A 72,089-nucleotide genomic window follows, 5' to 3' on the forward strand; every position below is an offset into this window, starting at 1 on the left:
GACCTCCTGGCACAAAAGGACAATGCTGGATCAAGGAGCACCCCAGACTATATACATCTTCTTTCACAAGCAGCATGACTACATCTAAAACAGCCAAATGCCCAGTTTCCAAAACACAGAAACTGTCCACCAACACTGCCTCCTCCACAGTAGTCAGTTCTCACATGCACGGAAAAATGTGAAGCTTTACAAAAAGGAGAAAGCAAAGCCTGCAGGCTGGATAAGGTATGGAAAGAAACCTCTCAGCTGTTCACTACCTTATTCAAGTTAGAAACTGTCTTCCAAATAGATTTGTGTTATGAGGGGAAATGTACCCCTTTTGAAATGGCACAGTGGACTGAGGTATATGCCAGCACCAGTTCTCAGACGTTTTCCCATGTAGACAAAACAGATGTCTCACATCAGTGCTGCCCTGTGGTAAACACTGGGTCTAGACAAAAGATAACTGACTGGGGAGTCCTGGGTATTATTTCCGCCCCCCTCCCCTCATCTCCGAAGAGCAGGAGCACAGCAAGAAGGCTCTTGTGTGATGTTATCATCACAATAGGAAAGTGATGCTGTTAACTATTGGCAGTGTAACTATTGGTATTGCTGAAGTGTTATTGGCAACAATCCCTTAAGTACAGGATGAGAATGCTCAATGAGGCTTTCCAAGGCAACACAATTCAGGGCTATTTAGGGGAGGCAAAGAGGGACAGCCTCCTCTCCAACCCTCCTCCCAATTCCTGCCTATTGGACCGAATATAGATGTATTCTTCAGAGCAGCCTATATCCCTGGTTATAAAAAGGTAAAGGACCCCTGACAGCTAAGTGCAGTCGCGAACAACTCTGGGGTTGCGGCTCTCATCTCACTTTACAGCCCGAGGGAGCCGGTGTTTGTCTGCAGACAGTTTTTCCAGGTCATGTGGCCAGCATGACTAAGCCGTTTCTGGCAAAACCAGAGCAGTGCACGGAAACGCTGTTTACCTTCCCACCGGAGTGGTACCCATTTATCTACTTGCACTTTGACGTGCTTTCAACTGCTAGGTTGGCAGGAGCTGGGACCGAGCAACGGGAGCTCACCCTGTCACGGGGATTTGAACCGTCGACCTTCCTATCAGCAAGCCCTAGGCTGAGTGGTTTACACCACAGCGCCACCCTATCCCTGGTTATGGTGAGATATAAAAATGCACTTCAGAAAATATTCTTAAATATTTTGTTGGTTTGTTTTATGCATTTATCAGTGCTCTTCAGCCAGAAAGCTTCCCAGAGCAGCTTACACAACATCAATAACAAAGCAGGAGGTGGGGTTTTTTGTTTGTTTGTTTTGCAATTAAATCTTGAATATATCCAATAGTAGCCTTGAACCTTGATATGAATGTTGCGCTTCCTGAAACCTGAAGTGACATGCCTGAACCAACGTTTAATTCTCCCAAGTGAAAGAGACAAACCATAATGTTGTCTCGCTAGATTGTCCACCAGAATAATTTCATGAAAGGAGCTTTCATGGTGAGCAGGGGTGAAAGAAGACCTAATTCCATATGCTTACAACATGCTTTCAGGTCCAAGGGAAAGGCATCTTAGAGAACCACATACTTTCCAAAATAGATGATTCAACACTTTAGGTAATCCAACACTGATTTCCAGCCTGAGAGATGAAGTACTACAAGGCCTTGAGTTCACACTGATTATAGAAAGAACTGAGGCACATATTGCAGATCACCTTATTAAAATGATTGCCACATAATTCAGCCACATATTCTCTTATTTGTATCAAACCCATTAAGTATGTGCAGTTATTATCATTTATCCATTTGCCCACTGATAACCAGCAGGGGTAAGTAGCTCTTGTTCTGTCAATGTCTGATCATCCAAGGAATGGACGGACTTTCAAAACAGTTAAAAGCCTGTTTCATATGTATAGGCTTTCCTCAATACACTCTGGAATGTTGTCTGCAAAATGCACATGTGGGCAAAAAATGTTTATGTCCGGCCTCCAATAGTCTGGCACTAAAACAAATTTATGTGTACATCAATCAAGGATGCTGTCACTGGAATACTCAAGGGTCATTCAATTGTTTCTTTGGCAAAAGTTTTGCCTCTATGCGTTAAAAAAACAAAATTAAGTTTAAATGCAAGTTAGTTAATTTGTACATTACATTGGGGGGGGGGGAGGCAATGCCAATGGGACCATTTGTGTCTCACAGCTTTTCCTTACTGTAGTCATGTGGAAAATGAACATAAGTTCCAGTGTAATAACATCTGGGAAGTGGGCAGCAAAGACAAATTACAGTGGTACCTCAGGTTAAGAACTTAATTCGTTCCGGAGGTCCGTTCTTAACCTGAAACTGTTCTTAACCTGAAGCACCACTTTAGCTAATGAGACCTCCTGCTGCCGCTGCGCCGCCAGAGCACAATTTCTGTTCTTATCCTGAAGCAAAATTCTTAACCTGAAGCGTTATTTCTGGGTTAGCGGAGTATGTAACCTGCAGCGTCTGTAACCTGAGGTACCACTGTACAGAGCATTTTTCAGAAGAGAGAAGCTGAAGGTAATGCCAGCAGGTATGATTTGTGAACAAACCCAGAATCTTTCATACTATGATTGATCATCAAAAAGGAATAAAGCATGGACAAAATGTTAATAACAAAAGCTGTTTGCAGTTATTACAAAGCGAAACATACATTGCACATTCTATAAGCATAATGCTCCCAAAACTGAAATAAAGTTGGGATGTGGCTATTTTGGAATGTTCACCAATTTTAAATGGATGTTATAAAATCAAAAGACTTAAGAATTACTCAGGCCAGTTGGGGCATGAAGACTAAAATGTCCATGCCAACATTGCTTCAACTAGCATAATAGCCACCATGATGGAATTCCTCGGGGAATAGAAACACATCCAAAATAGTCAGGAATGATGTATACTGAATATAGCAGCTAGATATAAAGCATTTCCAGAATAGGAAAGGCTCTTGATTAGTAATGTTACTATATTAATATTTATTTTAATCTATTTATACATTGTAGCTTGCTTTCCTACCATTTCCTCAAAGCTGCTTGTCAGTAAACAGCATCACAGGAGATTATAATCAGAAGAGAGGCTCACAATCACTTACAGGCCAAATGTCTCCTTAAAAAGGAAAATGTTCATGGCCCACCTGAAAAGATTGAGTAAATCTGGTGCATTTCTGACATGAAGGTGGGTCAAGTAACCATCACGAAAAAGGCTCTTCCACCAATAGAGTCTCGCCTGCCATGGTAGTGGCTCCTAACAAAAATGAAAACCTGGAGTGGTATATATCCGGCAGATATCCCAGGACCTAATTCCAGCACCTTGTCTCAGAAACCAGCTAATAACCAATACAACTATTGCAATACTTGTAGTGGACAAAAACCATTCTACAGCATTCTGGATCGTGAGGTATCCAAATCACCTTCAAGATAACATAAATTACATGGTGACAGTCAAATCACATTGCAGTGATGTGTAAGTTATCAGTTGCTTATGGTTAGCTTTTCTGAAGAGGTTCTCAGTACTTTCCTGCTCACTGCTAGGAATTCCCACTAGCACCATCTTCAGACAGCAGATCTAAACACTGTCATTATTTTGTATAGTCTGCTTCACCTCATATACACTCAATGCATTTACTATGGTTTTAGTAAAGACGTAAATAAAACATCCAATTAAAATCTGGGGATCATGAAAAAGGTCAAATAATGCACAAGATCTTACCTGACAGTCTGATGTACCATTCACAAGCACATGTAGCAGTATGGGAGCCTGTTGCGCAGTTGGTCTGGCTGGTAATCAGGTTGGTGGTTCGAGCCCACCCACGGATGGCTGTGGGAAAGATTCCAGCATTGCAGAGGGTTGGACTGGATCACCCTTGGGGTATAATCCAACTCTATTATTCTATTCTGCTTGTGCCATTCTACACTGCTCAGGAGAATGTGTGAATGGAACATCACCTGAGCAGGGCAAATCATATTGCCCTTTTCCACCCAACTGTTGCCCAACTATCCAAGCTGTGTGGCATTAGGTTAGGGGGAGCCAGCTGCAGCAGATATAGGTGAAGGGGGCCTGAGATTCCTTCTTAGCAATTGGCTACACTCCTGCCATATCTCCAAGGCCTCGGCATGCTAAAGCCTTGATTTATAGCAAGGAGCCTCCAATCAGCCTTTGATTGCCGTGATGTCAGAATGTTCACACACAGCATAACCGTTAAGAAGTAAACTGTCAGTACACAGAAATGGCCGTGTGCTGTTGCTAAGAAGAGGCAAATAGAAGTGATGAGAGCTGAGTTTCTGGTGTGTTTACTGCTTCCTTGGGAGCACTCACTTCTTGGTACCTGGCCTTATTAGGGAATAACCAAACAGTGTTCCATTTAGGGAAGACTTTCAATATATATGCATTTGTGACTTAGCTGCTAACGGTATGGAGAGGTGTGGAAGCTGAATATGAAATATTGTAAACCTTTCTGAAAAGGTTGGCTAGCTTTTGCTTCTTATTTATTACTTTCATTATAATGCACCTGGAAGTATACTTGGTACTTTACAATAACAACAATGGGGGGGGGGTGTCAGCCTCTGCCCAAAATAGCTTACAGTCTACAAATAAACAAGTAAAGTAATTGGGGGAAAATTAGCAACTAAGTATATACTCAAAATATGGAAATGGGATCCAATTCAACTGTATTTAATTAAATTGTGGATACAGATTTCAGGTGGAGATTGCACCATCTCAGTTTTCACAAGAGGTGTCCACATTAAAATGGAGCAGCCCTATGAAAAACTTAGCATGTTTGGGGGAAAGCCTTCTGCAAATCCACATGCACCTACTTTTAAACAAGCAGGTCTGCATATGATAACTGAGTAACAGTTCAAACATTTTAAATCCTCTAGCATAGAAATTGCTGAAGAATATTTCTGTATAACAATGTATTACATTTGGGTTCTATAAACTTAATACAGTAGCTGCTTACTATTACTATGTGGGTTGCCCATTTGAGAGGGAAGTCTGCAAACCAGGGGTGCACATTTCTGGTCCTGAAAGTGGTGAGGAGATGCTTCACACAATTAGGCCAATTTGTGCAGTAAATACTGAGTATGACTTAGTCAGATGGCATCCTCTAACCAAGCCCATCAAAAACAATGAAGTTGGTCATGATTAAGCCCATTTACTTCAATGGTTTTACCGAGACTTAGGCCACGCTCAAACCACACATTTAAAGGCATTGTGATACCACTTTAAACAGCCATGGTTTCCCCTAAAGAATTATGGGAGCTGTAGTTCGTTCAGAGTGGTTTAACCACCAGCCGCTCTTCACAGGGAACTCTGGTAAAGTGGTGCAATGTAGAATGAAAGAAGAGACACTTACAAACTTCCCACAGCCACCTCAAAAGTAAGGTGATTGCATTTTTTTAAAAAAACCAACACATTGCATCCCTCCCATGAGAACTTTACAGAATTTTATCATTTTTTAATTAAATTTCTATTCTCATTAATTTAATGAGAATGGTAGGTAAAATGCATGAGACTAATGCAGAGTCCACAAAATTCTGCTTACCAGGCTTTACATGACCTGAAGTTTCCAAAATAGGTGCTGAGTAGCACTGATAACTCTGTCGCTAACTAGTACCCTCTTTTCCATGTATTCAATGAATGAGGATTTCTACAGATAGATTCAGACAGTGCAGCACTATAGCAAAACCTTTCAACATGGTGCTTGTAACATTTGCAAGTGGCATTCGCTGCACCCAAAAATTGGATAGGCAAAATTCCATACAAAAGTATGTATATTAGGAGAAATTTGCACTAAAATAGTGATAAATCTCCGAGGATTTCTCTCATTCATATCTATCTATCTATCTATCTGAAATGTGCAGAACTGACATTAAGATTAGAAAACTGAGAAACTCAGAAAAAACAAAATTAACAGATTCACCCAACCCCAAGGCAGACATAGTTTGGAAAACACAATTGTACCATGGATTCCAGTTTGTGACTATGTGTATGTAATGGAGTCACACTGGTTCCAGTGGAAGTAGCAGACCTGTGTGTACAAATGAGAGGCTGGCATAAGAGTCTGAATGCACATCAGAGTTCTGCACCTACAACATCACAGGATGATGGTGCATGTTTGGGAGAGAGTCTGAATTACCTTCAGGACACCTTTGCAAGGACCATAGGTACTGCTTAAAATCCATTTTCACTTATTTATCTTCATCTACATATATCCAAAAGCAAAGTGCTTTTAAAGAAAACAAACTATGGTTTGGCTATATTTATCTTTTTTACATTGCTTTCTTGATAAATGCCTTTTTAAGTGGTTACAAAAAATAAATAAAATAAAATAAAATATTTATCTACTGAACGCACAAGCTTTTTGCTGCAAACCGATGAAGAAGCCATAATTAAGAGGGAAGATCAAGTACTTCTGCTCTAAGCAAAAGTAATTTGCAACAGGGAATTAATGAATTTTTTTATTGGTATTTGAAGTGAAGTTTGTTTTGGTTATTGTTTCAGGGGTATTTATTTATTTATTCTCCCTGATTTTCTCATCCCTTGTGTCTTTTTCCAGCTGCCATTTTTCCTTCTTAATAAAGCTGAAAACAAATTTGCTTAAGAGACAGTACTGTGCTTTTGTATGCTGCGCAAATATAAGATGGGGAACACGGGGTTTGCCTGTAGTACATGTGAAAAGGATCTAGTAGACCAGAAGCTTAACATGAGTGAGCAGGGTGATGCAGCAGCAAAAAAAGCTCATGCTATTCTAGGCTGCATCAACAGAAGTACTGTATTGTGTCCAGATAAAGGGAAGGAATAGTGCCGCTCTATTCTGCCTTGGTCAGACCACACCTGGAATACTGTGTTCAGTTCTGGACACCACAATTTAAAAAGGATTTTGGCAGACTGGAATATATGCAGAGGAGGGCAACCAAGATGATCAAGGATCTGGAAATAAAGCCTTATTAGACAAGGCTGAGGGAGTTGGGTTTGTTTAGCCTGAATAAGAACAGACTGAGAGGAGAAATGTTACAGGTAGGTAGCCGTGTTGGTCTGCCGTAGTCAAAACAAAATAAACAATAAAAAATGCCTTCCAGTAGCACCTTAGAGACCAACTAAGTTTGTTCTTGGTATGAGCTTTCATGTGCATGCACACTTCTTCAGATACTCAGATATTCTTCAGATATTCAGGTATCTGAAGAAGTGTGCATGCACACGAAAGCTCATACCAAGAACAAACTTAGTTGGTCTCTAAGGTGCTACTGGAAGGAATTTTTTTTATTGTTTCTTTTGTTTTGAGAGGAGAAATGATAGCCATCTTTAAATATCTAAAGGGTTGTCACATGTAAGATGGAGCAAGCTTGTTTTCTCCTGCTCTGAAGGGTAGGAGCCAAACCAATAACTTCAAGTTACAAGAAAGGAGACTCCAACTAAACACCAGGAAGAACTTTCTGACAGTAAGAGCTGTTTGACAGTGGCACAAACTCCCTCGGGAGGTTGTGGACTCTCCTTCCTTGGAGGCTTTTAAGCAGAGCTTGGATGGCCATCTGCCATGGATGCTTTAGTTATGATTCCTGCATTACAGGGTGCTAGACTAAATGACCCTTGGTGTCCATTCCAACTTTATAATCCTATTATGTTATGATTGTAGGAAGCACAAAAGGTTTGGGAACTAAAGAGGAAAACAATGGAAGCTGGAGTGCTTGTCTGATGGTTGGGAGACCCAAGTAGAATCAAACATTTTAGTGTGGCTGACTGAAGCAGATTTTGTAAGCCAGGATTGCTGATGCTGCATTTCAGAACCAGCACTGCTTATTTATTTCATTTATTATTAGTACTCAAGAGCCTGTCCCCTCCTCCAAATGACTGCAGGGTGTGGGTTTCAGAAACATCACAATTAAAGTACATTGTGCATAAAACAAAACCACCAGGACAAGCCATGAGTGCCTGCTTTTGTACGTTCCTGTGTCTGCAGCTCTGTAATATGTGCTCTGCAACCTGCCTGTATGTTGCGCAAGCTGCACAGGCTTGGATACTTAGATCTGTTCATGGAAGGAAACTGATTAAAATGCAAGTTTCCTGTGCTACTCTTCCCTCTGACCCTACCCCTGAAAAGCCTCCCTGTAGGAGCATTCCTGAACAATGTGGGATGGGGACTCGGGGAGCGGAGAGGGTTACTGCTAGGGGTTGATGAAATTACCCAAATTCGGATGAAGCCCTTTTCTTTGAGTAATGAATCTGCCAGATTTCAGGCAGTTCTCTTCTCTCCCAGCAGCCCTCCAGAGCCCTATCCCACTTTGTTCAGGAGTGCCCATTGCCTCCCCCCAAAGAGAACCCCGTCAATTTTGATCACTCTGTTAAGGATAATCTAAGGGGGATGGGGAGATATTTTTTTTTAAAAGAAGTGTTTTCTTCCTATCACAGATTGCTGGCACTTCTACCACTAGAGGTTAACATATTGCCTGCCTGCTTTTAATAGAAACATTCTTCATGCATTCTAACAAATCACGTATCTCTGAATTCTGCATATAAAGTTGTAATTCCGTCAAGGGCTTGTAATGACATTGATAAATGATGTCACCAAAAAACCCTTGCTTGAAATACAGCTTTAATTATGGACACCTGGGTCCTTATTATTCCTTATATTATTTCTGTCATAGCACTATCTTGTCTTTGTAGCTGGGCCTCCATAGCAATTTGCTTTATCAGCAGCTCAAGTAATGCAGTAGAGCAGTGCAGCCCCTCTCCATGTTAATACACTGTGCTCGGGGTAATATAGATTGGTAGGATTTTTAAAGTAATGCAGAGCTGCAACAGTAAATATCACGTTTAAGTTATTCTAAGGATCAAACGACACCTGATGCTCTGTGGTGCTGTGCTTTCCCTTTGTGCTTTGTTTTGTTTTTAAATGCAAAGCAGCCCTATAGCGGAAACAGGGAAGGGGGGCAAAGGGCTGCTTAGAAGTTCCCCTTCCTGCCCTTTGCCTGCTCACAATCACTCCCCAAAGGTGCTTTACCACCAGTGGGTGGGTGTGGAGCTACCCTGATCCAATATCCTTACTTCCATTCGTCAGAAAGCAGCTGGAGGCTGCAATCAGCTTTGTGCAAACGAAGGGTGGGAGGGAAAGGGCTAAGTTGCTTCTCCCCATGCCTTCCACTCATGACTGCAGTCTTGACCACAGCAGCTTTGCATTTAATAATAAAATAAAATGCAACAGTCACCCAACTGGCATCAAGGGTGCCAACCTGAATAAAATATTGAGGGGCCCAGGCAAGCCCCACCCCACATAATTTATCACAAGATGTGGTGCATGCATACCATTTGAATGGCAATGCCCATCAACTTGGGGGGCAACCCCCTCAAATATTTTATTGGGGAAAGTGAAGGGACCTCAGCCCTTAGGAGTTGGCTCCTTTGCTGAGCATTGTCTGTACATTGGCCCTGAATCTGAGATAGTTCAGGGTGCTGCAAGAAGCTTCCATAGTGAAAGACCATAAATAACAGACGCCACGTGGCTAGCTGCAGATTCAGACAATATCACCCAAGGACAGGGAACATTCAAGTTTGCAGTGGCCCTTAAGTTCCCTTTTCCCAATACTAAAATAAAGATATTCACTCCCCCAGCACCACTAATCTGTAAAACGGGGAAGAGTATAGTGCTACGTCCAGGCTTCCTTCCAGGTAAAGAGGAGTGCGCTAGTCTTGCAAATGGACTGGGCTTGCATGAATCCACCACTTATATCAACCATCATCTCTTTAATGTTGTGCACACCACAGCCTCCAAACAGGGGAGGGGGTACAGGGATGCCTGCGCCTATCCAGAGTTTAGTTTCCTTGGAGGAAAGTCAATGGATACTGAGGAATCTTGATGATATATGGTTTTATTTACACATATATACAACCTGATGAATGCGTTCACAGCATTAACACACCACAGATCCTGCCTCCCTATTCGGTTCCCAGAGGGATCCTCAAGCCATAGCACTGGGTTCAGGGCCAGATTTAGGTTTGATGAGGCGTAAGCTACTGGTGGTAATGGGGCCCTTTATATGTCCAGCTGTCCTTTGTCAACAACAAATAGTCTCTATTTTTAGTGTTGAATATATGCTATATGGTAATTTATGGACCTAATAGGTATCTAAAGCCATTTGCACATAAGAAAGTATGTATTTTATCTAAGTAATTGTTGAACTGAAATACAATTAAGAAGAAGTATATTAACAGTGAAATAATTATTAAGCTCCAACTTAAAATGATTTTTTTATTCATAACAAACTTAATAATGCAAACATATTGGCATTTGGCAATAACAAAAGTTCCTTTAGAAGTGAGCAAACCAGTGATATTTTAGGGAGCAGGCTAGCAGGCGGAGCCCATTACTTACATTATAGGTGCCTACACAACACAAAACACTGTTGCTGTATGTAGGTTTTATTTTATTTGTTTTTTTGTCTTATATTTTAGAAACGTACATACTTTTTTCCCCTTTACATTTTTGGGGGCCCCCCAAGAGAGTGGGGCCCTAAGCTATACAGTGGTACCTCTGGTTACAGATGCTTCAGGTTACAGGTGCTTCAGGTTACAGACTCCGCTAACCCAGAAATAGTACCTTGGGTTAAGAACTTTGCTTCAGGATGAGAACAGAAATTGAGTGGTGGCGGCGCGGCGCGGCGCGGCGGCAGAGGGAGGCCCCATTAGCTAAAGTGGTACCTCAGGTTAAGAACAGTTTCAGGTTAAGAACGGACCTCCAGAACGGATTAAGTTCTTAACCCAAGGTACCACTGTAGCTTGTTTAGCTTATACATAAATCCGGCACTGACTGGGTTCAGCACAGAGCATGACAAGCCTCTATGTCTCCAGCTTCCAGGCCTATTATTCTCCTTGCTGGGATGATGTGGCATTCAGCCAGCTGAGAAGTGGCGAGAAAATGCCTATCCCGCCCCCTCCTAAAAGTATGGCAACACACATTTCCTTAGTGTTGTCACTATGGCAACACATCTCTTCTTAGCTAACCCTTTATGATGCTGATGATAGTGACCAATTCCATTAGCTTAACAAAGGAACTGATTTGACCAGTTCACCAGGTATCCTCTTGCAGGTTCTAACTTCACAGAGACAGAATCCCAGGCATGGAAGGGACCCATGGAGCTAATTCAGACTGATCCCCCCCCTCCCCCGAAGATTTGTGCAGCTGCTCTGGTTTCAGTGATGGCAGCCTCACAAACCTGTATTGAGACTCCAGTCAAATGACTTTGATTAAACTAGAGCTGTGTGTGTGCATGTCTCTCTGAATTCAGTAAGGTTTCCTTCCTGATACATCTGTTCAGCATTGCAGAGTAAATAATTTCTAGGTGCTATTGGAGAAAATGGTAAGAAGAGAATACAGTATTTAACTGTGTATGCAAGAACTTCTGGCTGGCCGATAATTTCCTAATGGGAAATGACAGCTTAAATTGTTTATGAAAACAGCATTCCTCTAAAAGTTGCAGGCAGTAATTTGTATATGTAACGTGAAGAACAGAGGACAGTATTTTAAAGGAACGTTTCACCGGCTTCTTAGAACTATGAGAGGTATTTATTTAAAATTGCTTCAATTTTTTCTTGAAGAAGGAAACAGTTTGGAGATCAAAGTGAGCAGTACTGTTATTTCTGTCACTAAAATTGCAGATTAGGGTCTTTGTCAGTGTTGCTCTTTGGGTGGCCATGTGTCCTATTTTACAGAGAACAGCCCTCTATATGAAGAGGGCTTGAAGGACTCATCTATTTGAAATGCTGCCCAGTCCAAGCCCAGCTCAAAGGCTAAGAACTACAAGACAGGAAAAGTTAGCACCTGGACAACAGACTGAGCAGGCATGTGAATCAACCTGCTCACAGTCTCCCCTGCCACGGTGAGTTGTCATTATTTCTAAATGTGAATCTATGCATATCGCGGGTGGCGCTGTGGGTTAAACCACAGAGCCTAGGGTTTGCCGATCAGAAGGTCAGTGGTTCGAATCCCCGCAACGGGGTGAGCTCCCGTTGCTCGGTCCCTGCTCCTGCCAACCTAGCCGTTCAAAAGCACAAAGTGCAAGCAGATAAATAAGTACCGCTCCGGCGGGAAGGTAAACGGTGTTTCCGTGCGCTGCTCTGGTTCACCAGAAGTGGCTTAGTCATGCTGGCCACATGACCCAGAAGCTGTATGCCGGCTCCCTTGGCCAGTAAAGTGAGATGAGTGCCGCAACCCCAGAGTCATCCGCGACTGGACCTAATGGTCAGCGGTCCCTTTACCTTTACATATCAAGCAGCACACTTCTGCAAATATATATCCTTTTTGGTGGTGCAGTTCCTCTTTGGGTGATATTAAATCTTCATTCTCTAGGGCAGGGTCTGGATCTGGTAGCCTTCTATATTTTGCTGGACTACTACAGCTCCCTGAGCAGTGGTCATCTGGGCTGTGGCTAATGTTTCTAACTCTCCTTGGTCTTAAGGGCTAGCTGTCTTGAGATTCTTCTGCATATAGCATCAGCATCCGAAGAACTTTTGCCTTGAATTATCATCATGATTAAACATTATTTCTGTCCCATTACCTTTGCAATTTCAAATATTCGTTGGAAGTATGGTTGGTGAGTGAGCCAGAAAGTTGACATGTTATTTGCTTAGGTACAAACTCAAGGCTAAATATCAATGGGATCGTTAAGGTTCCTATAGACTGTGGATTTATGTCCTTCCCCAAAAATAGCTTTAAGAAAGCACAATGCTTTTCTGAATACCTCACAAGTTGGGGCTGGCAGGAATGTCAGGTTTCCTCCACATGTCTAGAAGGGTTACTTACATATGATGGGCGAGATGCCAATACCAGTTTCTATACTAGAGGTTACATTGCAGAATTATGCTCCTCAGTTTAGTCACCCAAGATTAAAGATCTGGGAACTAGCTTCAGTTTCTGATTTGTTTGCTTGCTTAAAGGGTGGATGAGAGGTTGAAGCAAGCTGAGAAAGAACTCCAGCATAGAACAGGGACTCTTGGCTGACCAATCCAGGGACAAGTGATCACTTAAGTAATACTTGAGTTGCTATCTTGGAAGGGCAAAATACACAGGGAAAGAGTCACTGGTGTGTGTGTGTGTGTGTGTGTGTGTGTGAGAGAGAGAGAGAGAGAGAGAGAGAGAGAGAGAGAGAGAGAGAGAGAGAGAGAGAAATCCCCCAGAAATCTCTATTTATTAATGTAGATGGGGAGGGGTGGGTGGATTTGTATGTGTGTGTAGAAAAACAACTCTGGGAGAACCCCTTAAATTCTAAAGATAGGTTTAAACCTTCTGCAAGTCTTCAAAATATATGAAGTCAGTTTGATCAAAGACATTGGTGGAATTTTTCAAAAAACGAGCATGTGTAACTTCAGGGGAGGCTGCAGACAGAAGGTGCATGTGGATCTGTTGTGCGAGGGGAGTCGGAGTGGGCTATGATGTGGCCAGAAGTTGTGCGCCACAGAGGTGAGCCTGAATGTGCATAGAATACTGCTTTATAAGGATTGGGTTGGCAGCCTTGTCTGTGGGCAATTACAGCCTCTTTCAAACATCTGCAAAGCTGTTGCCTGTACACAGCTTCAGTTGTGCTAAGGATGCTCGGCTCACATTCAGGAACGGAAGTAGAGAAAGAGAAAGAGAAAGAAAGAGGAGCTTTAGAAAGCTGGCTAGGCCGGATTCCCATGTGGGTAGGAGGCTTTGTGGGATATTTGAAAGTGTGCAAGTGCAACATAACTAGGAAAAAAATGGGCAGAGTGAGATCATGTGAAATGTCTAGTGATTCTTCTAAAGTTCCCTCTCCCCCCAGGTAGGAATCTGAGGGTTGTCAAGCTAAAGCTTTCTTGTGCCTCCAGTTGTTCACTCAACTGCTGGCCTGAACAAATGGAGCTCGACTGCCACTTGCACGCCTGCAGAGACTAAAGGCAGTTTTTGCCTGACATAAAAAATGGCAGAGCAAGGCCATCAGGTAATTATTCAGCACTGCAATGAATCTGAAGAGATGTTAGGGAAAGTAGATAAAAGCATTTAGATAAGGGTAATTAGTAAGATGTTCCAATCTCTGATTCAAAGCAAGCCTTAAAATTACTTAGGGGTTATCCTTGCACTTCTAGGTCACTAGTTCAAGTGTATGCTGGGGGAACAGAAATGGAAAAGTGCCGGCTGTCACTCTACCATCAGAATAGCTTTCATTCCACATGTTTTCAGACATTTACATACAACAAAAGCACATTGCAAAGAGTTCAACAGGCAGTTCCTTGCTGTAAAATGTGAGCAATGGTATGTTGAAGGACAATCCACTCCCACAATCTCAACCAGGCTGGATGAGGGGGGTCATCTTGCCAACTTTTAAGCTGCCTCAATTCCTCTTATGCAGTAGCAGTAATTAAAAGATAAATAAAAATTATGCAATAATCATCAAACAACAAGAATAACATGAGTTGATAGTTAAAACTTTCAGAATGAACAACAGTAATAACGAATAACAACCAGAATGCAACAGCCCATTTTAATTCTGGATGAGATCACATGAAATGCCTGTTGATAAAGGTAAAACTAAAAATTCGTCCTTAAAATATGTGAGAAGTCCAGAAGCAAAGCATGATGGCAACATGAAGGCAGTTGTTTGTCTGCAAGCAATTGGTATTCAGAGATAGTCTGCTTCTGAACGTTGAAGCTCCTCTTCAGATGGCTAATGGTTAGTGATAGCTTTATAATCTTCCATAAATTTGTCTAATCCCTTTTTATAGCTCATTGCCATCTTTAACCTTGTGGCATAGAGTTACATAAATATGTTACTTATAGATTTATTGAAATACTGACACGCCATGTACAATAGAGCTTCCTTTTGTCAGTTCTGAACCTACTACCAATACATTTCAGTGGGTGAGCCAGACTTCTAGTATTATGAGATCTCTTGGTTTTCGATTCATAATTTTATTAGTCTCTGTTGTGTCCCTTCTTATTTATCCTTTTCCCACAGCAAAATACATGAAGCCATCAGAAAACACTAAAGGAGCTAAAACAAAAAATCAAAACATAGGGGAGGGACCGTCTTGGACAACAACAGTAATAGATTGGGGGAAGGATTATGGGTGAGAAAAAGAGAACTTATCTCTGCCTAAAATGGAAACACACACGAGCACTAGATTTTTTTAGGGAAGGGAATACACTGCTCTGATTATTAGTATTATTAATCTGATCAATTAGAAGAATATTATACTACCTCTATGTCATAAAAAGTGACAGGTGCCCTGCCTCCTTTTCACCAGAGGTTCTGCCCCTTTCCCCAGATGTCTTGACTTTTAATATAAACTTTATATCACTAGATATAAAATGTGTATGTTTTTTTTGGGGGGGGGGATTGTTTTAGGGTAGCATTTGACCTATGTACATGACATGATCTCATTGCTGCCAGTCTGACGGAGCAGTTTTTGAGTCCCCTGACCTAAACGTGTTACTCCTGTTATGTGGGTGTACAGAGAGATCCTTTGTAGGTGTAGTCCCCGTGACATTCTGGGTTATTGGGTGCCATGCTCTTTGTTTGGAATAAAGCTGCGTGCAATTTTTATTTTAGCATTTTGCCAAATGTTAACATTGGTAAAAATGTGTCGGCTTTCACTGTGTGTTTTTTTTTTAATTGATCTGTGTGCGTGCGTGTGTGTTTTATAAAAATTGATTTTTGAAACTTCCTGGAATAAGCAAACAAGCAAGCAAGCAAATAAATAAATAAATAACTTTATACGATATGTCATTAGACACCATATCCGCTGCCTTGCCCCCCCCCCCATCTTCCTTAATCCCTTCTTGACTGGCTGCTGTTTTGAATCCTAATTGTCCTGCACCAAATTTGCACATTCAATCTCAGTTGGTCTAGTCCTCAAGGCATTCAATAAAGTCACATTTAGGCTAATGAATTTCCATTAACATCTGCAAGTAAAAATTAATGTTTTAAAGTGCAAATTAAACCCAGGCTCTTCTCATAAGGGTATGTTCAGCAGAAATAGCTGTGATCCAGCTGTGCGGACCGTGGCAGAATAAATTTACTCTCAACACACAAAGGAAGTGCAATGGATACTAAGTACCGAGCCTTCAAGGACCAAGCCCTCACTTACCTCCTTGCACACTCAAGTTACTAATTTTCTAGGGATAAGAACACCACCATCTCAACCTATCTTCCAGCTTCATTTCCCTGAATGTCATCTGCACCTTGCAACAGTATGCCAAACCTGTCAAGATGAAAGTCAACAAGGAATCTTCTCTGTGGTGGGACAGGGATCAATGCAGTACAGTTGTACCTTGGCTTTCAAACAGCTTAGTTCCCGAACATTTTGGCTTCCGAACGCCACAAACCTGGAAGCAACTGTACCGGTTTGTGAACTATTTTTGGAAGCCAAACGTCCGACAGGGCTTCCGGGGCTTCCGATTGGCTGCAGGAGCTTCCTGCAGCCAACTAGAAGCTGCACTTTGGTTTCCGAATGTTTTGGAAGTCGAATGGACTTCCAGAATGGATTCCGTTCGACTGTCAAGGTACGACTGTAACTATTTCATGCAGGGAAGTATGTATTTGGTCCAGCCCTTCATCATATATAGAAGATTCCTAGTTTGGCAACAATGGGGAGCGGCTGTAAGAACTGGTATACATGAAAATCAGCAGGTTGTAGCCAACTAAGTCATAGAATCATAGAATTTTACAGTTGGAAAGGACCACAAGAGTCATCTAGTCCAACCTCCTACAATGCAGGAACCTTTTGCCCAACGTGGGGCTTGAAATTAAGAGTCTCATCCTTTACCGACTGAGCATAAGGACTTCCACCCACACAATGAAACTTCATCTCCCTCTACTCTCCCTGCTTTGGGATTTCCCCCAATCCTCTGGAGCAGACTTGTGGAGGGCATGGGGGCGGGTCCTTGGGGGTAAGAGAGGAAGCTCTGTTGCGTAGGCAGAAGTCCTTCCACTAATCGGATCATTTTGCTGCCTACTACCCAAGATACTCACGACACTATCCCTGTACAATTTCACACTCTAGAAAAAGGGATGCATGTGCACATCTAGGCACAAGTCCTTTAGGCTGTGATATAAAAGCACCCAGATTAATATCAACTGGTTGTGTTTTGCCCTCTGCACAATTAAGTCACTTTCTGGGGGGTGATAACCTTTGTCACCAGGCTGGCTTGGGCTGGCAAAAGCTGTTGTCCAAATCATGTGGAGAGCACCCGGTTAGCGAAGGATGTTTTAAGCACAGTGTGTGGACCCCAATTCCTTTGCTTTTCTGCCAGTTATTAACTGCACTCTTTCAACAGGGCAGAGCACAGAGGAAAATGATAGCCTGTATCCCAAAGGAAAGAATGGCAGACTGATTACTTTATGGTTATTTTGAAAAACTGATGAGACAGCAAATGATAGTCAATCCTATTAAAAAGATTAAGCGTGTGTGTGTGTGTGTGTGTGTGTGTGCGCACACACACTCCTTCAAACACTCTATATAGCCTACATTGGGATTGGTTGATATGATTCTACAACTCAAGAAGAGTGGAAATTACAGAACATCTGCAATGAAATTGGTTTTCTGTGGAAAACTGATGAATCACTTACTGCCAATGACTGGAAGGAAAAATACTTGTTTATGCCCTTATGTAATGAATTTTTATGAGGTGAAGTTTGGTGTTTATTAAAAAAAAAGAAAAAAAAACCCCACTTTAAACCGCCAGAGATGTAAAATAGAATTCCAAATTCAAAGCAATGAATTACTGCAAAGACAATCACAAGTAGAATACTATCTGCTACCAAACACCCAAACAGACCCATTACTCTTATAACGACATTAAAAAATTTCATCCATCCAGTTAAGTGGGGCGGAGGGGGAGGGATGGCATGAAAGGGGGGCAGGCGTAGCAGTTCCAGTTCAAAGCAGAAAACACATCTGCATTCCTATTTTGAGTTCCAGAATGTTTTCTTTTTTCTCCTCCTGGAAAAGGTGAGGGGGGAGGTGGGAAGCTAAAGCATTTTTCAAGGATAAAATTACATTTCTCAGCAAGTCTTCAAAAAGATAAATCAAAGGTCCAAAAGCTTCCTAGAGTCCCAGGAATACAAATTGGAAACAGACTCCTCCCCCATCCTATTTCCCATGCAGTGATGCATAGGAGACACTCTTACCCAAAACCTCCACTGAAGTCAATGGGGCTTGGCTGTAGAATAGGCATGGCTACAGGGTGGCCATGTTAGCTGAAATTTACAAATATTCTCATCGTAGCCAAGAAATTGCCTCGCAGTATCAAAACTCTTTTAAGAGTTAAAACAACGGCATTCCCTCTAAAGACGACGGAACAACTTTTAAATAGGAGCGGAAATTATCTGATGTTCTTGCTTGTGGCTAAGGTGGGGAGACCGTAGCCCTGTGCCAAACTGACTGCTAAACTAATGATTACAACAACTTAATTACCCTCAGTGTGCTTAATATCAACCCCCCATGGATTCCTGTCAGCATGCGAACTGTAACTCTAGCCCTCATTTGGCAATTGCTTTGGGGGAAATTAGCTTGGCTTCAGTTGCGAGGAGTGTGTACAAGTGCAGAGTTCTGAGGCGATAGTTATCTTTCTAATAAACCCTTTTCTTCTTGTACTTTGGAATTATACTTTTACTTGATTCCCCCACCCCCAAACAGAAAACCACATCGGCAGTAACAGCAAGGGAAAGGGCCAGAAGCAATATATCCACTTCCTAGCCTTTCTGCTCCAGTGCACAAGTATCAACCGAGTGGCCGGCAGTTAGCCGCTCTCTTCAGAAATATGGCAAGTGTCACTTTGCTGGATTGGCCTGGTACAACAGGAAGGAGGAAGAGGAATCTGGCGTGGGGGTGTTGCTGTTACTGGGACACACAGCAAGCTGGGGATGGAGGAGAGGCTGGCATAGAAAGTACTCACAGGGTGATGGAGAATGGTGGTCAGTGTGCAGGAACCAGAGCAGCAGGGCCCATCACCAGAGCCAGAGGGAGCCATGTCTCCCCAAATACGGCAGGCTGAGGCCTAAGAAGCAGTGGGAGGAATGTTCTAGGAGGCTGAGGCAGGTGAGGCCCCACAGCCCAGCTCATTAGCTGGCCAGGTGGTGCTTGTTAGCTGGAGGAGCTGAGTGATTCCTCAGCTGGAGGAGGCTGGGAACAGGTGAGGGTCACCTGCCTCGTCAAGCCCAGATGCTGCAACTGGCAGGCAAACCACAGCTTCGGTGTTCCAAGCAGTTCTTGGAAAGTTCAGTAAAGTCTCTGAACCTATTGGAGGCATAACAGCACTGGAGGATGCAATCACAATAAGGTTTGTGAATTGGCCCCAAAGTATTTGCAAGTCAAGCCTAATTTGGTTGATTCGATTTACATCCTATGCCCTTTAAAAATGTGTTGTTTTTTTTGGGGGGGGGTGCTATTGGGTTGTTTTTTATTTTTATTAGGTATTTTGTGGTGTTTTTTCCCCCCTTCTTCTTCTTCTTGGGCAACAACTCACAGCCAAATAAGATTTGTCTTCCATAAACATGGTTTTAACAATGAATCCGTAAGTGACTGTGGAGGCCTTCTAGATCAGTGTTTCCCAACCTTGGGCCTCCAGCTGTTTTTGGACTACAACTCCCATCACCCCTAGCTAGCAAGACCAGTGGTCAGGGATGGTGGGAATTGTAGTCCGAAAACAGCTGGAGGCCCAAGGTTGGGAAACACTGTTCTAGATCCACACTTCCTTCCACAGTGGGGACATTGGTTTCTGGGCGGGAGTTAATCATGGTGTTGATTTGCCAAGTGTACCTTCCTATTAGCACATTTCTCCCTTTCATCCTGAGTTTGAGTGTCTTCAAAGCCCATGACACCTTTGGTAAAGGCTGTTCTCCAATTGGAGCACTTGCAGGCATGATTTTATTCTGTGAACCATCCTGAGACCCCTGGGTATAGGGTGGTATAATAATAATAATAATGATAATAATAATAATAATAATTTGCAGGTGCAGTTGTCTCTATGCAACTAAATCATACTCAGAGTAGACTCACTGAAATTAATAAAACTGTTAGGTCTTTATTATTACTTTTATTGGTCTACTCCCATACCATTCACAGAATACAACCCAGTGTGGTTGAACTGTATATAAAACTGAATGGGTCCAGCACTACTTGAGAAACAATAGTGCGAAATAGCTTCCCACAGTTTGTGGCAGCTTTTAATGATGCCATCTCTTCTCTCCTTTTCTTAGCACTCATGTGGTTATATGACATGTAACCTATTACAAGTGGCTGCATTTATTTTAAGGTTACCAGATTTTTTTCAATGAATCCGGGGACACTTTTCAACTTCAATGGATTTTGTATGGGGACTGATTTGTAAATCCAGGGACTGTCCCCGGGAAATGGGGACGTCTTGTAACCTTAACTTATGTATGATAGAACTGCAGAGCTGGAGGGACCACGAGGGTCATCAAGTCCAACCCCTGCAATGCAGGAATCTTTTGCCCAATGTGGGGCTTCAACCAACGACCCTGAGATTAAGAGGCTCATGTTCTACCGACTGATTCAGTTACCTTAAAAAAATGTTTTCTTTGAATGCACTGACTTATGATGATATAAATAAAATGGACAGAGTTTAATCACTATTTTGTTCTTTATTTACAGTTCTATTGAGTTTGCAATTCTTTGAAAACCACAATCTTGTTATAGCTGTTGATCATTTTACAGTAAAGTAACAAAACCTACAAAGTAGCACAGAATATGAGAATTCCAGTATTACAGAAAGGTTAAAATTACTGTAGGCTAAATTTAACTATCAGGATAGAATAGTCCCATAGAATCCACAAGTTATACATAATTATGGATTTGAGGAAAGCCTAAACAAGCTTAATGTGTATCTACCTCTTTCATTTCTAACTTATACTTTAATGGCTGCAGATCTTGCACCTCTGTGCCACATTTAGGACAAGTAAAATACAAATCAAATAAGTAGTTGCTTTTAATACAATAGTAACAAAAAACATGTGAACAGCCAATGGTGTGAGGCAGAGTGGGCCACTCTCCACACAGAGAACATTCCTTGCAACATGTTGCTGAATTATTTTCATTTCTGGTACCCCCTGAAATAGGTAGAGACCAAGAAGAGACTTTGAGTTTGAGCTTTTGCATGTTAATAAGTGGTAAAAGAAAAATTAGAAATTCAGCAAACCCATGCCACAGGAGTTCCCTGTTTGTGTATTCAAATCCAATCTGACGGACACTCTGTGGCTGGCAGAACACTGACCTGATTCGTAAAATACGTTCAGTGAGTGTAGCAAACTTTCCCTTCTGAAGAAAAGCGAGGAAGTTCAGCAATTCACAAAGCCTGAGGAGCCCAAACACTATGTTAATAAAGTACTTTGTCTTCCTGAATGACTCCAATGGACGATTGCTAAATAAACCGTAACACCTTTCTTCCAGCCATTTCCCACCGACGGTGCAGATAAGATACCAATATTTCTGTTGCTTGCTCAACGCCTGGTATTTCTGCATCTGGGATAAGTCGTTCTTGTACTGAATGTTCAGAATAGCTTGCCCCACAGTTGCATTCTTGGAGTAGACGGTGAATCTCCACAAAAAAAGCCACAAGGCGGCTTTAAGCTCTGGTTCAAAGCGAGCCAACAATCCGGGTTTAAATCCCTGAAAACAGCGAGTAAACTGGGACCAAACCAGCTGTTCCAATGCTTTGTTCAGTTCAAGGGCATCAAGCTGACTTACTCTGAGCACAGGAGTCACTTTCTTGCCATTGTCATCACCAGATGCCATTGTCAACATGTAGCTTTCTATGATAAAAGAAGAGATTTAAAAATATATATTATTATTATGATCATCATCATCATATTAATTTCAATTACAATTAGGCTTTAGAGGAAGTGTTTCATGTTGATAACAACTTTGTGGAACTAGATCACCCAAGAATTCAAAGCTGGGAAAGTGGCAACTTACCCCAAGGTCATTCAATGACAAGCAGAGGTTTGAAACCTGAGTTTGCTACCCTCTCCTATTAATTCTCCAAGAACAAACACTGTATATACATACTCAGCAACAGTTATGCTCATATAATTTTCACCCTATATGGTTGGTATTAATCTTTCAATTGAAGCTTAGAATGTGCAATCAACAGTTAAATTTATAATTAAATGTGAAGCATAGTGCAATAGACTGAACACACAAACACCAATTACTATTTTATTTTTTAGTATTTTTCTCTCAACCCTCCACTCTTACCCAGAAAGATAAGTATTTGGTTTTAGGGAAAAGGCAAAAGCTTATTCCAAACTTTTTTTAAAAGGCCATTTCATAGGTGCAAATGTTCCCTAAGAAAATCATAGCACTTCCTATGTTTGAAGTAATGATCAAATATGAAAATTAAGAGGAAGTTCTTTGGGGGGAGAGAACTGTATTGCAGTTAAAATGGTTAACATGCCTAAAATGTGGAAGTTGGGTATATTAAGTAGACATATGGGTAAGATAATGAAGAAATCCTTGCCACATAAGCACTTGCCATACAAAATTATGAGGAAGAATATGAATGAAAAGCATGCATGGGAGAATGTAAGCGTATCAAATTAATATACATAACAGTGTAGCAGAGACTGTGACAAACTTTAGAGAGAATTTTAGCTTCCCTCAAACTAAAACCTACATTCAGATGAAAGCTGCTTCCTTGCAAGCAAGCATCAGGCGTTGCTTGTGTTTTTTTGCAGGGAGCATACAGAGCACCAGCCAGATCTGCTGGATGCCACCATCAGCCAGCATGACCTGTGTTCAAGCTCCAAGATCCCCTGCAGCTAAGCACTGCGAGGGACAATGGGATAATGATGGGAATGTCCTTTTGCAAGTGAGTTGGAGGAATGCTTGCTGGTGCTGTTGGAAATCCCAGGGTTTTCTGCAACATACAATGAGGACCAAGGGATCTATGGCAGAACTTCTAGGTTGTATTGTGCTAAACACTGGAATAGATTCTTTGAAATCTGGACAGAGTTCTGCACTCTACTGATTTCATGATGGTTCAAGCCTGTGTCAGTTGAGGTGGTGTATTTATTTTTCATCTGGTGATGGGCAGCTGGTGACCTTGGTCTCAGGCTTTCAGCACTGTCTAGAGCAGGCATCCCCAAACTCGGCCCTCCAGATGTTTTGGGACTACAATTCCTACATCCCTGACCACTGGTCCTGTTAGCTAGGGATGATGGGAGTTGTAGTCCCAAAACAACTGGAGGGCCGAGTTTGGGGATGCCTGGGCTAGAGGCTGTAAGTTTTAGGCAGTGGCCTCCTATTTTCCCATTCTATACAAGCACAACCTTCTCCTGTCAGTTGGCAATCAGTCTCATTAATTTCTCCATGGTCTTAAATGGAATGGAACCAGTCAATTGCTTTTATGAAATGTGAAGATGGCTCACAGATTCAAGACTTCTCCCAGAAACGGTGCTAGGTCCACATGTGGCAGATCAGTGCACTTAACTTATATAAATGTTTGAACTGGTAAGATTAAATTTACTGCTCCAATTACCGGTATTCACGGTGCACCATCACTATGCACAGCATGTTACAGAGTACAAGAGAGGAAGTCCCTGGCTTAAGGAGGTTACAGTCTAAAATCTGACAATGGGGAAACAATGAATCTATTCATGGGGAATTCCTTGGGTTCACTTCAATCTCAGACCATCAGGCATGGCTAACACAATTTTATCTGCTTGTTTTGATTTTTGGAGTAGATTGCTATAAATTACTTGGACGAGCATACAAGGGCTGTTCAACCACGGCAGGAAAAGAAGGTGGAGCTCAAGCAGGGCAAGTTATCCTTAGGCAACCCTTGTCCACTGCACATCCCATAGAGTCAATCTCACTGTAAATGATCTAAACACTGTTAAGTTATGTCTGTAATATAGCGGGCACAATTGAAGCTAACCCTTTTTCTGTGAGAGCATCCAAAGACAAAATCTAATACCCAACATACCAATGTTGTGTGAAGCATGATTTACTCCAAGATACAAGAGTGTATCTGCACAAACTTACACAAGCATGGTCCTGCAACTCACAACATCATGTAACATCAAGACAACTTCATTCCAGTTGCTGTGTGGATCACAAACACAGACTTTTATTTTCAGTCTTGTGATCATAAACGAACATTCTTTCATTTATTCTTTCATACAGACAGTTCCCCGAGCTCTATAAAGATAGATGTAATGGAAATGAAAGCATATATACAAGTGTTGCTGGAAACACAAGGAAGCTTTAGCACAACGATAGAGAAGTGCAAGAAACTTGCAGATGAAGTTGATGTAGAACTTAAAACACCTAGAGAAGCAAAACAACAGCAAAACTGTGCCGATAACCCAACCAATCCACAGAGATCTACAGTTGGTCTATCTACATTTCCTACCTGGATCCGCTTATTACCTGAGGTATTGGGACACTTTTCTGTCACTAGGTTGCACTGCATAACCCATCATGATGAGCTTCACCAATAACAGTGAACTAACCTGCTTACGGTTTGCTAAAACGACTTTGATCGCAGGTGTACAGCATTTGGGGGAAAAATACTTTAAAGCCCATGTCAGTTTCCTTCAGGATCTTTACAAACTGAAAACGTTGGGGATGAATCATTGTTTGAAATATGCAACATGAGTCTCAACATGAACCATACTAAACCATTCCTTGCTATTTAAATGGCCATCCATACAGCACTTTCCCTTCCAGTTATAACATGCAGTTATGACTGATCCTTTAGCACTCTGTGCAGGGTGAAGAAATGGCTATGTACGACAATGAGTGAAGATCGATCGTCTGGCTTGTGTTTGTGGAGTGACCATGGAGAAAAGTTGAAGACCTATCCCAAGGAGAAATTTATAAAAGAAATGATTGATTGTTTTGCCCAAGACTCTCAGAGGCTCCAGTTTTTGTTTGAACGATGATCCACTTTGTATTATATTTTCCTTTATGTTATGGACAGGCAAGCATTAACAAAAAAAAAAAAAAAAAGTCTGACTAGTTTCAGACCTTATGTTTGTTGTTCACTACAGCCAAGGCAGATTCTGTGTAAAAGGTGTGAAATTCAGACTTAGGGGTTTTTAATTTGGTTTAGAATCCTACAGTATTGTTGTTCAATGGAAAATTTGAAGCTGTGTGTCTTTCTCCTGCCTTAACGCTGTTATTGTTAAATGGACAAATAAAGCAATTTGTTAGCAGTTAGTTTTGAAATGTGTAATCCCAAACCATACAATGCACCACCATGGTATCTTGTTGCTTCTCTTCAGCACCATATAATGATGTGTGGGGTTCAGTCATATGAAGATTGAGAATATTCCATTCAAAAATTTGTAGTTACAAGTCATAGACCTTGCGCCGCCACATTTATTTCTGCGGACGCCCATGACACAATGGCTGCCAATATATGTGACAAGGCTACAGATTATTAAAAACAGTAAACAGATGTGAAAATTGTTATGTAACTATATCCCTAACTCAAACAACACATTGCATATCATTTCTAAAACTAACATGCTTTATGGTTATACAATTGCTTTTGCTATAAATATGCTATAGTTCTCTAGGTGTGGCTAATTTTCCATAATACAATGGAGATTCTGTGCAACCTCTCAAAATAAAGATTATGTAATAAAATAGGTTTTAAAGAGGGAAGGGGAAATATAGTAAAAAGGGAATATGACCAGAGAAAAGGAGCAACCTCTAACTCAAATCTAAGATTTCCTAGAGGAGGCATGACGGAAACATTTTGTCTATGCAAATATACCTCCCTGGTTCTGTTTATCAATACTGTTTATTTAATCTTTAAGTGAGTTGCTACTGTGAAGTATACAGAGACTATATACAATAAGCCCACAACTTGTGTGCATTCATCTTTATGCTCATGGCAAATTTTTTTTTTTAAAGAAAGGGTGCAGAAAAGGGGTGGAGTTCCAGGAAAAACAATTGTGGCAATCCCACCTGCCATTGAACCCAATGGGTTTTGACTATACACAATGTTGGCTTTAGGTGCGATCCCTAGAATGTAACCCCCACCTATGTTGCAGGCCTACTGTACTGAATGCTTCTAGAAAGGGGGTTGTCTAGCTGTGTTCCAGGCATCCCCCCAGAGAAGATCAGTCACAATAGAGAAATTTCTCTTAAAATCAGTTGGTCAGCCATCACTAGACCTTTTAACAAGCTCAAGAGTTTTAGTGGTCTTAAAAGAAAACCCCACAACACTTATGTAATTGTATTTTTTTAAACTGTTTTGGAAGCTTTTTGGATGAAAAGTGGCATAAACATGCTTTAAATAAGATAAACAAATTGGCTGGCACACCAAAGAACAGAGCGTAAGACTTGGAACCTCCTCCCAAATCTGCCCTGTAATACATTCCTTGGCAGGAATGTACATTCCTGGGTAAAGCAAGTTTAGAAACTCATTGTCCTAGAACATCTCAGGGCTTAAAGAGGAGATAGCGAAAAGTTAGATACAGTCAGTATATCTCCTCCACTGCCATGGGCTTGAGGCTAAGATAATAGAGAGGCTTGCTTAAGGTCAGCTAGTCCCAGAGAGTTTGTGGCAGAGATGAGATTTGAATCAGCAACTTCCTGACCCACAACTCACACTCTTACAAACAGCACCACACCACTTTTAATTATATTATGTCCTATGAAGCTCAGAGATATTATTCTATGAAAGTACAAAGCCTCTAGAAACTCCTTTCCACCGTTTTAGTCAAAACACTTATAACTATAAGGCTCCAAATGGAAACCTTTAAAAATATTACCCATAGCAATGCTCTGTGAAGAGTGTGATCAAGCAAGGCAAATAAGAATTCTTGTGGGGGGAGAAATATTACCAAATATCAGTGTATATACTTTAAAATAATAATGTTTTAAAGATGACGTGGTCGAGGTTTTAAATTTATTTGAGATGTTTCTGACCAGCTTTTTCTTGTAATGTCACACTGCTTTCCTTTCCAGAAGTAAACCGCATGTCATCTTTTTATATCTGTCCAACAGCTCTTTTAAATAACGTAATATATTGCTCGTTTTTATTTAACTAAATTCAGGAATCCCTCTTGCAAAACATGCACTGCAAGAAAACCATTTGCTGTATATCACCAATAAAATAGGTATTTCTCCTGATATACTTTAGCATTGCTTACTGAGTATTGTACAAATTATGAATGAATATATTTTATTTAGAAATGCATTATTGACAGAAATCTATCAATAGTAAAGTGGGTATTGTCAAGGGCCTGTCAATATTAATGTAATTATGATTAAGGGGATAACATGGATTTTAGCTTTAATACCAAATAACATCTCCTACATTGCTGCTATCAATATAAGCATTATTATTGACCTGTTCTGAGGCTCAGAACTAGATGTATTACCATTAGGCATATTTGTCAATGCATTCTGCCTACAAAAATTCTACATTTAAATTTACAGGCCTGTAAACTTTGGCAGCAGAAATGTATGAGTTCCAGTAATCTCTAGGGTGTCATTCCCCCCCTTCGCCCACTATTCTACTGTAATAAACTAATTTATGCCAATCCAATGTCATTGCCATCTCACTCCCACTCTATCTTATTTTTAAAGCATAATTAGCAGAAAACAAACAGCATTTTCATAATGGAAGGTCACACACATTCTGTTGCTTAATGTATGCTGGCCTTGCATATCTTCAGGATCCAAAGCTTAGGCAGAAAAGGGAAATAATGGGCTAAAATTTCTATTGTAAGAAGTTTGACTACTGAAATCCCTTAATTGTGTTGGCTGTGAATGCAGCAGCTTATTAGTGAACCTCTCAGTAAGTAATATTCCAATTGATTCAAACGTCTTATTATCCAAGTGCCTTAGTTCCCAAGGCCATTTACATCAGTGAGGCATGCTGATAATCTGTTAGGCACTCATCACAGTGTAAAATGCATCTCCAGCTGCCAATCAATACCACATCTCTTGTGGGTTACATTCTCTTGCTGAAACTTTTTGTGGGGTCTGGGCACACTGCTTAGAGGGGTAAGGGAAAGGGCTGTAGCTCCGTGGTAGAGCACCTGCTTTGCATTCAGGTCGCAGCTTCAATTCCCCAACATCTCCAGGTAGCGCTGGGAATGTTCCCTGTCTAAAACCCTGGAAAGCTGCTGCCAGTCAGTGTAGGCAATGGTGAGCTAGATGGACCACTGATCTGACACTACAAGCTAGCTTCCTTTCCTCCTAAGGAGCACAGTTACACAGGGATAGAGAACCTCTGGCCCTCCAGATGCTGGACGACTTCAGCCAAGCTGGCTAGGACTCAGAAATCGGAGTCCACCAACTCAGGAGGTCCACAGGTTTCACATCCCTGGTTTCCATCATGACCTATTCCTACGTCAACTCTGCTGGCGTTAATTGAAGACTTCATTTTGAGAGCTTTTTTTTTTTTTTTAAAAAAAAAAAACCAAACAAACAGGTTATCATAAATTTAATACATAGAGTGTAACTCTAAAACATTTCCAAGCAGGACCCACCTCTGTAATGAACATTGCTACTGTTTCTGATGACAGAAAGGCAAACAGGACTTAAATAAAAAGAGGGAGAGGAAATCTGAAGTGTCGATTTTGTGGAATAAGTTGTAAAATGTATGAATTGTTACAGGTGATGAAATTGAACTAAATCATGTCACCAAACTAGAAAAAAGCAGACACAGAAAATCATTAGCAATGATGGTTTTTATCAGTGGGTTTTTTTGTTTGTTTTTTGAGAAAAAACGGTGCCGGTACTCACCATGAAGTTGTTAGAGTAAGTGCCACACTTTTGATACATCCTCCGATGTACCCTCGTCTTCTCTAGATCGCTTCCTGCTTTTTGTATCAACTGCATTATGATGTCCTTGTAGCAGCCATGATTCAACATATTTGGTAGGATTGAACTGAGTAAGAGGAGGTCCTACCATCCTGATGAACATCAGAGAAGAAACTGTCCGAATAACCAGAGATGATCTTGATGAAGTTACTGTAAGATTCATCTGAGATAGTCCTCTTTCACATTCCGTTGAAGATATTGCAATTGTGCTTAAAGCGTGCATTAGAGGAAGTAATTTGTCCGGGACTTCATTTTCTTCAAGATATTCATGAAAGCCACAAATGGTTTCCTTTTCATTTAAGCGAAACTTTTGTGATAGTTTTCTAATTTCAGTTTCACCAAAGGTTAATTGCTTTCCAGGATTTTCTGGCCAGTATTTGGAATCTAAAACCTTGGCACATTCAGGCAAATCAGCATCATCTCCTTCAAGTATACACTTTCTAACAGTTTCTTTCAGACTTTCATAGAAAGCAGATGAACTTATTGTAGGGGTAAGTTTTTCATTTTTGTGGAGCTCACTCCCTTTGAACTTCATAGTCTTCTGACTTTGAAGAGCAATATTATAGTATGGACCAGGATTCTCAATTCGTTCTTCAAAAAGTTGAACTGTGTTCTTTATCTTCCTGTCTGCTGTAAACAAATCAATATTTTGCTCTTGTAAATCCAAGCTTAGTTCACTGAGAACTTGGAGAGCATCACACATAAGACCCAAATCGAGAACAAATTCACATGATGTTATTGTCCTTAAAAGACCCTCATAAAGACAGCGATCTGTTTTGCTTCTTCTCCTGTCTTCTTTTGCCTCCTGAAAGTGATAAACCAGTGCTTCATAATCTTGCCAAACTGCGAAAACTGTGCAAAAGCTAGAAGCAACCCAGCGAGTGCTTAAAATCCTTCCAATTTTCAGAAGCTGAAGTTCTAGAGTTGCTGCACATTCCTCCAATTCCCTAGCATTCTCGGGTGAAGCATGGTAAGTCACATAGAGTTTGTCCATAAAATTCTTAAAGTGATTAACTCCAACCACTTTGTTGACTGTGTCACTGACAGACAATTCCAGACGATGGTTAGCACAACGCCAGAAGATAACACTCGGAAATTTTTCTTTTATTAACCTTTTTACACCACCACGTGCGCCAAACAACACTGCAGCACCATCACAAGTGACAGACAATAAATACTCGTTTAAATAATCTTCAGAGATTCCTAGGCACTCAAGATGACTGATTAATGAGCTTAAAATTCCTCTTGCTGTTGTATCTTGTAACTCAATCAAATCTAGGAAAAGACTTATTGGAGCCGAATGTTTGGGAAGAACTACGCGAATAATAACAATCAAAGTTATTCTGTTATTCACTGTTGTCGATTCATCAATAATTAAGGACATTTTATTCTTAGAGTTCACTATGTTGCTTATTAAGGTTTTTCTCATTTCAGCTGCAATATGGTTTAAAATATTAATGCAGGCATTTGTAGAGTGAAAGGTATATCCCATGTCTAGGCCATTAAGTTCCTGTAAATTTATTTCATCTTCAAAGTTGTTAAATGCTTGATTTTTTTTTGCAACTTTGTAAGCGGTTCGAAATACTTTTGTTGCGTTTAAGACGACTTTATCTAACTTTTCATTTTTAGACTCAGATTTAATCCTTTCTGCTGCTTTGTGAGCTCCACTTTCCTTGTGTTCAAAAATCTTTTTTCTTAAAGACATTAACTGTTGTTTGCGAGACTCTCCAAAATGACTAATTTTACAATTGGCCCACTCTACTGAAATTTTCATTCCCATCCGTTTTTCGACAGGAAGACTTCCGACATCTCGGCACACTTTGCAGCCCAACCTTTTATTATTGACAAACAGCCACTCATTTCTCTGACAGAAGTCATTTTTCTGCAATAGTGTCCAACATTCGGGCCAATCTTTGCCTGAACTTCCATCCTCTTGACCACATGTATCTTCAGTGTTAGTTTTGCAATGTTTGAAAGGATCAGAAGTTGATTCAACAATTTCTGCTGCTTCTTCAGCCTTCCTTTTTTGACTCAGTGGCATAAAGTAACTACTTAAGGTACTCATTATGAAAAATGATTGCACCGATTTAACTTGGATCACATGTACAACTGCCTCATCATGCCTTCTGCAAAGCGGCTATACTGAGCATAAGTCTGAAAAACAAAGAGAGGCTGGCGTTAGAAGAATTCCAGAAACAGAACTGGGAAAGACAATGGAGGGGTCCCACAAGGTGGGCTTGTTTTGGCGCTGGCCATGGCACCAACTTCCCCAGTCACATTGCAGGAAATTGGACTAGATGACCCTTAGGGTCTCTTAAAGCCAGATGACCTCCCTCCCTCCCATCCTCTTATTACCTGGGACTCTTGCCGCACTGGCTCCGGTGACTTTGGCAGCTCCGGCAGCTTCTGCGCCCACCCTGCCACGACCATCGTGAACGCTGCCAGTGAGGTGACCAGGCCGCACATGGCCAGCAGCAGAGCGCAGTGCATGGCAGGGAAAGCACATCACACACTGTGCTGCCCTGCTTTTGCACTCCACTGGGAGTGGGACTTGTGCACTCTGGCCAGCCACGCTGCTGCTGATAGGAAGCAGCAGCTGTTATCAGGCCAGGAACAGCTCCTGGGGGGCAGCGGCAGCCAGGCCCTGGGGTGGCACTGCTCACGCCATGTCTCCTCATGCGGCCGAGCATCTCCAGGAAAAAAAGTGCTGGTATTGAGGATCATTGGGTACAGCCAGAAAAATAAGCATTGGTTTTCATCCAAGACGTAGTTTCTGGCTATAAGACCCTTTACCAACCTAGTGTTCCCCATGTTGTTGGACTACAACTCTCACAATGTGCTGGCTGCAGCTGATGAGAGTTATAGTCCTACAATATCTGGAGCCTACCAGGTTGGTGGAGGCAGACCTTGAACATGGCCTGAAGGTATACAATGCAACACCCGTGCTGAAGAAGCAGGCTGAAATCTGGTCAGCGGCTGGACAGGAGATTACCTGGGAACCCAGTGTGCTGCAAGTTCCATCATGGAAGAGAGATGTCAATGTAATAAAGATAGACTATTTATAAACATGATACTGTGGTACCTCGGGTTAAGAACTAAATTCGTTCTGGAGGTCCGTTCTTAACCTGAGGTACGACTTTAGCTAATGGGGCCTCCTGCTGCTGCCATGCCACAATTTCTGTTCTCATCCTGAAGGAAAGTTCTTAACCCGAGGTACTATTTCTGGGTTAGCGGAGTCTGTAACGTGAAGCGTCTGTAACCCGAGGTACCACTGTAATTTCTTAGAGTAATTCCTACCATGCATGCTATTAAAAGACTTCTCAAAATCATTTGTATTGAGTCCATGCCAAGGAGCCTGAGGAGTTTTGAGGAATACAACTGCAGGAGAATTCAGCTGCCAAGTAAGAAGACTTCTATCAAAGCTACAGTGTGCAAGACAAACTCATCAGTCTTTGTTTAAAAGGGACCACATTGGCTGTCTGTAGGCTGCCTCCACTCTACGGGTTTCCAACCCAAACCACAATAGAGAATCTCCTGTACAATGTGTTTTTCTATCTTCAGTCTCATCAAAGATAGGTACATTACCTCAACAAAGCCTCACTAGAAGCCCCAAGTATATTATCTCTTAATCACTGTAAAATTAGTTTGCCATTACTATGCCATTAGCTTAAATAACCTTAGAAAAGATTAATTCCATATTACATTTTAAATTTCTATACTCTTCAATTAAGTGCCTACTATCGTTTGAAAGAATAATATAGACTTAGGTTCTCTAACCATTCTGCATAACTAATAATACTTAACGTTTATATAACTTTCCATGTTTGAATCCCTGAAAATGTTAACCGATTATTTTCATGGTATTCCTGTGAGGCATTGAAGAATTATCTCTATTTTACAAGTGGAAAAGAGGACTTCAGAACATATTGCATCAAAATTTGGGGGAAAGACTAGAAGGAGAAATCACATGACTATATTCATTTTCTTAAGTCACATAATCTTTTACTTAGAATTTTAGTCATTTAATTTACGGTTCTTTGCTGGATATTGTAAAAAGGATAAATAACTATGTGAAATAGAAGGGAAATATCTAGGTTTGGGAATTTTAGCTACCTTGATACAGAGGACTGGACTGATAACTACAACTTTTTGTACCATGCAAGATGCATCTTACTGTGCTAGACATCATTGATGGCTGTCCACAGTAATGCTTAGGCCAGAAATGGTAGTTTGGCAAAAATACTGGATTTGTAACACATTTCATTTTACTTACAGCTGAAAAGCAGCTATTATCACTGCTGCTACTACTACTGTTACTATGATTTTGCCCAACTAAAAAAATCAATTTTAAGTTCATTTTTCTCCCAGAGTTTTAGTCAGTGGTCTTTGTACCGTGATACACAAACACACAGACTAAACCACTGCTTTCCATGTACTTTTAAGACACATTCAGCCCTCCTGTAAGTGCAGCTCTCCATTTGCAGGACAGCTGCTAACAGGAAGGTGGAGTCAGTAGTGGCAGGACACAGAAGGCAGTAAGAACACACAGTGGCACCTGGGCTAAAGCTAAAGAAGGTTGCACTTCTTATTCCCATAGATCTTCACAGCACTGATTTGCTGTAGTTGTCATTTCACAACAAAGGCAAGGCTGATCTTACAATTGTTTAAAGCATCCACCACTGAAACTAGGTTTTACGCAGGCATTTGAAATCACATGGCCAAGACTGAATGATTCTAAACAAAGCACTGCTTTTGGCTCAGCTGTATCAAATGGTCATATTCGTTTTGTTTTAAGGAGGTTTAATAACGTATCTGTGAGACCTAATTTTCATCTTGTGCTTTGGAATGAGTCTCTTAAGGGTGGTTGGAATTCACTTTTCAGATAACTGCTTTCTTCTTATTGCCAAATGTAATTAGTGTGTTATGACAGTATACTGATGACGGTTGGTTGTTTTGTTTTTTAAATTCCTAAACATGCCAATGGAGTACTATGTTTAATTTATTTCACATTTTTCTCAGTATTCTCATAATTTCCATTTCACTGTCTTGGCAGTAATATGGAGCAGTTTTCTGCTTCCTGCTTAGTTTGTTATCAATAAGAGATTATTGGGGTGGATAAAAAAATAGTTACATTACATAATATTTATTAAATTGTGTTGTATACAAACATTCATAATTTGATTCTTTTTCAAATCTCGGGTCAGACCTGTTTTCAAACATACTCCACTAAATCCTTTTTTTTTTTTTTACATAAAAGAAAAAATGGGGGAAATATTTTGACTTCAATAGTCAAGCATTAAGAACATGATACAATAAATCATGCGCTGTGTTCATACTTTCCTACAATCATAAATATTTATGACTATCAACCAAATAGCAAGGACATTTACTTTTTATCTCATAGAAAAACAGTTTTGCCCACTAATTGGAAACCTGGCCTCTGAAAGTTCTAGATGCTGAGCCAACTCTACAATGGATTGTGGCCTTGTCTCCAAGTACCGGTATATGATTTTGCTCAGTGTGCTTACATGTGTACATTAAATTCACAGCCCAAGGCAGATACAATTCTGTGGTGCAAATGGCACGTGGATCTGCATTACCAATTTTATATTATATGTTCCAAGGTTAGTACACAGGCTTTATTTAGTTGCAATCCAATACGCTGTAACTTGCAGCAGCTCTTGCACAGAAAATGTATGAATTTTTAAAACCGCATTATTTAAATCGAACCACACGGTAAACTATTTAAAACAAAATATAGGGTACAAAATGCTTTTCTTAATTTACAACAGAAGATAAGTGATCATAACTTAGAACAGAGGGATATTTGAAAGGAATTCCACCATGTTATATACAGAAGTTATTGAATGAATTATTATGGTATTCAGTATGAAGACTTCTGAACATGCATTAACAGGATGCCGAAGTAGCTTTAGATATCTACTGCATTTCTAGTCTCAGGAAGCCCTTAATTATCATTGATAAATGTCTCAATAAACTTCCAAAGAAGTTCAGAACCTAGCGCACCAAAAGTTAAATCTGAGTCTTCTGCTGTGAAAAACCACACAGAACTCACCAAGCTCAAAAACAAAGGTTTTTTTAAATATATATATTTAAAAATAGCATTCTATTTTTAGAATTTTTATTTTTATGAGGTCTGTATTCGTTAGTCAAAGGTAAAACTGCACTGTTGTAGAAGACAGTAACCTGATGTTCCTGGTTCCTACTACAGTGGACCCTCCGGATATGAACTTAATTCGTCCAGGGGGTCCGTACTTACCCAAAAAGTCTGTATCTGGAGGCGCAGCTTCTGCGCATGCACGAAGAGTGCTTCTGCACATGCGCGTGTGGCGAAACCCAGAAGTATGCACTTCCGGGTTTACAGTGTTTGTAACTCGAAATTATGTTACCCGAAGGTAACGTAACCCAAGGTACCAATGTATTAGTAATTTCACTAAATTCTGAAGTCTGATTAACCCCCATATAGGAATTTGTCTGCACAAAGCTAAATGGTAAATACAGAAGGAATGAGCATTCATTAAACATATTTGGCCCAATCTGGGGGCCTCAGTGTGCACACTGAGTTATGTGCACACTGAGACTTCAGTGATGGAGAATGCTATATAATCCCCCATCCCTTTCTTCACCGTTTAAGTTAATGGGAGAGCTCCTGCTGACAGTGAATTCCATGTCCATATCAGCAGACCTGCAACTCTCAGGAAATTTACTGCCTCTGAAAACCTAACACTCTTAATATTCCGTTTCCCGTATAAACAAACAATCCTATATTCCTAAGCAATCCAAATGAAAATCATCTTGGAAAGTAACTGATCACAGCAACAAATAATATAAATTGCTTAACTACCATTTTTAAAAATATATATATGCATGCTTAGCTTTACACAAAATGAGTCAATTTCCATCAATGACAAAATGATAAGAACGATGTGCTTCTCCCCCCACCCCACCCCACTTTTTAATAAGGATAGCAAGGCTTAGAAGGGGGCTTATACCGTGCACTTTTTAGCTCACTCAAATCTTTATCTTAAGGAAATAATTTAAGGGAGGTACCATGGGCTTTGAAAGGAAATTAAAATGTGCCTGCTAATGTAGCATTAATTTCCTTATAGCAATTTTGCTTGGATCAAGTCTGTGCACTGTGCATGCTTTGAATATGTGATTTCAAACTGATATTTCCTTTCTCGCATATGTTACCACATTTAAGAGGTCTGAGATATTCCTTCCAAGGAATACATGACATGTGTGTGTAACATACACACATACGATATGAAAATTGACTCTTTGAGTACCATCAGGATTTTTTTTAGGGCACATCTTCATAATTGTTTCTGCTCTTGTGCCAATGGTTTTAACTTTGCCTTCAAAACCTTGAGTGGTAGTACCTTGTTTTTCTCCATGTTAGCTGAGCTGTGCAGCATGCATAGTAAATTCAGATTTTGAATAAGGTCATTGAAGGAAATAAGGTCAGCAAAGGCAGTCTTGCTCCTGGTGGGACTGCTGCTCACATGTTATTAAAAAGAAAGAAAAAATGGAATCCCACCTGAAAAATTTAATTAATCGTTTCAAAATTCCTCTAACTCTCCTTAACAAGATCCTCCAGATTCACTTTGATTTTTCTTTAGGTAAATTTCAGTGACAAGTCTATTTGAGAGCTCTTCCAAAGGACTAATGAATACAAACACACACTTATTCTCTTCCCCCCAACCCCAGATTCATTTGCTGGAAGGAAGTGGGTAGTGAAAGAAGTTCCTCAGATAACCACACCATTGTTCAACCTACTTGTAGAATATTTGCTAAGGCACTCCCAAACCTGAAGTGGGCCTGTAAGCAGAATTCACACACACAATACTTTGTTATGAGGTAACTGTGATTCTGTGTCTATTTTGGTGCCTCCTGTTAATGAAAGGAGTGTGAGTGTGCTTCTATTTGTATGTAGGGCATTGTAATTCTCTACAGTCTGGTACCTAAAACCTAGATACTGACTTGTATAGATGTGCAATTTTCTATTCTTGGTGTAATTACATAACTGTTAAAAGCAGTTATGTAATTCTGAAGAAGTGTGCATATCTGAAGAATGTATCTGAAGAAGTGTGCATGCACACGAAAGCTCATACCAAGAACAAACTTAGTTGGTCTCTAAGGTGCTACTGGAAGGAATTTTTTTTTAATTTTATTTTGTTTTGACTATGGCAGACCAACACGGCTACCTACCTATAACTGTTAAAAGCACGTTTGTCTTAAGAGATATTATTTAGGTAACTAAACACAACACACCAGATCTGTTCAAGCCTCTTTGCAAATGATTTCAGTATGAATCACTGAATGCAGAATAATTTGGGATTTGCAATATGCCAACTCTGGAATACTAGGGGTATGCAAGGAAGACACCTCAACAAGGTCACCCAAGGTTTTTTTCTCATTCTTTAATGTGTGAAGGAGGAAGCAAAGCATCTGAAAACAATGTTCACAGGAAGGGATCAATGGCATGGATTTCTCAATGGCACTCCACTGGACTCTTGCATCTTGAACAGCTGTTCACTCCAACTTCAAATACAGGCAACAAGAGGGAAGTGCAACTAAATGCTGGGGCTGGGAATGCTCTTTTTCATGACTGGTTGGCTGCTATCCTGCATTCTTCTGGTATGCCCCATTCCATTCCTACCATCCTCCAATTACTTGGGCGTACTAAGTGCTCAGAGGGCTGTTTTGGGGTCATTCCAATGTGTGTGTGTGTGTGTGTGTGTGTGTTTACTTTTTCACACTTTGGGAACCTTGCAATGCTGCTGCTACTTTCCAAGGCATGGGCAGTGCTGTTCCATCTATGTAAGGACCAACACAACAGATATTTATGTTCAATATTAGTACAGCAGCCCTGGTGCCCTCCATATGTTGTTCAACTCCCATCATTCCCAACCAGCATAATGTGCATTTCAGCCCAAGACATCTGGAGGTCACCAGCATGGGGAAAGCTGATACACTGTATATGATGGCAGGTGCTGATTTCTGTGTTTTCATTCATTTTCACTCATCATTACTTTAGGGACATGAAAAATGTAGGAGCAGCGCTTTAAAACTAATTGTAAATTAGTTTCAATTAGAGGTTTGTGGTTATTCAACACTTGTTTGTTTTTTTTTAAGCCACATGTAGCATGGCTAAGTCCCTCACTCACCCACCCCCTAGAGGAATCCGTCATAGGAATATCAGTATGGTACAGTGGTGTTAAGACTACAATTGGCTGGATCTCCAGGTTCAAAACATCACTCAGCTGCAAAGAAGCTCACTGGGTGACTTTGGATTAGACATTCTCTCATAGTAACATTAAGGAAAAACCTCTTGCTGAATCAGAACAAATCCATCATTATGTTCCCCCACAAAGATGCCTCTGGGGAAGACCACAAGCAGAACCCTAGGAACTAGCATTCAAGCCAATCCTAACTTGCATGCATGTTGCAAGGATAAACAGTGGTGTTAGGAAGAAGGATCATCCATACAACCCTGGAAGGGCCACAGCTCAGTGGCAGAGCATCTGCACTTGCAAGCAGAAGGCCCCAAATTCAATCCCTGGCATCTCCAGGTAGAGTTGGGGGAGACCCCCTGCCTGAAATCCTGCAGAGTCACTGCCAGTCAGCATGTAGTCAATACTGAGCAAGATGGGCCAATCGTCTGACTCTGTATAATATGACATCTTCCTATGTTCCTTGAGAAAAGGGGACAAAGAAATGTAAACAAATAGATACATGGCAGGCAGAAATCCAACTGATAACGCTTTTTACACAGCAGGCAGGGATACACACACACACAAAGAAACCCGGTTTGGGGATGCACACAGAGGGGGTAACCCAACTTCCAAGATTTTGCTTCCTTATTTATTTCATTAAGAATGTGAAGGAGGGAAAAAACCAACCTCAAAGCGGTTTTTAAAAAATCCACAAAATTCACTTTCAAGCATACAAAAATCAAAGCACTTAAACAGATTAAAACTACCTCAAGTTTTTAAGCATCTGGGTTTGGCTTGCGAGAACACGAATGTTTTTAGCAGGAGCTGGAAAAAGCGTACAGTGAGGCGGAGCCTGCTTGACCTCAATAGGCAGGGAGTTCCAAAGAACAGGCCTCTTCAGACTTCTTGTGTCCCAGAATTAAGGATGGTCCTGAGCTCGCATTAAACCCCATTTTGGGACCTGCACCCCCCCCACCTCACCTTGACGCCACGCAGCCCCTCTCCCCTCCAGCTCTCCGCGATTCCCTCCCCCCCCCCCCGACTGCCAGTCTCTCCCCACCCCCACCCATCGATCCCCCACCTATCCCCCTCCTCCGTCACGGACTGACCTCTCTTTTCCTGAGGGAGGGGCTACTTAGCGAGATCCCGCCGCCCCGTTTCCCGCGCCGACCGAGGGGAAGAGACCATGCAGTTCGGTGACCCGGATTTCACTTCGGGCGTCGAGTTCTCCTTCGGGGATTCCTAGAGCAGCCGGGTTTGCTTCCACCACCACCATGCCGCGCGCCTTTCTGCTCTCCTCATCTCTATGGTACTCCTCCTTCCTTTGCTTTCCCCAGCGTTGTAGGTACAGAAACGGGCGATGAAAAGTGCAGAGCGTCTCCCGAGCCGAAGCAGGAAATACTAATGAGATGCCCTTTACGTCTTTCCTAGAGCGGCTCCCCCCTCCCCGCAGCTTCGCGGTTCTTGTTATCTGCTTTTGCCCATAGAGATAGTAAAAACAAAAAAATAAATACAAGAGTGACACGACGTCCAAATCTCTGGTTTGAAAATACCTTTTTATTTCTCCCCAAGGGCGAAGTGAGAGCTCTCCGTAGAAAAGAACACAGGAAAGAAACACAGGATTTTGTAATACGGATGCGATTGGGCAATAGACACACCTCGCCCCCGCCCCTCAAAGTAATATATAGGATATTTTGAACTCCATGCTCCAAGTAACGTCTTTCTTCGTATGAAGAATGTGGTCTTAGGGTTTATTTTTCTTCTTCTAAGGATTTGTTGTCACGGATCTGCATGCAAGTCAGCAGAGCACAGGACTTTTGCATACAGCTGAGTGCTAGATTGGTACTAGAAAGGGTCGGGGTGGAAATCGGTTAACTTTTGCTAAACCAAACCAATTTCGTCTACAGTGCTATTCTCTGTAGACCAGCCTACATCCAGAGTTCAGTGTCACTGGACTACGTTGCAGGGTTGTTGTAAACTTCCTCTCTCGCTTAAGCCTCAAGATGATCTCCAAAATGCAGTATTAACAATGTACTGTTGTAGTAACTCTCTTTCAACTGCCCACCCGCCCCAAGCCAAAATATGGGGGTTATGAAGGCCTGGGTTAAAAAAAGAGCATAGATTCCTGCCTTTGTTACTCCCTTTTTGGGGTGGACATTCTGATGCCCAGTCACAGATTTGGTGAAAATGTAAATAAAATATAAAACACTTTGGTTTCCCCGTTGTTTTCTCTCACTTCCGGAGAGCGAAAGGTTTAAAAAATGGCTTCCAGAGTAAACCCAGAAAATCGCTATCCAGATGCTGAGCTACTCTATTCTTAACTCTGCGGGCTTGCCAAGCTTCTCCGCGGAGCGCTCAGCCGATTACGGCGAAGAGGCCAGGCGGGTTCAACTGCCTGATGGGCGGCGCTTGCATCCAATCACATGGAAGGAAAAGCCGAGGACGACGTGCTGCCCAATGAGAGATGATTGGAGAAATTGAATTCAGAATCGTTGCGCTGTTTAAGGAGTCGAGGGATGGGCAACTCTTAAGAATTAAATAGCCCAGCACCCTGTTTTCAGCAGAGGGTAGCTTAATGCTCCACAAGCAAAGAGTGAGGGCTGCAGCACTCATTTCTGTTTTGTTTGTATTGTAGCTGGTATTCAGAGGTATACTGCTTCTGAAACTGGAAGCTCTATTTTAACAATAATGGCTAATAATCCTCTATAAACCTGTCCAATATTTAATTTTCATTTAAAAGGCATCTAAGCCAGTGCTGGTTACCACGTCTGGCAGTGAGACTCACACACCAATTATTTCTACTGGCATTCAGTTTGTCAGAGGGTAACCTCAAATAGAATGAGAAGGGTGGGGAAGGGGGGCAGTAGCCATTCATAAATTGATAAAGCTCCTGTCACATTCCCCCATCCTCTTCATAAGATGGTAAAGGTAAAGGGACCCCTGACCATTAGGTCCAGTCGCGGACGACTCGGGTTGCGGTGCTCATCTCGCTTTATTGGCCGAGGGAGCCAGCGTACAGCTTCCGGGTCAATTGGCCAGCATGACTAAGCTGCTTCTGGCAAACCAGAGCAGCGCATGGAAACGCTGTTAGATGGTAGGGGTGTGTAATTTCTCTTGAACCTTGAAATTTACCCTTAAAATGGAAAACAGCAAATTGGAAAAGATGTTCAGAGTTTCTTGTTATGCTCTCCACTCTGCTTTTTTTCTTCCTTACAATGAATGTGCTTTTTTAAAAAAATCACATGGTCAGGAAAACCCTACACCATTTGGCACATCTCCCATTTGTTCAACTTTTTAATACCTTGTTTTTTATTTTTATTCTATTTTAAAAATCTGTAGCCCATCTGTAGCTCAGTTGGTAGAGCATGAGACTCTTGATCTCAGGGTTGTGGGTTTTTGCCTCATGTTGAGACAAAAGATTCCTGCATTGTAGTGGGTTGGACTAGATGACCCTTGTGGTCCCTTCCAATTCTACAATTCTATGGTTCTATGAATTTACATGTATTATTTATCCCTGTCATATAAAACAATAAATTTGTATACTATACAAGGTATTCTCTCTCTCTCTCTCTCTCTCTCTCTCACACACACACACACACACAAACACTTTGTTGAGTGGGCACTGTTGCAGGAGTGAAATGTTAATGTAACAGTATTGCCAGCTTTGCAAGTAAATATGAAATGTTTGTACTGTTTGTGTGAGCAGTTGGGTGGGCAGCCTATGACAGGAGTGATTCTCCAACAAGCTGTGCCCCAAACTCTGCACTGAGGTTTGATGTACTGGTAATTGTATGCCCTGCATGTTGTTATTTCATAAGCATCCACTCTCCCTGGTTACTTTACTTTCCACTTGTTTCCCCATTAAATGACCTTAGTAAATGACCCTAGTAGAGGTAAACTGTGGTGTTCTGTACGGTAGCTGAAGGCACAAAAGCTCAGCCAGAAAACAACAGCCAGCCAATCACATCTGCTCCATTCTTTTGCCTTAGGAACTTGGTGAGATCATTCTTTCTTTGATATCTACATTACCGGTAAGTGGTGGTTACCTTAAAAAGTATTTTTTAAATTACATTTTTTTAAAAACAGTTCTACCTTTTCCACCCTAAAAAAGTCTAGCTGTTGAATTTGGCGCAACACATTCATTTGTAGAAGAAGAAAAGAAAAGAAGGTGTGTGTATGGGATATATTATTTTGCATGACTTATAACAACTGAACTTGCTTCTTCCATCCTAACATCTGAATAAGATACAAAACCGTCCTTACTACTTATAAGATTCAGATCTTGCTAATTCACAGCTATTTTCTTTTTCTTCATGCCCCCCCCCAATATTTTATTAAGAATTTTGGCATAGCAGTATCAAATACAAAATAAAGAAACCATGACATTAAACAGGGGGAAAGGAAAATAAAAAGCCAAAGGAGAAACAAAGACAGAACATCTGGCAAGAATGAGAAGGTAAAGCAAACCACAATCAATTCTCTAACTATAAGAGGCTCGCCTTGTTTCTCTTTGTTATGTCTTTCCAGGTATGTTGAAAGGATGGCAGAAACAACCAGGCAAACAATGAGGAAATGCTGAGAAAGAGGAAGATGAAAGTCACATAATCCACAATCTCATATAGGCTGGTGGCAGAGACCTTTATGCTCTTTTTGACGGATGTAGTCGATAGAGTGAGACCACATGTTGCTACCTTCTGGACCTCTTGTGGAGGGGGCACATGAAGAAGGGCCTCAGATGATGATCACAAGCTCTGAGTTGGTTCATAGGAGGAGAGGTGTTCTGTGTGGTATTGGGGTCCTGAGCTGCATACGACTTTATAGGACAAAACAAACCCTTTGAATTGGGTCTGGAAACTAATTGGTAGCCAGTGCAGTGGGGCCAGGATTGGCAACAGCCCTCTCCCACTGTTGTTCCCCACCACCCTGGTATGTAGAGGCAGGCTGCCTCATGACACCCACATTAATACAAACATAAATGCAGTGGCTGCAGTTCACTTGCACAGTTTTAACAATTGCGAGACCTATTCCTGGTGCCCAAATGGCAACTGTGCCTGAACAGTAGCTCATTTTCATAAACAATTTTTGGACTACATGGCTTTCAGTATGACCTTGAAGATTAATATAAGAGTTGTACTGCCTCTAATTGGCCTGTTTGCCTCTTGATACACACACACGATTCACATTAAAGCTAATGGGGATTACGTGTGTGCCTAAAGGTTAGAAAATACTTTGAAAGGCTCTATTACATTGTATGGCATTACTGTAATGATCTCCGAATTGCAGAGTTGCTTGGGAAAAGTAAAAGAAAGTAAATTGGGGGTGGGCATCATGCTTGCATGAATACAGCAGCATAGCCATCACACAAAATTCAACAAACCAAATCTGTCAGTAGTGGAACAAGTTTAAATTGAGTCCAAAAGCTTCTTTGGTGACCTGGCTCTGAATATCTGTTGCCTTTGAGGGTGTGTTCTGGTTGGGGATATCTTTATCCTGAGGAAAGGTGTTCGCAACATATCAAGTAGTTTGTCTTATAACAAAGTACAGGATACATATGCATTTTGGATAATGTCCTATGAACATGGATTGAAAACCCAGCACTGGAAATACACAAAGCAGAAGTGTGAACATAATCTTCAAATTAGGCTGTGTTCACATTAGTGGCTTGAAACACACACACTGCTTTTCAAGCCACATTTGCATAGAGATGCTCACATCAGAGAAATTTTCATCCAGTTTTCTAATCAGATTGAAGCCGGCTTGAGAAGAATTGCATCAAACAGCAGTATTTGGCAGGAAACGACAGGGTCGATACAGATTTTGGCTAACGTGTGAATGCAGCTTCAAAAATTAGCAGTGGGGGTGCTCTGGATGCAGAGCAAGGGGTAATGTGAACATACCCTCAGATGAGGCCAGCCAGGTTATATTGGTGGGACAAACTTTTGTTGTTGCAAGTTGTAACCCCCAAAACAGCCCAATGAGAACTGAGCATGCTCAGTGGCTATGGGATACTCAATGATTCCTCCTCCCAGGGTGGTGTAGAAATTGAAAACCATGTGGTGAGGGAATGGAATGCAGCAGATGGAATCCTGATCAGCAACACTCCATTGTGTAACACACTGTTATAAATTCTGTGTTTTCCTTCATTCTTATTTGGGATGAGAGGATTTCTCCTACTGAAACTGTTACATGAGTTTAGTCAAAACAAAATAAAAAATAAAAAAAATCCTTCCAGTAGCACCTTAGAGAACAACTAAGTTTGTTCTTGGTATGAGCTTTCGTGTGCATGCACACTTCTTCAGATACATGAGTTTAGGTTTAGGTTTGAAGAGGTGGAACTGAAGCAAATACTTGAGAGTTCACAGCCTCTGCATCATTTCTTCTCCTGCACCTGAAATCTTATGGGGGCTGGATTCAGAAAGTCAGGGAAGAAGACCCATTGAACTCAAGACATGCATAGAGATTACACTGTATGGGAAGTTCATGGTAATTTGCCACCTGCGGTTAACAAAAGTATCATATAAATGTATCATGCGGTTCAGCTTTCCCCCCACTTTTCTTTTATGAGCTGAACTTTACATTCATGATCAATCATTTTAGTTAATGGAAAAGCTCTGTAGCCTCTCTGCTTTATTATTATTTAAAAAAATTACTCTTGTCTTTGTGTAGTTCGAGTCCTTTTGTTAATTATACCAAACCAGATTTCCACTGAGACTCCAGTGGTAGTGCTATCAGCATGTGATCTGTCAAGGCCCCATGAAACCTTCTTCAATGGCTTTTGTGAGTTCAGTACTTTTTCTGTAGACTCGCTTGTTGTACAAAAGGTGTGCTACTTGCACTGTTTTGATCAAAGTCGGGCTCATATGAGTCTTATCTTTTAATTTAGGCTAATTTCAATTCTGTTTTTTTTAAAATAAAAAATAGATGATTCTCTCCTCCCTTGCTCGCAAAGGAAAGCAGTACTCCCTTGTGCTCACATAGCTCTGTGATCAGCCATTCAAGTACTCGTCTTTCTTTTCTTTTAAGAAATGATAAGTCAAAGTTGAAAAGTTACTTTGTTCTTTGCTTAAAACATATTTCTTTATGAATTCATAAGCTGCACTTTTATAAAAAAAGGCGGAATACAACATAAAAACGAAGGCTGCATTCACATGACAGTTTATTCCATTTCCTTGACATTTCCTAGCTTTTGATTTCCACACAGTATTTGAGCTTTCCCACAAGGTAAAAGTCACTTCCAGAAAACTAATGGAATATAGAACATGTTTAGCACTCATTTCCATTTTATTGATTTTTTGGGGGGGGGATCTGTTTGCAAACCATCTTAACCTGGAAAACAGCAAGAGTAAAGTGACAAAATTTGGGGTGGGGTACCAGCATTTCTCACTGCTCACTGGAAGGGCAGATCCTGAAGTTGAGGCTCCAGTACTTTGGCCGCCTCATGGGAAGAGAAGACTCCCTGGAAAAGACCCTGATGTTGGGAAAGATGGAGGGCACAAGAAGAAAGGGACGACAGAGGATGAGATGGTTGGACAGTGTTCTCGAAGCGACTGGCATGAGTTTGGCCAAACTGTGGGAGGCAGTGGAGGATAGGGGTGCCTGGTGTGCTCTGGTCCATGGGGTCACGAAGAGTCGGACACGACTGAACGACTGAACAACAACAACAACAACCAGCATTTAGTTATTTTCATGGGGGAACATTCATGCATGGAAAGAGGTGGGGAGTAACAATGTTGTCCAATAACAGTTGTGTCATGCCACACCCACTGATGTGAATGAAATTTAGTGCAACAGGCTAGTATATTGGTCAAAAAGCCACAGTTCCCTAACACAGCAGGTACTGCAGTATGAAGGGAACATTAGCAAACAGGACAGAAGTCATAACACAATATTCCTCATGTCTGAATGCACCCAAAATGAACATAGTGACATAACACCCTTGTTGTTGTTGTTCAGTCGTTCAGTCGTGTCCGACTCTTCATGACCCCATGGACCAGAGCACGCCAGGCACGCCTATCCTTCACTGCCTCTTGCAGTTTGGCCAAACTCATGTTAGTAGTTTCGAGAACACTGTCCAACCATTTCATCCTGTGACGTCCCCTTTTTGTCTGGGAATAATTGCTGTATTTGGTATTGCCACTTGGGGGGCGGGGGCAAAACACAGCATGGAATACAATGGTGGACCTCCTTTGTTGAACTTACCTCCACACTAGGAGTATTTTGTGGGAGGGATTCAAACGCATAGAAGAAAAGTACGTTTGTGCCATTAAAGTGCTCTGTTGCCTTAGCACAACCAATCCACTTAAAACCAAACAAAAAACCAGACCTTTCGTAGTTACGAAATTGACAGGGAAATGTACTGGAAATGGTGGGATGAATGACACATAAACACCCCCAAGTAAATCGGAATGAATGCTCATTGCCTTATAACATCCCTGCAAACAAATCAGAATGAATGCTCAGTAAAGACCAGATTTAATATTGTCTCTGTGAAAGCTTTCTTCCAGCAAAGCAGGATGAATGCTCAATAAACAGGTCAGCAGGAGGAGCCTTGTAAGTGATGGGTTTTATTAGGTAGGTGAGGGAATATAATTAACTATATTTTATCCCTCTATAGACCCACGTGTGTGGGTTTAGCAGACAAAAGGATCAGTTAATGGAGTGTTTCCCCCATTAATGTGGATAGGGGGAAAGAAGAGGCTACATCCCTAGACATAGCTGAGACAGGACAATCTCACCCCCCCCCCTGGCAAAGAGTACAATGCCTCAAGGGTCCTTGATGGCATTGGGGGGGGGGGATGAGGCTCTTCTTTCCCCCAATCAAGCTAATGAAGGGATCACACTCTCAAAGGGTGCCCAAAGTGAAGGAAGAGGCTGCATCTGATCACCAATGCTCTGCCTCAGTCCTCACCCTGTGAAAATACGCGAGGGAAAGCTTTTAAAGTTAAGCTCAGCTGTGCATGTGTACATTTGAGAAACATGTCCCTCCCCACCTCCTCAAAAACACCCACAGAGAGTACAATAAAGGATAAAACTCCCCCCCCACACACATACACATTCATATCCACCCAATAAATTGTAACCAACCACTGGGGGGGAAAGGCCTAGCCTTAAAGGGTCTGTGTGTGAGTCTCAGAGGACTCGGCTGCTAAGGGGTGTGTGCATCTTGGCAAGAGTGGACTGGTCCCTCCCAGCTAGAGGGGATTCAAAAGGATTACGGGTCACATGGTCTCCTCAGTACACTGTTGCTCCAGCAGGAATGTGTGACATTGGTACTGGAATTAACAAAGAGCAATTCAGTGATGACCATTTCCATCTGTAGTGACTGCAATGTAGAGTCCCCCAACTGGGGAATGTTACTTGGTGGTAGCCATGTTGCATTGATAATGTATGCATTGGGGTTTCTGTGTCTTTGTGACACTGACCTTCCTAGATGGACAGATTGAGCTTTGGTCTCTTTCTGACACATGGAACAGTGTACTTACGGTGTTGCAGACAGTCCTTTCCTCTTAACTCGTATCATCCCTGTCTATGGCACTCTGCCCCACAACTGACCATTTCTGTCACTCAAAAGGAAATGGGCCAGGGTGTGCTGGCAACATAAGGATTCTCTCCTCCCTCCATTACATGCCATATGTCTGTAACCCTACAGGTGTTCTACTAGTCTATTTATAACCTTCGCTAATGCAAAAATATGTTTCTAATTGCAAGTAATTGATGCATGATTAAGATAAATGGTTGGAGCTATAGTGAGGGATGGGGGAGCACTCTCGTTATTCTGGCTTTGGCAGCAACTTGGATCAGATTGATACTGTTACGCCTGTATGCCTTGACCCAATAAGACCAGAAGAAAGATTCAGGCAGCAAAGTTTCCAAAAGCAAAGTTTCTTTATTGCAATAAGGTGCATTCAGTAAGCAAAAGGCAAATGCACACCCCACCTCCTGTGGGGCAAGCTTAAGTACTCTCTATGACATAGTAAAGCTCCTCCTAAATCCCTCCTCCTGGCCTATCAGAACTAATATTATAATACTGCGTTAGCAAATCAGAACATTTCCTTTGTCCGGCTGCCTTTGTCTGTTTCAAGCTGCTTTAGCCGCCAGGAGGTGCTATATGCTATTATTACAGTGCCTAAATGCCTAGCCGTTGACCTCCAACTGCACCTGGGACCTTATTTTGGCTTCTGCTGATGTTCACAGGAAATGGCTCGGTCAGGGGGTGAGTTGTGGTTAGCTACCCAGACAGAGTGTGGAAAAAGAGGAAGTCTGTGGTCGGCCGTTTACTGGCATTCTGCTGAACTGCTGAACTGCTGAAACTGCTGATATGTCTAAGTTTATCTAAGAAGCTGCAATGTAAGGATTTTAGCTGGCAAAGTTGAAGCAAAGTTCAAGCAAAGTTGAATCTCTAAAATGGAGTGGGGGCATCTCCGAAATGGGGTTCAGGGGCTCGTTCAGGGGCTCGTATCTTGGTGCCTCATTTCCCCCCTTTCAATCGAGAGGAGCAGCTTGTTCTGCTTCCTCTTCAGATTGACCTACTGAGATTTCCTCTATAACTTGATCCATCCAGTGTTCAAACACCCCTATAGGGTCTTCAAAATGTTCATCAGGTTCCCATGTATCATCATCTGGTGAATAACCTTTCCATCGTACTTTGTATAGTATTTTACTATCTGTGGTTTTCATGTCCAGGATCTTCTCCACTTCAAAGACATCCGTATCATATTCATTGATACCTCTGCCGCTTTCCACTATCCCTTCTCCTCCTGCAGCCACCTTCTCCTCAGCCCCACTCACAACCGCTGCCATGTATGAGGCGAACGTTGTAATGGTGTCCTTCTCCAGTCAGTCCCTTGGACTGTAAGCAGTTGCGTGGCAACCACAGGTATATTTGGTAAGCCTGCGGTTCCTGTACATAAAAGGACTTCCCACCCCCCTTTGGTGACTCTGGGTGGCGTGTCCCCTGGTGTGAAAGCTTCAAATTTCCTTGTGACTACACTGGAGAAAGTCGAATAAGAGCCAGTGCCTCACCCCAAGTTCATTCCTCGAGGACTAAATTCTGGTTTACTGTTACAGCTGAATATGGCCCATATTTCTTATGGAGGGTGATGACATTTACTGGAGGACTGGAAGGGACTAATGAAATTAGTGTGAGAAGAATAGGATCAGTGAATATTTTACCTATTCTGACTTCTTGAGAGCAGTTGCAATGTAGCAAATAGTCAGGAATAACTTTCTAACAGTAAGAACTGTTTGGCTGTAGAATGGACTCCCTATTCTCTTTTCCAGTGAAAATACACCCATAGGTATAAAGACTAGGCCCTCCCCCTCTGGTTCCCAACTATATACACGCAAGGGAATAGAAAGGGATATTGTTACCTTGACAAAGTCAATTTCAAGGGGTCAACAGGATTTTCCCTTCCAATTTCCCGTCCAATCCCAACAGCCTAGACCAACATTGTTCACACCTCTAACACTCCCAATCTATAGAGTTATGCCCTGTCTAACAACTGGTCGACAAACCACTAATAACAATGTCCTTCTGACCAATTTTTCTGATGTGGTTCTGCTGGAGATGGTCTCCGTTGCATAAACTGGAGGTTTCCGGTGGCCCGTGCGTCGAGTGACAGCGTCCAGTGTGTCACAGCAGGTGCTACTTCAATTCGGTCTCCCGTGCGCTGGGCGTCCTTGCCGGTCAGACGCAGCAGGGGAGACTGGTGCACCGTGCGTTGAGTACCTACTCCTGGCTAGGCACAGCAGGGTGTCGACTCCAGGGGGTCACCTCCGCCTTTCACCGCCGTTGGGGTGGATAGGAGAACCGTGTATGGACCGTGTAAGAAGGTTGCGCTTCCACTCCTTTACCCACAAGCTATAGCCAGGCTGGAACTGATGGACTGGCTCAGCAAAGCTGCACGGTGTTTGCTCGAGGGCCCACCTGCTGAGGGAACGACAACACACAGACACAGAGAGACAGACAGACAGATAGAGAGATTATTTGTTTGTGGAAGGTGATATGCTCTTCCACCTGTCCAGTCCAGCTGGTTTTTCACGAACAAATGGAGGTGGCCTCCCATACAGGAGCTCAAATGGTGACAGTTCAAGTCTCTTGGTGGGGGCGCTTCGAATTCGGAACAGAGCTATAGGGAGGACATCTGTCCACTTCAGTCCGGTCTCTTGGGTTAATTTGGCCAATTGGATTTTCAAAGTCCGGTTCATCCTTTCAGTTTTTTCCCGAACTCTGTGACCTATAGGCAGAGTGCAGTCTCCACTTTATCTGAAGTTTCTTGCACACTTCCTGCACTACCTGATCGATAAAGGCTGGTCCATTATCACTCCCTATACTCCTGAGCAGTCCGAACCTGGGTATTAGTTCGGTTAGAAGTTTCTTAGTTATTTCCCTGGCTTTTTCAGTCCGTGTTGGGAACGCCTCTACCCATCCGGTCAGCGTACAAACAAACACTAGCAGATATTTGCAAGTCCTTGCAGGTGGCAACTCAGTAAAATCCACAATCACATTCTCCATAGGGCTGGATCCCACATGTTGTACACCCGGTGGGGGTTGCATTCCTTGCTTGGGGTTGTTTTTGGCACAAAGGATACACCTCTGGGAGATAGCAGCAGTTAATTGTGAGAGGTTAGGCACATACAATTTTCTACCGAGATGTTCCCTAGCAGCAGTGCCACCCAAGTGTGTGGACTCATGATAGTTTCTCACAATTTTGCTGGCCAAGTGTTGGGGCACGAACACTCGGTTGTCTGGGAGGAGTAGCCATCCATCTTGCAGTCGGGCTCCCTCCTGTTGTGCCCATTCTTGCTCTTCAGGAGAATAGTGAGGTTCCAAGTCTTCAGTGGATATTTCTGGGATGAGTGCAGCCACGGTTGAAGGTGGTGATTGCATAGCTGCTTCTCGGGCAGCCTTGTCTGCCTTATGGTTGCCTCTGGTGACCAAATCCTTGCCTCGCCCATGTCCTTTGCAATGCATTACAGCAATCCTCTCAGAGGCCCACACCGCCTCTAATAAACTTTCCACTTCTTGTCCATACTTCAAGGCTTTTCCATGGGCTCCTATCAGACCTCTTTCCTTCCATAGAGCTCCATGCGCATGCAGGGTTAAGAAGGCATACTTTGAATCCGTATATATATTCGCCTTACATCCAGCTGCCAATTGCAGGTCTCTAGTGAGTGCAATTATTTCGGCCTTCTGGGCAGAGGTTCCCGGTTGCAGAGCTTCTGCCTCTACAATCTCATCGTTGGTCACCACAGCATACCCAGCCCTCCTAACGCCATTGGATACAAAGCTGCTCCCATCTGTGTAATATACAACATCAGGCTCTTTCAGGGGTTCATCTTTCAAGTCTGGTCTGCTAGAGTAGACTTCGTCCATCACCTGGAGACAATCATGGTGTTCTATTTCCTCGTCGTCTGGTAGGGGCATCAGGGTGGCGGGGTTAAGGGTATTCACCACTCTTAGGTGCACTCTTGGGTTTTCACACAGCAGGCCCTGGTATTGGGCCATTCGGGGGTTTGTCAGCCAGTAGCTCCCTTTGTACTCCATGAGGGTGAGAACAGCATGGGGTACATTTACATACATTTCTTGGCCAAAGGTGAATTTATCTGCTTCTGTCACCAAGACTGCAGTGGCTGCCACTGATCTCAAACAGGGTGGCCATCCTTTAGCCGTTGGGTCCAGTTGCTTTGAAAGATAAGCTACAGGCCGATTCCAGCTTCTTAGCTTCTGAGTCAAAACTCCAGCTGCCACGCCATTCTGCTCATGCACATACAGTTGGAAGGGCTTCTCTGGGTTTGGCAGCCTCAAGGCCGGAGCCTCCATTAGGCATTTCTTAATAGTCTCAAAAGCCTCTTGCTGCTCTGGTCCCCACACAAAGGGTCTTCCTTCACTCCTCCTGTACTATCATTCAGGGATTCTGGTAAAACACTGAAGCCAGGTATTTAGCACCACCCTGCATTTCCCTAGGAAGTCCCACAACTGCTTCCTAGTGGTGGGCTCTCTTATGTGACATATGGCTTCTTTCCTCTGTGATGTGATATATTGAAGCCTAAATACTTGATTTCCTTCAGATACAATTTATGCCTTTCTCTGAGAGGCTTTGTATCCTGTCTCCCATAACAAGTATAACAGTTCTTCTGTAACTTCTTTTCCTTTTCTTCCAAGTTTTGGCCATCTTTACCAATTTTTTTAATCCTTGTGGCCAGTATCAAAGGGGTTTGAGTAAGCCAAGATTCAATAATCAGTTCAAGTGTTTCTGGGCTCCTTCTGCCGCCCATCGTGGCAGGAAAGTGAGAGTAGTGTTTTACTGAGACTGGCATAGCCTAGGACCTTACATTAAGAATTATATGCAGGATATTTTTGGCCAACTCTGGGGATTATCTTCAGCCCACACCCCTGGTGGAGCTTGGAGAGTTTCAGGTATTTATTCTGTCACTTTTCCCAAGAGTAAATGGATGGGATTTTGTGATCAAGGCTGCCAAAAGTTCCTAAGAGTATTCTCTAGGCGCCATTAGTGACAATATGCTGGTCACTCGTGGAAATAGCTGCATTTCTGGCCCTTTGGGGACAAAATAATTTGTGCCTGTACCTTGAGGGGACATCTCTTTCCAGTGAGGGCACTGGGTATTTGGGCATATACAGGAACTGATGGGTGAGGTGGCATCCTTCAATTTGACATTCCAAATGCCTCCCTGAACAAATCACTTGTGGCTCCCACAATGTTCACTGATTCTAGGCTTTTGGATTGTTCAGGCGTGGTTATAACAGAATACTGGGCTCCCAGCGAAATATCTCTGGTTGGTCCCTCTGGGGTATCTTCCTCCAAGCCCTCTTCCTCTTTGTCCTCTTCCTCTTCCTTCTCCTCTATTCTGGGGCCATTCTCACTTCCAGTGTGTCTCCCTTTTCTACATATGACACACTGCTTCCTTCCTAGCAACTGACCTTTTCACCGGCCTCTTCCTCGGGTCAGACCCCTCTGGCCTTACCCGGGTCACCAGTCCTAGGACGCTTGTTGCTTGGCCTTTCATCCTTACATACTCCTTCAATGCCTCTTCTACTGCTTTCTTCCAAGCGGCTGACCTCTTCACCGGCCTCTATCTCGGGCCTCTGGGCCCCTCTGGCCCTCCCGAGTCGCCGGTCCTCCTTGGGCCAAAGCTGCCGCCATAACTGCCGCCTTCTCCTTCATCCACTTCCTCTTTTCCTTCTTCTCCTCCTCCCCTCTATAGTCATACACTCGCTGGGCAATTGCCATCAATTCACTCCGGGACTTTCCTTGAAACCCATCCTGCTTTTGTATCTTTGTCCTTATATCTTTAGTGGATTGTGCGATAAATGAGCTACTGACCATCGCCGCATACTCGGGGAGGTCGGGGTCAAATGGAGTCCAGATTCTATAGGCTTCCATTAACCGTTCCAGAAAATCTCCAGGGCTCTCATCTGCCTTCTGGGTCACAGCCGAGACCTTGGACAGGTCTGTTGGCTTCCTAGCTGCCCTTCGAATACCTTGTAGGAGAGTTTCCCTATATGCTTTTAGGGCGTTTCGGTCTCCATCATTGTTTGCGTTCCATTTGGGATCAGACGAGGGATATCGAGTGGGCCAATCTGTTTCTAACACTCTCTGTTCCTTCAAGTGTTCTAATGCTTGTTGATCTATCCTCCTTCTTTCCTCTGTGGTGGTAAAGGGAACATACTGCATGGTGTACGTCCGAGGTGGGGGTCCACCATCGACTAAAGGTGCATCAGGTGGGGGTGGATTGTCCCATACCACCCGAAGGGGGGCAATTAGGTCTTCTGGTGGTGCTTCCTTGCACCTTTTTGCATAGTCTTTCAGTGCCTGATTACGGGCCCTGCTGTAGGCTGCCGCTGCACTTTTATGCTTAGGATTGGAGGACCTATACCGGCTTATCCTTTCCCTTAATTCTCTGAGGTCTGGGTATATTTCTTCCAGGGTTTGGGTGTTAGGGACCTTCACCCTATTCCCCTGTCCCCCTTCTGCCCCAGCCGGTGGGTCTGCGTTCTGAGGCTGTTGTACTAGGGGCGCATAAGGGGGTGGCCGCGGAACCATAAGCTCCTCTTCTTGACTGTCCAGTACTGGCGGGTGTTTTGCTAACTTCTGTATACTGCAGATCTTTGCCCTTGGTGGCGTTTTTCTGCATCTTTGCAACCACGGGGGGTTATCATCTACAGCCGCCTTCCAGGTGGAGATGTATGGGATCTGGTCTGGATGATTGTCAATTATAGTCCGCCATAAGGGATTAATGAGATTCTCATCAAAGCTTCCCTCGGAGGGCCAGCCTGTACCCTGTGTTGGCCAGTCTACTTCACACAGGGATCGTAGGCGTTCTTTCCTCAACGGGAATCCCCAATCGTCGCCCTCTGTGGCTTCCTTCCAATGGTCCAGAAAACACTGGAGGGGAGTCCCTTTGCTGGACCCTCCTCCCATCCTGGGCTGCTGAGGTACTCCGCTCCTACCAGGGTACAATCACACACCTTTCTCCACACGTCGCTTGGCTAGTGGCACTAACGCCCCGGCCTCTCATGCATACACACAATCACTGGAGTACCTTATTCACACACCAGACACATATACCTCCCAAAGTTTTCCCCTTTTTGTCCTTTCTTGCCTACCTACACATATCTATGTATCTACCTGCCCTACCTGTCCTACCTGCCCTACCTGCCCTACCTGCCCTACCTCTGCGTATATGGGTTCGCCAGAGGACCGCTTACCTGCTGGCTAATACCATACGCTGGGGAGCGATCAAATCCCCCTTCCTCTAATTAATATAGAGGGTCAGTACTCACCAAAAGCCGGCTGTCTTCCCTGTCTCCCCGGTTCTTTGTCCGTTGCCACTCCTTGCAGGGCGGAGGGGGGTCAAGATGCCTTCTGATCCCTTCCAACTCTTAAGACTGAGGTGGTGCGCGCAAGGTCACAGGGCTGTTGACCAACACCTGCCGCCCTACCTGGAGGCAAGGGGGCTGCCTCTGGTCGAGGGCTTAAGGCCCGATCCGAGTCCTTGACGGCACCAGAAATGTTACGCCTGTATGCCTTGACCCAATAAGACCAGAAGAAAGATTCAGGCAGCAAAGTTTCCAAAAGCAAAGTTTCTTTATTGCAATAAGGTGCATTCAGTAAGCAAAAGGCAAATGCACACCCCACCTCCTGTGGGGCAAGCTTAAGTACTCTCTATGACATAGTAAAGCTCCTCCTAAATCCCTCCTCCTGGCCTATCAGAACTAATATTATAATACTGCGTTAGCAAATCAGAACATTTCCTTTGTCCGGCTGCCTTTGTCTGTTTCAAGCTGCTTTAGCCGCCAGGAGGTGCTATATGCTATTATTACAGTGCCTAAATGCCTAGCCGTTGACCTCCAACTGCACCTGGGACCTTATTTTGGCTTCTGCTGATGTTCACAGGAAATGGCTCGGTCAGGGGGTGAGTTGTGGTTAGCTACCCAGACAGAGTGTGGAAAAAGAGGAAGTCTGTGGTCGGCCGTTTACTGGCATTCTGCTGAACTGCTGAACTGCTGAAACTGCTGATATGTCTAAGTTTATCTAAGAAGCTGCAATGTAAGGATTTTAGCTGGCAAAGTTGAAGCAAAGTTCAAGCAAAGTTGAATCTCTAAAATGGAGTGGGGGCATCTCCGAAATGGGGTTCAGGGGCTCGTTCAGGGGCTCGTATCTTGGTGCCTCAATACCACATCAGAACAATGTTTTATAGCCTCTGCCAATTTAATAATCGAATCAGATGCTGGATCTGTACAGAACTGCATCTCTGATTGACAGAAAAGGCTGTTTTAATATGGATGTGATGTGCTATTCATATATAATAGGGTCTTTGAATGACAGTTTAACAATGGTATAATTTCTACCTTATATACTGTAAATGATTCTCATTGTGGCGCTGGTAGCTCTGCGCAAGCTGTATTATGTATAGAACACCCTTTCCCCACCAAACAGTAATGCTTTCTAAGGCTTTAAAAAAAATCCTATGGGTTGTGACAATTAATCCAATATTGCTAGGCAGTGTCAAGTACCACTATTGTTGCAAATCGTAGGATAAGAGTTCTTGGGTACTTAACATCCAGTGAAGGACAGCACATCTCTTTTGAGATATGTTGCACATAAAGGCAATGGGGAGAAGTGGTTCCAAGCTTGCATTTGTCTACATCACTTCTAATGTACACCCCCTGTAAATCCTCTTCTCCCCCACCCACAGTTTTTGCTCCTGAATCCTCTTAGGGAAAAACTGTCTAATGTAATAGAGTTACTTTGTTCCATTAAAATCGCATAAGGGGAAATTTAAGAAGCCTCAAAGACCAAATAAAAAATAGAGAATACCCTTGCAGACTCTTAAGTCTCTCCCTATCAAGTATAATTTGTAATTCTCCTTTACTGAATATAACAGAGTCATGTGATTGTTGCCGACCAGCATGGGTGTGTGTAGGTGTGCGAGTCTCTGATATAGTGCCTTCTCAGTGGTGGCACCCCAACTGAGGGACTCACAGGGAGTTAAGGTTCTTCTCCCCAGTTATTATTTATATGCCAATTTAAAGCATTCTTGTCTGCTTGAGCATTTCGGCCACAAATTGGCTCTGGGATTCCACAGTTCTGTTTCACTGCTTTGTTGTTCTGTTTTTGTTTTTTGTTAAGTCTTGTAATGTTTAGATGTTTTATTTATCATTTGCATTTTTTTATGTTGTGCACCTCCCCAGGCTTCAGGAAGAAAGGCAATACTGTATATAAATGGAATGAAATGCAATAAACAAAAGCAATAATATTTTGCATTTGGCTCCTGCAAGTGAATCTGGGAGTTCTGGTAAAAATGCAAAGCAAGTCTGCCTTGCCCCTGTCCTAGAGCCAGGGGCTCTAGACATTAACATTGCTGTGAGAAATGTCCTCTTAAGTGTTGATCGGCTCCTGCATCCAATCCTGAATGCTTATTTACCAGGGCAGTGACTCACAGGAATGGAAAAGTAGAACGGAAAAAATATTATTTAGAGTTATTCTGCCCCCCTGAGTTCTCAGTTCAGGCAAGACGCTATTCTTTATGTTACTTTTTCTGTGTTGCTAATAACAGCGCTGTTAAACATAAAGCGCCTCCATACAAATATATATCTATAAGGAGTAGCCAGTGACCCACATTACAGTGGGGCTGAGAAAGATCAATGACACTGTACTCATAAGAGTCTTTTTAAGGTTGAGTGTGAATGTCGCCGCAGTCATTCATTTTGTCAGTGGACTTCCTCCTCTTGGTCAGGACCATACATCACGGCGCCGATTTCACACAATGCCTTGGCTCCTTCTTTGAATAGATTGTAGTCCTTTGGAAAGGACCTACATTCTTTTCCATAGCTTTGATACCAGCGTATTAGGACTGTTAGCGTTTTGAAGAGTTATTTTTAAAATTCTGCTCTCCTCTTTGTGCATTTCTTAGGATATTGTGACTCAAATGTAAAAGCTCATTCACCCACAACTGTGGCGACAAGGATAACTGGTCTCAGGTCAGTTTGACTCCTCTTGAGATTTCTATGGCGGCATGTTACAAAGTGCTATTTTGCCACATGAAAACCTTACATTAATTTGGATACAAAGAGAGTAAATAATATTTTTACTCCCACTCACATCTTTAAAACTATCCATTATTCTCTGTTTTGAAAGCTAGCTATATGCTGTTTCCAATATTTTATTGGATAACAAAGGCTGCAATCCTAAACAAGCTTTCCTGGGAGTAGGTCTGTCGAACACGTAATTTTACTTCTGAGTCATGGATTATGCTGAAAGTCAGAAACAATGCAGCAACTCTTAAAAGTGTTTTTATGTGCTCAGCCCTTTCCTGTCTACTGTCAATTTATTTCATATTCTGCAGCACATCACAACTGAAAACAGGGACATTTCTAGGCATGAATGGACGAGTCTAGGTACAGAGTCCAGCAGCGTGGCCCAGGGAACAATGTCAGGCCAAGGAAATGCAGGCTCAAACTACTACAAACAGAAAGCAGGAATCAACACAGGTGCAAGCAGATGAAAAGTGCAACAAGTTAAGCCGCAGGCTGCACAGCCAGTCAGTTATGTGTAACACGCACACACATGTATTATATTGTTAAGGAAATATGTATATGTTAAGGAAGTATGTATGAGCATCATCTGGAGGAAGCTGGTTCCATTTTATAGCTGGGGAATACTGAAGCATAGCAATAAATAAGATTAGCCTGTGCCTCTATGGTGGAAACTGCTGAAAAACAGTTAAGTTTATACTGAGTCAGACCACTGGTTCATCTAGAGCAGTACCATGTACATAGACGGGCCATCGCTCTCCCAGCCATACTTGGTGGCTGAACCTGGGACCTTCTACAATGTGATTGTTGTTGCTCCACCCCTGGTTACTGACTAGTTATGTTGCTATGGCATGGAGAAGACCTTATTTCTGTCTATCCCTTCATGCATTGCTGTAGTATTTCATTATTATTTCCTGGTTCTTTGTTTAGGGATATAGATGATTAATCTTTTCTAATTTCTCTCTCTCTCTCTCTCTCTTTAAAAGATTACGTTGCTTTTAAGCCTGTGACTAATCCTCTTGATTTTAAGGTGTAAAATGAGTATTAGAACTGTAATGCCAGAAATATGACGATCGTTCTTTGTTTAGGGAAATGGATGGTTTATCTGTTCTAATTTCTGTGTTTTTGTTTTGTTTTGAAAAGAAGATTACATTGCTTTTAAGGTATAAGATTAATATTAGAAGTGTGATGTGAGATGTGATGTCAGAAATAGGTTTCCCACTAAACAAACAGTAAAGAAAAAGCTAAACAAATACCTCCCGATTGCCATTGTTTATTTTAATGTGAAGCTACACTTATTCTTTACAGTGACGAAAAAAACCCCAAAAGCAAAACCTTAAAAAGAAACAGATGAGGGTAATGGCATAACTGAAGGTGAATACTGTTTCCTTACATCTTCACAGCCTGTGGCCCCAAAATTGTCTCTACATTTCTTGTCAGCCCTTGAAGTGACTTCTTCCCAGTCCTTCAGCAGAACTTAGCCCTAGCTGGTTCTCTCACTATCAGCAGACAGCTTATACATCAGACAACAGGCATCCAACTCTCCTTCCAGCTCTTTGTGTCGGCTCCTTATCTTTCCTCCTGTAACCCTTTTGCCATCTTCTCTCAGAGGACAGGACTCTGTTGTGTCATACTACAATTCCCAGGATTCTTTGGGGCTTCACCTCCTTCTCAGAGTTTAATTGGTAGCAAAGACCGCAATAAAGGCCTTTGGAGCTTTGTTGCTGCCAATTTATCTTAGAGAAGACTCATAATTTGCGACTAGATTTCTGGATAGTTTAGTTCTACACAGACTCTTCAGACAACAGGTGAAAGAGAGAGCTCATCCACACTTCGACTTAACCCATATTTAGATTGTATTGTGTACCAATTAATTCCGCCGAGTCCAAGAGCTTTTCTTATTTTTCCACAGCTGTGCCTTGCAAAATTCTGATCTTGCCCCATTGAATTGAAAATTGGCTAAGCAAAATTTCTTGCCATATTTTCTGCACTTCTGATAAGATCCAATTCATTAGGTAAGATCAGATTTTTATGATGCATAGCCACAGAATAACAAGAAAAGCTCTTGGACCCACAGGAATTAATTTGTACACAGCACAATCAAAATATGGGTCAAGCAAAAGTGTGGAGGAGCCCAGATACCCACATTGAGACAAAGTTTAAATGAGCCCCAACAGACTGCTCAGGTTGTTGTTACTGTTTACCATAGGTGGTTTCTTACTCTTTACCATAAGGTCCCAGGGAGGGTTGCAACAACTTAAAAACACACAATGAGAATCAGTTTAAACAATTTACAATTAAAAGAACAGGGTGGGTTCTAAAACATCTCTCTCATGTGTCAAAGGCCAGCTGAGGTAGCTCAGGAGGCAAACTGAAGGGCAATAAGACCTTATTCCAGACAGTGGTTGTGTTGTGTACCAGACATTTAGGTTTGCACAGTTAAAGTGGATTGAAGCACTTTGTCACTCTGGTGCAACAAATCCACTTAAAAACCAAAACAACAGACTTTCTGTGGCTAGCAAAAAAAGGTAAAGGTAAAAAAGGACCCCTGGATGGTTAAGTCCAGTCAAAGGCGACTATGGGGTTGTGGCGCCCATCTCGCTTTCAGGTTGAAGGAGCTGGCGTTTGTCCACAGACAGCTTTCTGGATCATGTGGCCAGCATGACTAAACCGCTTCTGGCGCAACGGAACACCATGATGGAAACCAGAGTGCACAGAAACGGCGTTTACCTTCCCACCGCAGTGGTACCTATTTATCTCCTTGCACTGGCATGCTTTTGAACTGCTAGGTTGGCAGGAGCTGGGACAGAGCAATGGGAGCTCACTCCGTCGTGGGGATTCAAACCGCCGACTTTCTGATCGGCAAGCCTAAGAGGCTCAGTGGTTTAGACCACAGTGCCACCCGCATCCCAGACTGTGGCTAGCAAAGTGATGGAGAAGTGCACTCAAAAGTGTGGGATAAATTACTGAGTGACAGGAAGACGTATAATCTCTGGGAAAGCAAATTGGGATGAATGCTCGCTGTATAATCTCCCTGCAAACAAATCATAATGGGTGCTCAAGAAAGACTGGTCAAGTAAGATTTGTGGAAGCAAATCAGGATGAATGCTTACTCAATAGGTTGTCTGGAGAAGTCCCCGGTTCTGCAAAGAAAGTCCAACCATGGTGATCTGCCTACTGGGTGAGTTACTGTACAGGCGGCAACCATTTTAGTTGCATCCAATTGATGTGCGACTGTTGATGTGCTCATCCTTTTGGACCCGGAAGAGAGCAGAATGGGGGGGGGGGACGGGGGACGGATGGAACAAGGTGAGGCAGGCTTATGCAATCACCCGGAACTCAACCCCCCACGCAAATCAGGGGGTTACCTGTAGTTACAGATGAGACTGTCTTTCAAATATAATTGAAATGCATGCCTTAAAAGGAAGACACAAAACTGAAACAGTAATTAATACTATTTAATAATTGCAGGGGTTTGGTAAATCTCTGAAACGTCGCATTAAACATATGGCCCCATAAAATGGAACATGTCTTACAGCCGAATACCCAATCCAGTTAAACCATAGTACTTTAGATAATTCTATGTGAAAATGGAACTACATTATATTTAAATATTTATTCTTTTTCTTACTCATCCTTTCTAAGCTATCATTGCTCCCTTGCTGGGTGCTGATTTCTCCAAATAATTCCTGGAGCACAAAATAGCAGTGTGCTGTAATTGGGAATAAGTAATTTTAGAAAAGCAATATAGGAACCCTGTTCTTTTGCTTTCCTGTGCTCTCCATAAGTGCTAATAAGAGCAAAGGTATATTAAGTCAAATCTTTGGGGATTTACATTGTATTCACTAGTAGTTTATGTGATGTTTGAATAAATGTTTACTTCTGCTATGCATCTTAGTGGATTATGGCTCTTTTGCATATTATGAAAGCTTTATAGAATTGCCTGATTTGCATTTTGTTTTAAGAGAAGCACAGGATTTGTGGTTAACAAATTTTTATCTCAGTCCTGCTGCCTTTTGAAAGCAAAGTATACATAGAAGAAATAGTAGATATTCCCCTGGGAGATGTCTGCTATGCATAGCATTTGAGTCTCCAAAGTTTTAAAATATTTAGATGCTAAAATGGTGTCTGCCTTTGTCATATTTTTGAGCAGGAAAAGTATCTTTATGGCACTGCTGTACTCAGTTGCCATTGTTATATGTTTTTTTCATTCTTCCATCATGGAACCAGACATGAACAGTTAGCTAATTTTGTCCAAGTTTGATTAGTGCTGTGCCAAATGTTTCTCCTGCACTTTTTTTTTTAGCCATTCTCTATCAATTAATGAAAATAAGTTGCATTCAAAAATTATTAAAGGGAAGACAACATTTCTGTGAAATTTTGAGTGCAGGGGTTTTGTTGCGCTTAGCTGACTGTGAGTGTCCTTTCAGTAATTCTATAAATGATCTCCCCAGCTTTCCTGTAAGTGTAGATGGTAGGTGTCAGAAACGAGCCAGCAGTAAAGGCACTAGAAGCCTGTTCTCCCCCAATGCCAACTCTAAACCAACACTCCCACCCTGTACTCACTTACCTGGGTAAGCCTGTTACTTACTTCCGTGTACATTATGTATACAATTGTACTGTAAGTTAACCATGTGGGAATACACTCCGTGGGTGCCCTTGCACCTACGATCGTTTATGTTTATGTAATGTCAATTATGTGCACTATTTAACGTATACTTCCGAGTACAAGCGAAAGTGAAAGCAGGACTCAGTAGGCGTCTTGCCACTGAGATCCCTCCGCTTGGACTTTTTGGCTCCAAAGGTTTAAACTTGTTAATGGTCAGTTAATCTGCTTCCCGCCCTTTTCAAGGGCAGCAACAGTGTTCTGATTGGTAAAAGTATTGATCATGACGTTGTCTGTTCGTTGTCAATAAAAGGCTGCGGCTCCCCATTTTGGGCAGATAGTTAGGTTAAGTCGGGAGAGATAGACAGTCTTAGACCGTGGGTTATTTGGGGGGTTGGTTGGGTTGGAAGAACGTGCAGGAGGTAGAGAGGTTAGATCGCGGAAGAATTGGCGGTTCAGGTTTAGTTAGCTTAAGAGAGGAATAGATCGCGGAAGAATTGGCGGTTCAGGTTTAGCTAGTCTAAGATAGGCTTAGAAAGGACAGGTATAGAGAGAAGTAAAAGCCCATGCGGGTTAGCCAAAGCCATCAAAAGAAACCATGGTTGTCTGTCTTCATTTCGTCTTAATTTAATTTTTTGCAGTGTATCAGTGCTTTTGTTTGGCCGCAGTCTTGGCCACCTTTTATTTGGGTACTTTGCTTAGGGAATAGCCTAGGAGGTCGCAAGTGCTTGCAGGTACAACTACAAGGCACTCATTCATCCGAACGACTCACACACCCTTCAGATTCAGCCTGGCGGACAACTTTCTTCACGGCGCGGTGTGAGTTAAGCTCCGGAATTACCGGCTGTCCTGGCCGCAGGCTTGGCTGGCGCCCGTGCAAGGACGCACGTGAGACGCTGGCCACAGATCCCCCAGCAACTGGTATCCCGTGTGCAGTTGACCTTGTCCTGCGCACGGGAGGCTCCAGCGAAGAATCCCCGCAAACCATACAGTTAATTCTTAATGGGTGTCTGATCTACAGTTCCTGAATAGTACCGTAGGAAGCATGCCTAAGCCTCTTTGCAAATTTTTCACATTCTCCATTTGGAGGAAGGGGACATACTTTAATATCCACCCACACTTAGTATTTGCAGAAAATAACTTCCTGTGATGGCCTGGGAGTCAGACTCTGATGCTGAACCTGAGGGATCCCAGCCTGCACGGGATTCCCCGCCTCCAGAACCAGCTGAGCCGGGGCCAGGGCTTGAGCCTGAAGGATCCCCACCTGTGCTGGATCCCCAGGTGCAGGCATCAGCAGAGTCTGCTCTGGCTCCTGATGGGAGGGAGGACCCATTGCCTGCAGGTGCTCCACTCCCAGCCTCTTCAGAGGAAGCTGAGGCATCCCCTGGGTCCAGTAACCCACCATCCTCTCCTGAGCTACAGAGGCTCAGGGCAGAGAGGCGAAGGGAGTTAAGTGTCTGCAGGAGGAGTGCTCGCCTCCAGGCCCGGAGGAGAGGCGAGTCTCCGGAGGATCGGGACCGCCCTAAGCATAGGGCCAGATAAAAGCCAGCCAGACCCAGCCCAAGTTGCGTGAGCAACTTAGTTGCAAGCGTGTGCTCAACCTGCAACCTTGTGCCTGAACCTGCCTTGGACCTTGATCTGCTCCCTGCCTCGCTCCCTGCCGGATTGACCTCCTTTGGACCCCTAGACCCAGGACTGGATTTGGACCTCGCTTCATGGACAAACCCTTGGGGCCAGCACACTTCCAGGGACTTCCTGCTCTCAGACAAACCAACCACAGGAAAGATGCAACCTGGTTGCTAGGGAACAAGGAAAGGCAAACTGCAGCGATTCTGAAGACTATCAGGAAAAGTGCACTAAAGGGGAGAAGGAAACAGCAGCTCTTTAGGACCCCAGGGTTCCTGTTGCCGGGTGTCCAAACTATTCACCCATCAATGGCAGCTCTGACTTGACCCAGTGTTAAAAGCATTGCCAGGTCAGAGCAGCCAGGCTGTCTCATTTTGCCTAGAATAGTGCTTGCACATTTTGTTTCATAACTTTTTTTTCCAGGAGAGCTAGAGACTTAAAAAAATAAAAAATAAACTCAGAGTGGGAGGCTGGGTCCTGCCTGGGGTTGTCAATGAAAGCTTTCATGGGTGCTGTAGCACCCGCAGGCACTGCACTGGCTTCCCCTGTACACTTGGTAGAGCATGAGACTCTCAGGGTCATGTGTTTGAGCCACACATTGGGCAAAAGAATTCTTGCATTGCTGGGGGATGGACTAGATGACCCTTATGGTTCCTTCCAAATCTACGATTCTATGATTCTATGTGGGTTGGGCTGGTAGGCTGTAGGTAGATCACATGCTTTATATATGGGGAAAGTCTCTGGAATCTAGTGTCCAGACTGGGTCTCCTCTGTACGTTTATGAGAAGTATTGTTTTCTGTTCCATATCTACCATAACATCTGCTTCCAGCCTAAGATCAATGCCTGTGAGACATTTTCCTGGCCATTTAGTTGCAATCATAAAAAATTTGTTTTCTAGAGAATCTTTTAGAAGTCTTGGTTCAGGTTTTCTTTGAATTGGCTTTCCCTGCTTGTGGCTAAGATCTGATGTTTGAGCTTTATTGTGATTTCAGTGGTTATTTTGTTGCTGCATTATTACCCACTTCTAAGTTCTTAGAAGGGGAAGTTTAAAGAAATGAATATTTGTCTCACTGCAATAAAGTAAGGAAGTCAAACTTGGATGGTGGGTACATCCTCCATAATCAATTTTAAAGGCATATTAAATTTTATTAAATAATTGAATATTATAATACTTCAGTCCTAGTAGGAATATAATAATACAAATTATATGTTATGTTTGGGACAGTCATGTTTGCGATTTCCACTGACTGCCAATCTGCTCGCTGCCCAAGTTTTGATATTAACATATATGGTCCTATCCCACTCAGGTCCATGTTAACTGAGAAACTGTCTTATCCATTATATACACAGTATATCACTGAATTCTGCACAAGAGTTTCTCACTGAAACCTCTAAAACGCCAGAAGCCCACTCCACAGCAATTCAATGTGGCTGCCCCATTCTGTGGAACAACCTTTCTGTTGCGATACAGGAGGTGTCCACTGTTTGTTCTTTCTGGAAACAATTGAGCTCATTTTCTGACAAACTTTCCCAGCTAAATGGATTGGTCTTTGCCATAGGTGTCCATCTTGTATAGGCTTTAAACTCGTCTCCTATTATTTTTTTCTACTGTTTGTAGCCTTTTAAATTTTTATTATATTTTCACATTGCCTTGAGATATATATTTGTCTGTGTGGTGGTGCTGGGGACATTAATAAATAACAAGAACAATAGCAGCAGTATCCTGTACTTGGCATTTAGGAAATTGGGTTCTCACTTGGGAGAGCACGCGTTGCGGTGGGGGCTAGCAAGACACCCCCCCCTGTTAGCTGGGCGGGTTTGGTTAGCTGGCCACAACTCTTACAGGTCCCTGCCTGTTGCTGAGGAGAATTGAACGTATCAATGTCGTGATGGACAGCCCAGTGTCCTTTATATTGCCCTGCAAACAGAGTTCTTCCTCTTGGCTGTGTGCTTCGGATCACCCGCCCTCCCTTTATTTTAGGCCTCTGCATTTGACCTTGCAACTACCTGTCATGGGGTTGTCAGCTTTTGGGGCAGGGGCCCAGTAGGAATTTTTCCAATTGGCTGATTGGCTGTTGCCATTTGGTTTTCGCCTACTGCAGTATTAACTAGTCACAACTTGTAAGGTTGACGGTTAGGCATTGGTTCTTGTGTTGGTTACTGGAAGGGTGGGCCCCCCCTTCCTGAATGATGATGGTCCCTCCCTTCCAGAATGATGATGGTGCAGGGAATTCCGTTAAAGGAATCCAGGGCTCGATATGCTTTTGTCCGAACCCCTGGTAGGGGGGCAGGGCCACGCAAGAGCCCCTGCGACCTCTGGGGAGAGGGAGGGCTCTGCTCCCGGCCTCCTTAACGCTCCCTAGGTGGCATTCTCCCGACGCTGACCGAAAGTCAGCTCTGTCCCGGCAGACAGCTAGTCTGAACCAATGCCTACGCAACCACTCACATAATTTGTATTTTAATAAAGTTGTGGCCTAAATTATTGTCAAAAACCCAAACAAAATTTATGTCTCTAGTTTGAATTTGGGGGGGGGGGTGTGACTTGGGGACCTCAACGTGCAAAAGGCTGTGCCTGGACAAGTGTTTAGGTGAGAATTTCAGCTTAAGGACTGAACTCACCATATTTGCTGCCCCTGGAAAAAACAACACCACCCTCCTGCTTTCCTCTTCCCTGCTTCCCTTATTTTAGCCAATTCTCAAATCTAGTTTGTTTTATTATTCCTAAGCAACTTACAAGCACAGTAGAAGAAAAAGCTATTTGTTTTTAAAATGTCCATATTCGTATTTTATCAGTAAAACAAAGGAGTGGGGTGCAAAAGCCAGGAATTATTTCCCTCCCCCAAATTTGTCTGGCCCTCAGACTTGTGCTGCAGCTTCACCATACACTTTGGGCTTGGGAGAAGCAGCCTATGGTAAAAGCATCTTATTTTCATTTAGCACCGAAGGCTTTTAGGAGGAAAGTTCAAAAGGAAAGAAACTGGCAAATGTTTTCGAAGAATAGATTTATGCCCATTTCTTTGCTTGCCACTTCTAATTACGGCTCTAATTTTAGAGCCACCATAACTCTTGTGGTGTTTAAAAATATAGGGCTAAATATACAACTTTAGTAGGCAGCACATTTATGATACCTACTCTGGGCTTCTGTTTTAGATGCTATTGTATGCTAGAGTGTACAACAAAGGGAGTGAAGAGGGAGGGAGACAGAAATGTAATTGTTTTTCCTGAAAACTGAAACATTTGGAGAGTAGATTTTTCTCCAGGACTCTGAAATACATGGGGGGGGGAGCAATCAGGGAAAGGGTAAGTAGAGGGCATCCGTAAAGCTTCTTTCCAGCATCAATAGGTAAAAACAGTTAGCCCCAGAGTGAGAAGGCCATTGTAGAAGTGGGTTTACAATATGCACAAACTGGTTAGCTTGTAAAAAGTACCAAGCACCACAGAACAGAGAGTCTGCAAAATCTTCCATTTCTGCAAAATGCCAGCAATGGAATTCTGACCAAATACTGCAAAATCCCTTCATTGCAATAAAGCTTGATTAATGAGCAATTTGCCTAAATTAAATGAAATATGTATCAGAACTAGAAAGTAGATTCTCAGAACATTTTCCAATAAGCATGCATTCAGATGTGAGAAACAAGCATATGAAAGCTATTGCGCCATAACACTGTTCCAGGAGTTTCCACAGAAGCATTTTAATGGCATCCATTTTTATTCTGCTCAGCATCTTGAATGCCTCTTCCTTTGGGTCATGCAAGACTCTCTGGTATGGTGGCCAATGACTACTGTACTGGGCTTGCTACTTTGTTCTGTACCTCTTGATGCCCCTTCTGGTGCTAGATTTTTGGAAGGAGACTATGCACAGCGGAGTTAGGGATCTCTCCATCCCCGGCTGCATTCCTCTGGAAGAAAGTGCTAGGGGTCCACATGCTCCAAAATGGGTGGGAGCAAGCCCACCAAGTTCACATACCCACACAAACATATTAAAAAAACCACACACACTATGCACCCCATTCATACACCTTATCACGCAAACACAGTTACACACAGCCCCCCTGTTCTCCATGGTAGCTGAAGACAGATTGAACATTCCCAGCCTCCTCTGCTGTAGCTTCTGCTTGAAACAGTGGTTCCATTTTGTGGCACTTTTGTGGTCTCATTTAGACCACCACTGAGGAGAAATGAGCATAAGAGAGGATGGTAGTCGTGTCCAAACAGCCATGAAGAGTGTATCTAGCCTGTGGGTTACTAGTTTTCCACTCGTGCACTGCAGCATGGTGGCGTCATACATTGCAAAGGTAATGTCAGAAGCCCAAAGCACATAGCATCAGTATGGCTCCCTCACATGCCAGCATGGCACCAGTTTCCTGACCTGTGGCTTCTGGTGTTACCTTCTTAATGTGGAAATAAATTGAACTATGGCAGTTCTTCCACTATGAAGGTAACTTTGGAAGAGACCTGTGGGATGTGGCTTGGTGGTCTGATTGAGAACAGTATAGCACAGAAAGATTGAAATCATAGCCTGGTGAAATATATATTTAATTTCTCTCATTTTGGGGGACCGACCTGGCAGTAATATCCTGATCTCCAGTATATCAGAGAAGGAGTTCCCCAAGGGAGCCAAAACAAACCTCTCTGTTTTGCTTATATAAGGAATGTACAGCTAAGAGATGTACTTTAAGCAGCTACCTGGGCTTCATTTCACACATAGTCTGTGGAATTAAAGCCCAAGTCCAAAACCATTATTGAGAGAACAATTTTACAGTCACTGTTTTTAACACTCACTATGAAGAGCACTGTTTCAGCCATCTTTTAGATGATTCCAAATTGGGCGAAATGATCTTTGAAAAGCTGTACCAGCCAAACATCCCCCCCCCCCTATTTCAAAACTGTAATAATTAGAGGGTTATCTCCAGTGAAGGACTTCTGCTTGTGCAAAGGATGTTTTCTTCTCTCTTCTCTCCTGCTATACTCCCCCACTAATAATAATAATAAAAATAATAATAATAATAATAATAATAATAATAATAAATGCTCCCGGAAGAGATTTGGGGTAGCACTCATAGGGAGGAGACAGAGAGGCAGTTCTGTTGTGCAAGCAGAAGTCCTTGTTTTCACTGGATGGTTTTGTTGGCTACAACTGAGAAGGTGAAGACTTTGAAATAAAGTTGTATCACTACACATCCGATAGCTTTGTATTTAGCAGAAGTGTGCATAAGAATGAGAAATCAGAACAAAATAGAAAATTCTTTCCAGTAGCACCTTAGAGACCAACTGAGTTTGTTCTTGGTATGAGCTTTCGTGTGCATGCACACTTCTTCAGATACACTGAAACAGAAGTCACCAGAAAGCTCATACCAAGAACAAACTCAGTTGGTCTCTAAGGTGCTACTGGAAAGAATTTTCTATTTTGTTTCGACTATGGCAGACCAACCCGGCTACCCACCTGTAATGAGAAATCAGGGGACTGGACCCTCCAAGTTTGCTAATTTTTTTGCTTCTCATTGGGGCCCACTTCTGAGAGCGTCCTGGGCAAAGTACACTCCTCAGTGGGGCTTTCCTGGCAGTGGGGAGCAGCAGCATTTAAATTTTCCACAATATCAGATGCACTGTGGTAAATTAAAACGGCCACATCCCATATCAGTGTAGCTCTGAGTGCCAGGCCAGAATATTATTTTTTTTAAGGGGGAACCAGGGGAAGCATTTGTAGGGAGCCTTTTGGGGTGCTAGGACACAGCAGTTGCTCAGAGGTGCTGAGTGCTGATGCGGACCCTTATTTGCCTTTTTGGTTGACCATATTTTTAAGCTTTTTTTACTGTGTTTTTATTATTATAAAAAAACCACATGTTCCAGAAATGCCATACATGCCAACTATAACTCATTCAAGCATGTAAGGAATCACTTCCACAACCCTCATGGGGCAACCTATCAACTTTAAGGGGACGTGTGTGTGTGTGTGTGTGTGTGTGTGTTGCATCTTTGGATAGGAAGATTTTCAAAATAATTCTAAAGCAGAATCTGTTTAGCCTCAATAAGAGCTGTAGCTCAGGGCCCTCATTAATAGCTCCTAATAAAGGAACTCATCAATAACTGTTGAGGTGGAAAGAACTAAAAGAGTGGTGGAAATCTTGGAAGATATTTTTTGGTAATGCAAACCAAATGGCTTTCAAATTATTCACCCTATAGAAACAATTAATTAGAACATTTTAAATTAGCTTTCTCACACTTCTAGCATAAAAAGCCAAATACAAGTAGAGTTAGAAGAATAAAGCATAGAATAGAAAATTGTTGCTTTTTAAAAATGGCTGTAGCTAGAAATATTCTAGCAGGATGAACAGATTTTTTTTGGGGGGGGGGGAGAGAGACCTTTAAAATTTAGATTTGTATGACATCTTCGTGGGAAAGTTGCCCTGGAATGTTACAGGAGAGGATAGAACTAAACATGCAATGGCCTCTAAAAAGCAGCAACCAAGTGTTGAATATAACAAATAGTTCCACTCCTGTTGTTCAGTCGTTCAGTCGTGTCCGACTCTTCGTGACCCCATGGACCAGAGCACGCCTATCCTTCACTGTCTCCCGCAGTTTGGGCCAAACTCATGTTAGTAGCTTCGAGAACACTGTCCAACCATCTCATCCTCTGTCGTCCCCTTCTCCTTGTGCCCTCCATCTTTCCCAACATCAGGGTCTTTTCTAGGGAGTCTTCTCTTCTCATGAGGTGGCCAAAGTACAGGAGCCTCAACTTCAGGATCTGTCCTTCTAGTGAGCACTCAGGGCTGATTTCTTTGAGAATGGATAGGTTTGATCTTCTTGCAGTCCATGGGACTCTCAAGAGTCTCCTCCAGCACCATAATTCAAAAGCATCAATTCTTCGGCGATCAGCCTTCTTGATGGTCCAGCTCAGTTCCACTCCTAGGAAAATGAAATAAACCATAAAATAAATTCCCATAACATGTCTGTGGGCTGGTTTGCATGCCACATTAAACCACAGCTTAAACTATGCTTTAAAGGTGCAGCATGGTGGTGCAGAGAACTAAAATTGTGTGTGCTTCTCTTCTCCCCCAGTCCTGTTGCTACTGCACTGTTGGAAGCTATGTTATGGGTTGGCTTAACATTACACCTGAGCCCAGGCCTGGCCCTATGATCCCTTTGTCTCTTCTTTTACCTTCTGGGAAATGAAATTTGTTAGCGAGACAATGGATAATTTTTTTTGGACCTCATATCCTTGGAAGAATTTGAGTCCCAAATATTGGGAAAGTTGAAGTCTCCCATGACTATTATATTTCTCCTTTTAGAATGTTTGGTGATCTGGTCTGGATTAACAAATGCTTCTTTATAAACAGAATGCTTCTTTACTTAGCAGAAATGGCCATTACTTGAGAAATTATGGTTTGTTATTGTATGTAATGTGAATTTTATGCCCAAAGTATCCGTATTCTGATTTGCTGCCTTATGTTTTTTTTTATCAAATTAAAAAAAAATTGAGGTGGTATTATTTGTGGGGGTAAAGTTCGACTTCTCAAAACACGAATGGCAAAAAGTACAACACTGCAGTAACGTTGATAGTAATGATTAACAATTTAAATTTCTAAAGGGGTATTGTCTCCTCAGTCATATACGATGCTACAAGCATGCTCTCATTTGATGACTAGCAAAATGGAAGTGTGCTCTGCTCTGGGCAAAGTGCCGCATTAATGCTTGTTAGTCCCTCATTATCTCCCTGCTGCTGTGAGACATTCTGTAGTTACTCATAACTCCTAATGAAGTGCTAAAATATTTGCTGCAGAGAAATTGTGAAATTGCTGTGCTTCCGAGCATTGACACAATCTGTAGCTCCGCAGAAGCACAGGCATGATGGAGTGTTAAATGGACTCTCCCGCAACAGCGCATGTCTGCTATTATATAGAGCTCCTGAGCTGAAGACCTTTACATGCGAATCTTAGTTGTTTTTTTATCTCATTACCTGTTGTTAAAGGCAGACAAAAGGAAGGACTTATTCACACAGCACTAGGGATGGGAAGGCCTGGGAAAAAGCCAGAAAAATTGGTTCCCCCCCCCATTTCCCCGCAAAGCCATTTCCCCCCCGGAAAAATTGAAAGAAGAAGAAGAAGAAGAGGAGGAGCTTTTAACCACTACACCACACTGGCTCTGTGTGTAATATGTTCCTTTCCAATGATAATATACATTTGACATGGTATTCAAACTATATACCGTGTTTCTCATAATATAAGACGTGCCTATA

The 72,089-nt window shown here is 42.5% G+C and overlaps 1 protein-coding gene across 2 annotated transcripts; it reads right to left on the reverse strand.

Annotated features, from left to right (window-relative positions):
* Window positions 1-20,597: 20,597 nt before the first annotated feature.
* PEX2 (peroxisomal biogenesis factor 2) lies at window positions 20,598-39,449 on the reverse strand. Of its 2 annotated transcripts, XM_033155463.1 has the most exons (3): window positions 39,172-39,449; window positions 28,746-30,977; window positions 21,633-21,784 (listed from the first exon to the last, which is right to left on the reverse strand). In XM_033155463.1, the coding sequence occupies exon 2, from the start codon at window positions 30,886-30,888 to the stop codon at window positions 28,756-28,758; it is 2,133 nt and encodes a 710-aa protein (XP_033011354.1). In that variant the 5' UTR covers window positions 30,889-30,977; window positions 39,172-39,449; the 3' UTR covers window positions 21,633-21,784; window positions 28,746-28,755. The 2 variants fall into 2 exon arrangements, with proteins under 2 accessions (XP_033011355.1, XP_033011354.1); XM_033155464.1 differs by lacking the exon at window positions 28,746-30,977 and having other exon boundaries at window positions 20,598-21,784; window positions 39,172-39,413.
* Window positions 39,450-72,089: the final 32,640 nt, after the last annotated feature.

This window comes from Lacerta agilis, chromosome 7 (assembly GCF_009819535.1).
Source record: "Lacerta agilis isolate rLacAgi1 chromosome 7, rLacAgi1.pri, whole genome shotgun sequence".
NCBI lineage: Eukaryota > Metazoa > Chordata > Lepidosauria > Squamata > Lacertidae > Lacerta > Lacerta agilis.

What these genes read in the sequence shown, in the direction of transcription:
- PEX2 (XM_033155463.1), bottom strand. Translation starts at nt 30,888, where the DNA reads ATGAGTACCTTAAGTAGTTACTTTATGCCACTGAGTCAAAAAAGGAAG.